Genomic DNA, 56,180 nt, shown 5'->3' on the forward strand with positions numbered 1-56,180 from the left:
GCCGATATAGTCAAGAAATACTTTGTCTAAAAAGAAAAGAACAGCGTGGTAGGTCGAAAACCCGAAAGGGCGGCCTAGGCAAAAATGCGCTTCCCGGTGGATCGAAAACCCGAAAGGGCGATCCAGGCAAAAGTTAGGGACACAAAAAAATGAATATGAAAAAGCTCGCTGAGATTGTACGCAACTCAGGCAAGAATGAGCGCCTCGATGAGCCGAAAACCCGAAAGGGCGGTTCATGCAAAAATGAGGTCAATAAAAGACAAGTAACTATATCTGGCAAATCACCATCACCCCTTGGGGCATCTGCAACTGGCAATGATCGTCTTCATCAGAGGCTTCGGTACTTGTGAATTCAAAATTTCTATGAAATGTAGCGGTCATCGTGTTCAATGTATCACCAACCAATAAAATTACCATTTTCCAAGCTTTGTAAATCCGTGAAGTCATGCCTTTGGCTGATTTTCACTCTCCTACATCAATTTGAGCCTTTCTATTTTTGAAACTCTATTTTTCTTTCCACTTTCAATGCTATATACAAAACATTTTCTTTCTATTTTGATAATGTCAATGTCTGAAACAAACATTTTTGAAAATTGAAAAATCTTTTTCTGTCTATTTTGAAAGCAAACCTGAGCAATAGGGTACATTTCAATGAAACATGCATGAATGAATGAATATCAATGTCTATTTCAATACATATTACAAACAGGTTACTCCCCAGGATGATCTGTGGTCAATGGCAAGAATGAAAAACAGAATGAAGATGAAAAATGAAAAATGAGAATGAAAAGCTCGCTAAGTTGAAAACCCGAAAGGGCGGCTTAGGCAAAAATGAGCACCCCGCTGATTGACAACCTATGAAGGCAATTCAGGCAAAAATGGGGCAATGAAAAGAATACTTATTCCCCGGTGAATCGAAAACCCGAAAGGGCGGTTCAGGCAAAAGTGGGGTTGAAAAATGAAAAGAATGAAAAAATATGAAAGCATTGACCACAGATGCGAACATCCAATGTTTACCCAGCACTGACACGCCTAGCAACGGCGACCTGTATCCAAGAACCTCCCAAGGGTCCCTCCTTTACATATTTTATTGCCCTCAACCATGGTTTTGATACGTCTCTCAACGACGGTCTCTCCAAAGAGGTTTTCCCCTGTGAATATGTTGCAGCACGAGCCACCACGTGCCCAATCTTCCAATGTCTCATCTGCCTTTGAGAAACTTCTCTGTCAAATTGCCAAGCCAATCATGCATTTCAAGCATTCATACATGCATAATCATGCATTTTACGTGCTCATGCATCCAATAATCTTGCTATATCATACATACATGTTGCATATCCAACTTTCAACTACCAAATTCAATCAAAGTTTCAACTGTCAAACTCAATTCCAACTGTCAATTCCAATTTCAAATTCAACTGTCAAATCCAATTCAATTTCAATTGTCAAAATTCAAAGCAATCTCAACTTCAATTTCCAATTCCAATATTGACATCCAATGACAATGTCAATGTCAATTTCCAATTCCAATATTGACATCCAATGACAATGTCAATGTCAATTTCCAATTCCAATATTGACATCCAATGACAATGTCAATGTCAATTTCCAATTCCAATATTGACATCCAATGACAATGTCAATGTCAATGTCAATGTCAACGTCAATGTCAATGTCAATGTCAATATCCAATGTCAATGTCAAATGTCAATGTCAATGTCAATGTCAATGTCAATTTTCAATTCAATTCCAATATCCAATGTCAATTCTCTCTTAATTTGCTTTTGGGCCAACAAAAATGGTCATGTCTATTTTCAAATCAAATCAATAACAACTTACCCTCAATTGGTATCTTGTTAAATCCAACTTCCAATTTGTATCCTGTTATGGGTCAAGTGGCTAGTTCGATCCAAAGAACAGCTTGTACCTGCTTATATGCCTATGTTTCCGGTCAAACGGCAAGTTCGATCCAAAGAACAGTTTGTACCCTGCTTATGTTTTGTCATCGGTCAAACGACAGGTTCGATCCAAAGAACAGTTTGCACTAACCTACATGTTGTGATACTGGTCAAGCAGCAAGTTCGATCCAAAGAACAGTTTGTATCATTCTTTTGTCTATGTCTCTGATCAATCTCAGTTTTCAATCCCTCTTTTAATCTCAAACTTTCAATTCAATGTCTTTGTCAATGTCAATTTACTCACAATTTGCTTTTGGGCCAACAAAAATGGTCATGTCTATCTTCAAGTCAAGTCAATATCAACTTGCTCTCAATTTGTATCCTTCCAAATCAAACTTCCAATTTGTATCTTGTTATCAGTCAAGTGGCTAGTTCGATCCAAAGAACAGCTTGTATCTTTCTATATGTCTATATTTCTAGGTCAAACAGCAAGTTCGATCCAAAGAACAGTTTGCACCAACTTACATGTTGTGATATTAATCAAGCAACGAGTTCGATCCAAAGAACAGCTTGTATCATTCTTCTGTCTATGTCTATGATTAATCTCAATTCTCAATCTCTCTTTCAATGTCAACTTTCAATTCAATCCAAATCAATGTCGATTCACTCTCAATTTACTCTTGGGCCAACCAAAATGGTCATGTCTATTTTCAAATCAAGTCAATGACAATTTACCCTCAATGGGTATCTTGTTAAACCAGACTTTCAGTTTGTATCTTGTTATTGGTCAAGTGTCAGGTTCGATCCAAAAAGAACCACTTGTACCTGCTTATATGCCTATGTTTCCGGTCAAACGGCAAGTTCAATCTGAAGAACAGTTTGTACCCAGCTTATGCTTTGTTATCGGTCAAACGACAAGTTCGATCTAAAAGAACAGTTTGTACCCAGCTTATGCTTTGTTATCGGTCAAATGGCAAGTTCGATAGAACAGTTTGTACCCAGTCTATGCTTTGTTATCGGTCAAACGGCAAGTTCGATAGAACAGTTTGTACCCAGTCTATGTTTTGTTACCAGTCAGACGGCAAGTTCAATCTGAAGAACAGTTTGTACCCAGCTTATGCTTTGTTATCGGTCAAACGACAAGTTCGATCTAAGAGAACAGTCTGCACTCTCCCACATGATGTGGTGATAATCCAACAAGCAAGTTCGATCCAAAGAAACAGCTTGTATCAACCCTTTTGTCTATGTCTCCAGCCGAACGGCCAGTTCGATCCCAAGAACAGTTTGTGTCTGTCTATCTGTTTGTATTTTCAATCAAGTGTCAAGTTCGATCCAAAGAACAGCTTGTATCTGCCTATATGTCTATGTTTCCGGTCAAGTGGCAAGTTCGATCCAAAGAACAGCTTGTACCCATCTCTTGTTTGTATCTCTCGGTCAAGTGGCAAGTTCGATCCAAAGAACAGCTTGTACCTGTCTATTTGTTGCCCGTTCTTTCTACCTTGATGTCTATAAATCCCTTGGTGGTGTGACACAGCCCGTAGATTCCGGTTCGATTGTCTTGCATTCATAAATGAAATGTTGCATGGCATTCGTGTTTGTTTGAAAATCTGAAAGTTTATTTTGTTGCCCGTTCTTTCTACCTTGATGTCTATAAATCCCTTGGTGGTGTGACACAGCCCGTAGATTCCGGTTCGATTGTCTTGCATTCATAAATGAAATGTTGCATGGCATTCATGTTTTTGAAAATCTGAAAGCGTATTTTTATGTCCAAAAGCAGTGCAAATGTTAATATTTAAGTATCTTCGTCCCGTCAATTCTAAGACTTCGTCTCTTGACTCTCCGGACAAAGAAACTTAAATAGGGGCAGCTGTTATACCCTAATTTTGGACCTAAAAATACTTGTTCAATTCTTCTTTTCTTGCATTATAAGTCATTTGATATGTCTCTGATCAATTGCATCTTTCTCTGCATTTTATTTCAATGTTATCTGCAAAATTCACGTAGAAGGGTATTTTAGTCATTTCCTGCATTTAACTCATTTTAATCCTTGAAAATTGTTTGAGTCTTTTAAATTGGTTTGTATAAGCCCTTGTTTCAATCTCATGTCAAAATTCATTTCAGAAAACATCAGTCGAGTCATTTTTTAGTCAGTTTAGCCCCTAGGGGCATTTTAGTCATTTCATGTGATAAAATTTCTTTCAGTCTTTTAAAAAAAATTTGTTTGAGTCTTTTCATTTGATTAGAATAAGTCTCTGTTTCATTCCATGTCAAAATCCATTTTAAAATTGCATTTGAAGTCATTTTGAGTCAGTTTTGCCCCTAGGGGCATTTTAGCCTTTTCACATAATATTTCTGATTCGTTTTAATCTGCTTTGTTGTTTTTAATCGTCCCATTTTACGTTAATTTTCAATTTACTTTTTCAATTCAATTTTTGTTTTAATTTTCATTTTAGTCCGCGCACTTTTGTTATTTACATTTTAATCCTTTTTAGTTTGTTAGAGTCCAAGTGCCACGTGTCCAAATGCTATTGGTCCTTAAGAGTTTGTTACAAGTCTAGTGCCACATGTCTCTATCCTATTGGTCCAAGGTCAATGACTTAGCCTATATAAGTCAAACCATGGTCAATTATTCATTCAACCAATCATTTTCACAAAATTCCAAAAAATCACAAAAATTCATAACTTATTTTCTCTCAATTTTCCCTCTCTTCTAACAACCTTCCACCACCATAAACCACAACTTCCACCACCATAACTAACCTCCATAACCAATTTCCACCACCACAAACCACCACCATCTTCGTCAACTTCCACAACCATTGTAACAGCTCTCAATTCACAACCGAATTCGATACAAAACTCGTCCAAATCCATTCCTCGACGGCACCGCAAGCTTCATCACAAACAAACGTTTTCAGATCAAACGGAACAGCAAGAACGAATTTCAACAACAACAGCAGGAAGAAGCTTCAACGTCGCAACAACAAATCAAAGCACTCACGTTCAAACATGGAGGGATGAATCCTCACAACAAACTCCAAATCGAACCTCACCATGGATTGAAGCGAAGCTGCAGCAAAGGGGAAGAAAGCTCGGAATTGCAAGAACATCAGATTGAAGCTACGAATCCGAGAGAGGAAAATTAAACCGGTCCGGCATCGTAATCCATTCAGATCCGTGAGCAAGAACAAAGAGAGCTGGAGCAGATTCGAAGGGAAAGGGTCGAATGTGAGGGATATAACGAAACCTGCGTGAGAAGAAACAAAGCTTCGACGTCGCCGCAATCACTCCCGTTGATCCTTTCTTGATTCATCTCACCGAGAATTGAACAAAGATGAATCGGCGAAGCTTAGAGAGATGAGGAAGAACGGCGCAGCTAGGTCGAATTCATCACCAACTGTCTTCGAGACCTGAACATGATCACAGATCAATTCGTAATGCGAAGAGGTATTTCCAGTCTGCCATGGATCTTGCGTTTGATATCTTGCATGAGGCAGAGAATATACTTAGGAGAGGATTGAAGATTTGTGACGAAAAAGAGATTTGTGAGCATGACGATGGGTGTAGAGGTTACATCATAATTTAGGGAATGTGTTTATGGAATTGGGAAGAAGGAAATTTGCGATACTGGTGAATTAAAAGAGAGTGGATCAGTAGAGAGAAAGAGGAGGAAGAAGATGCTGCGTGGGCCTGGGCTGTGTGCTTGCCCATTGCTACTTCTTTGCTACCTGCACCCTCCTTCTTGCCAAATAGGTCTCCGTTTGCCGCAAATCGCTTGGTAAAATTTCTAAAATTCTTCTAATTGTTTTTCTTGATAGCTTTGTTAAATCTTGATGTGTTTTACGTGTTAGAATCGCTTAGGAAAATATATGTGTAAAGCGTAGTTGATATTGTTACTTTTTTTTCAATTCTTGATAAATGTTTTTTTTTTTTTTTTTTTTTTTTTTGTTAAAATGCAGGTAAAATTTCCATATGTTTTGGTCCCTTTTGATTGTCCCTTGGCCATTTTTAGATTGAATCTCGTTCTTAAAAATGTAAAAAATGTGTATGCTATCTTTTGTTAGTTTCAATTTTATTTGCAAGTTGTTAACAATGGTTCTTTTTTACTTGCACTTTGTTCGATTTTTTTTCTTGCCTATGTAAAATGCTCCAAAAAAATAGACACCACGCCTTGTAAATTTGTCCTACCTTTTACTTGTGATTTGGTTAATTTTTCTACACTTGAAAATGATCCTAAATGTGTGTTATGATGGAGTTTTTCTACCCTATTGTTTTGGTACTCTTTCGGGCCTTAAAAATGCTTCAAACATGTGCTTAATTGCAATATTCTTGTTCCATGACTTGACTGAAATTCTTACTTCCAAGATGTGTGAAATGCCATATGTGAATTTGCCTCTTGTATTTTCAATGTTTCTATGCTCTTTACCATTTCTTTTATGCAACATTTCCATCATTTCATGCATTTTGTTCACTAACCCTTTTGTTTCCATCTTGTGGCTATAGCTTTATTTTCTTGCAATTTAATTTCGTGCAAAAAAATTAGAATGTAATACTTAGGATTTCTTGTATTTTACTTTCATGCAATTTTAATTCCTTGGCAAAGAGGCCATAGAATGTATCTAGGCCAATGATGTAATAAGGACAATGGACTCTAATGATGTACACCGACACAAGCACCGACACATGCACACACACCACTATATAGCTAGAATATGCATGTTTAGATGTATGTTTAGGATTGTATGTTTAGATGAATGCCTAGGACTTATACTTAGAAAAAACCCAATTTTCCAAACAAATGTGAACAACTTCACTCAAACCTTTTCCAAATAAACCTTGGGATCCAATATCCCATTGTATTTTCTTTTCCATTTTCTTAATCAAATTTCAATGAAAAATAATCATACTTGACTTCTTTTGCAAATGACTAATTCAACCCCACTTTTTACAATCTCATGCCCTTGAGGCCTCTTTCTATTCTTCAAACTCCAATTTTCAAACTTAAAATCAACCAACAAAAACAAAAACATTTTTGGGAGAGAACTACGGTGGATTTGATCCCTTAAACGGGTACGTAGGCAAGGAACAAAACTCCTTCAATTCAAATAAAATAAAAATTCAAACACATTCTTCTCCCTCCAATTCTTCACTTAGAACATTCTTAGGATAAATAAACACTTTCAAAATAGCATTTAAAAATAGAGCGCGCGCGTAGAAATTAAAGACGGTTCCTATAGGTTACTATAGTCGTTATGGGTGCCTAACACCTTCCCGTAGCGAAAACAACTCCCGGACCTCGATTCTCAAGGGTTTTGCTTACTTTTTCCCTTCCCAAGAAAAAATAAGATATCACCGGTTTAAAAGGTTCAAACGTAATCAATGTTTGACACCCGAAAACCAAGATAAAACAAAGAGTTTTAATCATTTGCAATTATATTTAATGGGAACCAACTGTTCTTTGTCTTCTTTTATTTAGCTCTTATTTAGCTCGCCTACGCTTTGTACTCCTCTTCCTTTTCCTCTCCACTCTTCTAATTGAATACCTCGCCTATTAACTTATCATTCTCCCATTAAATCCGAACTAACTCGCTCACTCCATTATTTTCTGTCTTTTCTTCAACAAAAAGTCTCTTCCTAAACCTTTTAGTAGAAATACCGAATTTAATACAACTAAGCTTCCTTTATCATATAGCAGAAGTAGAACCGTGCCTCCAAAATTAGTAACAGTGGGAACATGGTTAATTTGAAACTAATTGAATAAGTGCTATCTTGGCCTTAAATCACCGATGAAGATAGAGAAAGAGAGGAAGTACCTTGGCAAAGGTAGTGCTCAACGAAATTTAATGGAACAATAGTACCTAATACGAGATGGCTTCAAGGGAGCTGTTTTTGTAGAACTCGCCATGTTATCGCACCGCTGGAGCTAATTCACCAACCAATTTTATTGCAATTTATAAACTGATGTTGATGTGGATGAGTGCTACTTCACCAAGCCAACCGTTCATCCAACCTGCCGCTTTCGTTGACGTCCTCGCCCGACCTTGTTATGTTGAATTCCTTTTACAAAGATGTTACACACATACTTGAACAAGTCATGTTAGCCACTTTCAAATCAATTGTCAAACTTTTTAACATCACAAATACGATTTATATACAAAAATTTATGATGATAACAGGCTATGCGTATTGGCGATTACATCATCGTTAATCTTAAATATAAAGTTACTTTCGAACTTCTAAAATAAAGGCGTCTCCATCATCCTATTTAATGAGAACTAATTACTCCTTGTCTTCTCTTATTAATTCGTCCAAATTTTCTACTCCCCTTCCGACATTTTTCATTCTACTGCTAATCTTCTTATTTGATTATCTTGTGCTCTTAAACCTTTTCTCTCTTTTATTAGATTGGAAACTAAGTTTTCCCGCTACTTCCTTACTAGCTCGCCTATTTCGTTCTTTTATTTTATACTCCTTTTCTTCTTCCTATTAATCTGGATCTATCTCGCCCTTCCCTTTATTTTTGGTCCACTATTTCTATGTCTTTATTTCCTCCTATGAAGTTGGAACTAAGTTTTCTACTCAATTTTATTCTCCTACGTGGTTCTTATGTTGTTAATCTATTATACAGTAAGTTCAGTTCGCAAAGTAAATGGTACATGAAAGGGGTTCCCAGGAAAGAGAGGTGGGTCGCTTGGACCACTTAAATACCAAGCTTTCCTTGCCAGAATCCCTCTCATGTCATCTTTTAACAATACTACCCTTCACTTGTGCTATTGGGCACCTAGAGTAGTTAAATAATTTTCCTAATGATATAATTTGTTTTATAATAAATACAGCTACAACTTTACTACTCCTCTTCCTTATCTTAAAAGATTGAGACTAATTCTTCCGCTTAGTTATGTTGTTTTCTACTCGTCCCCTTCGCCGATCAAAAACGACTAGCTCGCCCATTCAATTTCCATATAATCTATTCTTTTCCTTCACCTATTCATTCGAAACTAACTCGCTCACTGAACAATTTGATGGGTTGATAAGAATATACTACTTCTTAATATAATTATTATTCTGATTTAGTTAATCCGCGTTTAATAACAACTAACAAATAATTCCTTCGTCATGTGTTGATTGCGACATTTGGGAGTATTGTAGTGCCGCAGGAAGACTTGTCTTATGCTTCAATTGTGATAATAATATTCAACGATATGAGTATGAGGTATTGAATCAAAGAAGGTGACTATTAGCTAAATCACGAAAATATTACCTACGAAAATTAATCGTGAAAATCTGGACTGTGAATTATTATTCTGAAGACTCACAAGGTTAGGCATATAATTCGCAGCATATGAATTGGCGAAGTAGACAATTTACCAAAGTACAACTTCATAGTAGACAAAAGGAAAAATAAAACCTGTTCTCAGTTGTGTAGGTGGTCTTATGTGTACACCAGCGCTAATAATTCAATTCATTGTGATGGCGTGTATAAGGATCAATATAAAGTTGCTACCGTGTGTTTCATGAAATTCATTTACGCTACTTTAGCTTTCCAATTCCACATGTATCTTTAAGATAATTGTTATAGCATATGGTGCATAAATATAACTTGATTGACTCTTTCGGTTATAACATCTTGGGCTGGATATGTCAAAGGCTAGTACCACATATCATGAGCTTGTATACAGTAAAAGAATAAAATATAGAAACACGTTTCTCTGAAAGCTCTTCAGTCTCGTTTTAAGAAAATATCGTTACTTTTTTAAACAAATAAAATATAGGAACCGACTTTCTAATCGATCAATTTACGTAACAAACAAAAAGGAAGAAATACGAGATCAGGTAATTAATATGAAACCAAATTAAATCCAAATTGACACAAAACCGACTGCAAATATAGCGATTAAGTTTATCGTTTTATTAAATTGAGATCATGGTCAACCAAAACAAGGCCGACCAAGATTTTTCGTATTTAAAATAACTTGATGGAAGTATATCGTACAAATGAACAACGAGATTTTACACCATAAAAAGGAGCAATAAGCTTTGAATGAATAATAGAAAGATTAAACCTGATCGACAGGATAAATTAAAAAAGAGGCGTGGTGAAGCCGCGACGGCAGAGGAACCCACTTTGTGATCAGCAAAGGCGAAGGATGTGCGATTTAGAGTTTTTGCGGCTGGATCATAGTAGGAGGCTCTGATTTAGGATCGATAGGTTTAGGGTTTCCAAATCACGATTCGCGATTCAGAAACGTGGTCGAGGGCTAGTTTTACCTCTTCCCACAGACGGCGCCAACTGTACTTGCAGAAAAGTACGGTAAGGAATACTAGGATTCTAGGGTTTAGACTGATGATTCAGTCCTTGAGAATGCTCTCAAGAGTAGTATTTATAGTCTGCTATGGGCTTGGGTTTCGGTTGCTTGGTTCCCAAGCAACAGGGGTATTTGTGTATTTTAGGTGGTTTCTAGAGGTTTCTAGAAGCTTAGAAGGGCGGTGCCTCAAGGCGAGAGCGCCAAGGTCTCAAGAGCCCTTATTGAGGGCGCCTGAGCCATTCTGGAGGTCTTAGAGCCTTTTTGGAGGGCTTCTAAGCCTTTAGGAATATTATGACGGTTCAGTTGTAATAGCTGCATGTATTAGGTGTCGTTCAAAAAGTTTGTTGGTTATGAATTTACTCATGTATACCGTGTATTTATGTGTGATGTTGCTTGTGGACAATTTGGTCATGAGAGTAGCGGGTTATTGAGATAATAGGTAGTTTTTTTTTATGTGTTGTATGTGTGAGTGGCATGAGTTAGTGGGGATATATAAGTTATTTATTTATTTATTCTATTTTTTAATTTAAATTTCTATTTTTTTAATTTAATGATTAATTAATAGAATTAGAGTTTTGAAGGGAAATATAATTATAAATGATTTTGAATCATCATATTGTAGGAGATTAGTTTATTCCGTTAGAACTAACGACAAATGGTGTATTGAGTGAAGGTATACCGTTGAATTTCACACATTTTTATATTTCTTTTCAAATGAAAGATTGATTTAATTGTGTGAGTTCATTTCATGTATGAATGTGTACTCCCGTAAAAGCTGAGAATTCATTTGATGTATGACTCAAATATGTCTTGCCAATTTAATATATGCGTCTATTTTTTTAACAATGATTTGATGTCTATCATAAAATACAAGTACAAACTTAAAAGGAATCATTCTTAAATTTTCTAGCAAGGAAGTCAACTAAGTTATTAAAAGGAACCAAATATTTTTCTAGATTTTTAGAGTATTACGAGCACAAACTATTATGTTGTATATAAATTCTAACAACACTCAGAAAGTTCAAAACATAAACTGATAAACATCATCATCATCATTATGACTTGATGTGCAGCAGGAGTAAGCTCAGAATTTAGTTCATTGTTGTGCTACTTTGTTTGAATGGGTAGTATTTGTGTAGGTGTATGTCTCTATTGTTATGTGGCTGCCTTGGCCTTGCATTCATCTCTGCATGCTGCAAAGTTAACCACAGTTAAAACAGTAAATTTGTGCTTTTATCTAATGAAAGTTGGAATTTTACATTGAATAACTGCACATTAATGAGTTACTTACATCATGCACTGCCTGCCTCAAAAGATCCACTTGTGCTTTTGAAACTGTCCTTATCTGAATAGGGTTGTTTGAAATTCCAAATCAATGAATGACACAACAATAATTAAGAGAAACAATATCACATGCAGCAATTCAAAGAAGAAAAATGAATAAATAAGGCTGAGCACGAATCAAGTGGAGTTGAACTTGATTCGGCTTGACTCAATAGAATTTGTCCGGCTCAATACACAACTCGAGTCATCCCGTGAATTAATCAAGTCAAACTGTATATAACTCAAGTTGAGTTGATTAAGTTAACAAATGTAATTTTCAGCTCATTTGGTTAATAAACCACGTCCAACGAATTAATTATCGAGTATCAAACTATGATCGAGTTGATTCGATTGATTGCAACTTTTACCTTCTTGTCAAGGTTCCACATGACACCTTCAGTGCAAGGAGGAGTTGTGAGTGAGCCAACATATCTATAATATATCTTGCCTTTTGTTTGGATTTGTGAGGGATCTTTATCTCCTATTACTCTTTCTTCTTCTTCATCAACCATGTGTTTTATGTCTTCTTCCAACTTAATTCACAGATTCATTCATTGTAAGACTTATTTTGTTGCTATTAGAGTAATGATGGAAATTAAATTACAATGACTTTATGAAGTGATCACCTGAGAGAGAAAAGAATTGGGACGACCAATTTTATAGAAAGCACCAACCACAGCAATCTTGTTTCCCTTAGGATTTGGACATACATGCACCATGTGCATCTCTAAGTCATATCTAATCATTAGAAGATGAAAATTCTCGTTAAGCTATTGAATTTCTACATAAAAATCACAACCAAATCGATATGGACTCCTTTTGGTAAAAGAAGTACGTATTCAGTGAATTTGTTAGTTTCTTGCACGTTTCCATTTTCAAGGTAAGGTACAATCGGACACTAAATATATTTAGCTCTTTAAATTAAGATTTGAATCTTGAATCGTCACGTTGTGAGAAATAGTGTATTGAGTGAATTGACACCATTGAATATCTTATTTTTATATTTCTTTTCAAGAGAAAGATTACGTGAAAGATTAATTTAATGGTGTATTTTCATTTCACTTATGATTCAAATATGTCTTACCGATTTAATATATGCACCTATTTTTTTAACAATGAAAGTACAAATTGCCTAATATAATTTATTAAAAGGAACCATTCTTAAATTTTCTAGCAAGGAAGTCAACTAAGGTTGGTACTTGGTACTGTTACTTACAAGTCAACTCAAGTCATCTATATTATATTATTTCACATTTTTTAATTATTCAAATAACTTTTTTTTGACAAATTATTCAAATAACTTAACTAAGTTATTTTTTATCTCATAAAAGCGGAGTCTAATCCACCTTAATTTGTTTTTTATTTAAAAAAAAAATCTATCAATACATACTTCCTGCCATTGATGGAATGTTCAGAAGGAGAGTGCCAGTGACATTGGTGCAAAAAGAATTTGGTTCCATTGATACGTATTGAGCCAGCATCACCCCTCCAAAATACCTACGACATTCACATATAAATGATCTAATGGCAATAAACATAATTTTAATTTCTATAACACAACTACACAGACAATATTTATTGCATTATAGTCGGACAAGCAACATACGCCAAAAGTCAAACGTTTGTTGGATGATGACACAACTAGTAGGAAAATGAGTGCTTCCTCAGCAAATTGAAAAACATACAAATCCATTTCTGATTAATTAAAAAAAATTCTTTACCAACAAAGGTTGAGTTTAATAGAAAACTAAACTTCCACGATACGGCGAATCAAGATACAAATATCGATCGGTTATATTTTAGTGTCTGACAGGATTTCAAATAAGATTAATTTTTATTTGAATGAACATATGCGAAATCAAAAAGTATTTTCAAATAAAAAAAAATATCTTTTTGATACTTATGTTGGTATGATTTTTTCAATATCTATAATTTGCAATTATGCAGCAGAGCAAAGCTTGGGATGGAGTAAACTTCCAAAGTCAATTTATGTACTACAAATTATTTATGTGCATGAGTTTTGTGCGGAATCAGTCTACAAAATTGTTATAAATAATATTATAAAAAAAGTGATATAAATAAGAAAGCAATTCCTTCAAAAAAAAAAAGAAGCAATTATTAGCTTTTAATAAGAAATTAATAAATATGTCTATAGGGTAATATATAAATATACTAGTACTACTATATGGTATACGTAGTAACGTAGGAATAGTTATAAGCATGTCCAATAAATGCAGCCGGGTTTAAATTTATATTATATCTTTTTTATCTTAAATATAAACAAAATCTTAAATGTATTTTGTCTCCGAATCAAATACATTTGACTTTTTGTTTATATTTAATATTAAAGAGAAAATATTTTTGTTGTCTTAAAGCTCTAAGAAATATAGACTCTAGTAATACAAATCGAAAGGTAATTCCAACAAAAAATCATAAAATATAATTATATCCGATTCTAGGGATCAATCATACAATCATCCATGGGAGCATGATTCTACCAAAAAACCTCTTTTAACAACAACAAAAAAGTCATGGAAATATGATATGCTCACCGCAATATCATGGCCTCTATTGATGATAGTTGCATTGGAAGATTTATATTTGGTCTTGATAACTTGACGATAGTTTGGAATAATTTTGACTCTCTCATTAGACAAATCTATGGGAGATTGCATGTCTCCATGTTTACAAGCTGCCCATTCTTCTTTTATCTCCCCCCAATGATGTGGCCCCTTTTCACTTCCTTCAATATAATCGAACTCTCTCTCGTCCTCTACAAAATGCACAATTTCATTTCTTTAATTTGCTCATATATAAAAAGTAAATAAAAAGACTATAGTTTATTCTAGATAAAAAAGGGCATCAATATATCAATCAAAGAATTAACAAAATGTAGTTAAAACAGTATTTACCAACTTCTTGAGCTCTTATTGATGTTGTGTATAACAAGATCATCAAAAGCATGAGTGAAGCTCGAAGGGTGTATGTATTCTCTCTTTCAAGCTTCATGACTAATTTTTTATGTTTCCTTTATGGGACTTGGTTAGTGATATTTAGATGTGAGGATTTGGCTTGAAGCTTTGTGCATATATATACGCAATGCCAAGGGCGTTGAATTGCTATGGTTTAATTGCATCAATAATTAATTGAATGAAAGGCTTTGGTCGTAATTATTATTTTATTATTAATTAAAGTATTAATCAGGTGAAAGACAAATGGAAGTAGAAATGGTACTAAATGAACGATCCATATCAATTCCTTCGATAAGAAAATGTAAACAAGTACGGGACCAATTGCTAAAGCTTTTATTTTTTTAGAAGTACCAATCGCTAAGGTTGGTGACCAATATTGGAAAAATAAATAAATGGGTCTATACCATTTTTTGTCGGAGAAAAAAAATGTGTAATACTAATACATAATAGAGTAATTCAAAAAAAATGTGTCATTGAAATGATCCATAAAAGTCTTCGGCATCTCGTCCGGTCGCTACCTAAGACCTACTAGGCAAGTCAATTTTTTTTGGGTGATTCGACTTGTAGTAAAGCGAAACACAAACATCTCAGCCAATTGTGCATGAAAAGACTATGCATTTGAGTGCATATGTCGCCCGTTCGATCTTCATTTTGACATTAAAGGAGTTCAATTGTTGTTGTGGGCATGTCTTGCCGTTGTATTCCCTAAAAAAAGGAAGTTGTGTAGCATCCTTCTATTGTCCCTCTTTCTTCTCGAGGGTTCTTGAGAGGATTTTTTTGCTACATGCTCCTGAACTTGAGGAACTCTTGTAACAATGGTAATTGTTGTTTCTAGGAAGTGACTTGGATTGCCTCCTCTTGTTGTATTCGTCTATCCTGGCTTTGGTCATTTTCATTTGTTTATGCATCCCGTTAATATATGAATTGGCAGGACTATACGTCCTATGTCTTCTTGATGGTGTGCGATTGCAATAGTCAGGTGCTTTTATGCGACATATGTGACTACGACTATGGACATGCATTTATGGTAAGGCATCACATTGGCGTGATTGTGATCGTTATTTTCTCGATGGAAAATCATGGGGATTCCTGCTCATTCTAGTGGTTTCGTTGTTGACCCTGCTATTGTAGGGAGGCCTATGGTGATGTTTGACATTTTGGGAACTCTTCGATGGGATTTAGCTCCTGGTTCGATCCAAATTATTACCTACTCCCTCTGGTCTCAATTATAAGCAAAAGTTTATTTTTTAAAGACCAAATACATTAGTTATATAAGGAATCTAAAAAGTAAATTTTTGCTTATAATTGGGACCGTAGGGAGTAGGTAATAATTTATTTGAGGCCCCATGGTGGACTTCAATGTTCTAGTATAAATAAGGGGGTTTCCCTCCTGAGCAGGGTGTGTGCTTCCTTCGTTGGTGACTAGATACTCCTTGACTGCTAATATGCTCATTCTCCTGGTTCTTCTCCAAAGCACGGGAAGGTGCCTGCAAAAGACACTAAAATGCTCAAGTCAGATGACGTATTAGCAGGTAGCAGACATACTTGGTTAGTTGAGCTCTTCAACCCTTCAAGGTCACGTTGTTGGTTGCAATTTTTTCTCTTTAGATTTAGTTCAAGTGAGTCCCTTGTAAGTAGGAATGACTCGTGTATATTTGAGAATTTGTTGTGTAACGTAACCCGAGGTAGATGGACGTTTATATTTGGTTCAGATGAGATCCCAGTATGTAGGATCGACATGATAGCTATCCCGATGTAGGTCTTGCTTTAAGGAGGTGGAGTGCGTTGGTGCTATGTCAGTATACGAGGTGGAACTAGGTGGTTCCTAGTGTCACGTTGAGGATGTAAGCATGTTTGTACATCTCTCTGAGGTGTGGTCTCTAGCGACGTGATCTAGGAGATTGTGTCATGTATAGTGCCATGTGTCTCATCGAGGTAGTGATCCTCGATAGTCTTTGTATTGGCTTGTCTATTGGGTCTTCTTGTGTTATTCTCGATGGACCTTGCTTGATGGACTCACTAATGAATAATTGGGTTGGATAATATTAATAACTCTCATATGTTCGAATATTCAATATCATATCCATCTATATCATATTGTGATCATCAAAAGAGACCATGAAAGGTTGAAGGGCTCAATTGGTTCAAATTCATATCAAAGAGAAAAGAAAGAAAGAGAAAGAAAAAAAAAACTAATCTATCAATCAATTACTATCACTAACCATTTCAAAAACAAAAAATAAAAATAACTCTTAAAGAGACCATGAATATAACTTTCATTAGCAAAACATTTCTCATATGAATTTATTATTTATATTTTTCTCTTTCATTTTAGAAAAACATTTCTCATATATATCTTAAACTATCCCCATTATCAGATTTATCCAAAATGGTCCCATAAATAGATAAGCACTTTACTTCGTACGTAGTTGATTGGATTCACAGATGGAGCCTAAACTCAATGACGACCCAAAGGAAGGAAAAGAAATCCAAGTCAACTACAGTATTTGCATCAGCAAGAATATGTTGTTTGATTCCTGCATCTTTTTTATTATTGATTAATGTTTCGTAGTCAGAGACTATAATCACACAAAAAACTACATTCTTTTCATTAAAAAACTAAAAACTAAAAAAAATGTGAATAAAACTACTGTACAATTTTCTTTGGGGCACATCGTATGGTTTAAATATATAATAAAGGCTTTATCAATTTATCATAGCACTTTCTTTTTTTTATGGTGGCCAAGGTTCGAACCTCGGACCTTACATATTTTATGGTGGCCATATCTTCTCAAAAAGTTGCGATTATGACCCCTTTTTTGGGACACGTGACGTCTTCTTAGCAATTTTGGGACGAAAGGGGTCAAAATTGTAATTTTTTTTAATAGGGGGCTAAAATCGCAACATTTTAAAACTTAGAGGTTGAAAAGTGCAGTTTAGCCTTTTTTATCCACTCTGTTGTAATTTCGAAACTCAATAAGACATCAATAAACTTAGATGTATAGAGTCAGTGGCGGAGCCAGGACCCTGGTTCAGGGAATGCAAACTTCTAAACTTAAATTGTACATAATAATTATATCTGACTACACACACGTGTATAGGGCAAACTTACATATTCATATTAACTTCAAGGTAACGACCCTTTTATGTTCAAGATATATCCACGTTATAAAAGTCTATTATGTCTAACATATATATGTTCATTTTTATGTTCAGAAATGTCAATGATATGATAAAATTCTTTCATTAAAGACCATAAATGAAACAAAAAATTTCGTAAAACGAAAACATTTCATTTTATTTTTTTAAAACTAAAATCAAAATTCGTAATATTTTTGAAAAAAATATTTAACTCTATAATTGTATAGGATTTAAAAAAAAAGTTAATTAAGTAAATGACAACCGAATGGTGTAGTGGCTTTAGTCGATTGATTAAGGATTACGATTCACGAATAAGTTCAAAACGTGCATTGAGTTTAGGTCCCTGCGTTTTATTTATTTATTTATATTTTGTTGAAAAAAGTTTAGAATGAAAACCAATCACCAATATTGAATAGTAGTTACACAACAAATTATAAATATTAAATACAAATCAAAAGTCATTAGGTAAAAGCAAGAAGGTATGACTGCTGGTTTGATGTGAGAGATGTTTAGGAGGTGCAAGATTGCAAATTCAGAGTGTGCCAAAATATAAACATACCATATTATTGTATGTGAATTTAGAAAACCAGGGAATGAGGTGCATCCCCTCGCACAAACGTGGCTCCACCGCTGTATGGAGCAAGTATCAATCATAACTAATAAAACAACAGATGTAGAACAAATGTAACAACTAAGTGTAAAGCAAAATTATAATTGAACCAAATAACAATAAGCTAAAAAGAGTAGACAACAGAGAACAACACACCAAAATTTGTTCACTTAGCAAGCTAAATGACCTATATTTGGTGGAGAGAGAGATTTTCACTTCCCAATCAAAGAGTTCATTACAAAGAGTTACAAAAAATTTGTTTCAATAAGCTCTCCAAGAGCAATCCTAATTTCAACTCTAGGTGTTTTCTAATTGTTTCCTAACTCTAAAATTTAACCCCAAAAGGACCTAACTATTAGCCTTTGATTTTCTAAGGATCTTATCTTTTAGTGTCCCCAGATTCACCCAGGTTGCTCGTAAAATACCCAACCTCTCATATGTGTACCAACTTATGAATCTCTCCCTAAAAGGCATCAACCCTTTCCCAAGAACCTCATTTTTTGGTTCTGAAATATTCATATTTTGACCCTTTTAATCTTACTCAAAGACCCTCATTCTTTAGTATTTAAGTTCACTAAGGCTTTGTTTGCGAGTTTGGAGGGGAAGGAAAGGAAAGGCTTTGAGGGGTGCAAAATATGAAGAAAAATAGAGAAATCTTACAATTTTTTTAAAAGAGTAGTTTTTTAGAGAATGGTAAATTAATGCATATGATTACTTTATTTTTAATTTAAAAAATATTATAACAGCATAAATTAAATTTGAAGAATTCTTATTAACCCTCCAAAACCCCCCAAAACCCTCCTCCAATACAATTTTTTAGTTCCTCCAAATGAGGAGGGTTCTGTATTATGAAGAAAAGTTAACCCCCCAAAGCCCTCTTCTCCCATTTTCCTCTATTTCTTCCACTTGTTCATTCCTTTTTTCTCAAGCCTTCCCCTCCCAACTCGCAAACAAAGCCTAACAGTTTCCTACTCTTGTCTTTGTTTCAGGGGTACAATACAGAGAGCAGTCGACAATTCAAAATACATATGATATGTATTAACTTTGAACAAATACATGCTCCAACCTTGATATAGTTTGCATATGCAGTAAAAGCATTGAAATTTAATTTTTATATTGTTCAAAATCCTACACAAAATAACCGATTTATTCATATTGTTGATAAATTCGTATTCCAATTTTAAAAATCAACGACAACACTAGCACATACATTAGCTACAATTTTACTAAAGCCTAAAGTTCACATGAAATCAAACAAATTTTTTATTCTTTTGTGATTTCCCCTTTATGTCATTAAATGTTACGTAATAATAGAAAATTTGTAAATTAAGTAAGTTTGTTTTTTATGTTACCTCTTTACTAAGAATAATAAAAAGACAAATAACACTTTGATGTATCTAAGATAAATTGAATTATAAGTGTTCTAAAAAGACGAACACAACACACTCAAATACTTAAGACACATTTAATAAAGATTATAATTTTAGGAAGGTATTTTACTTCTCCATCAACTCTAAAAATTAGCTATAAATATCTTTTCTCTTTATGCATTAAATCTATTTGTTGTTTTTTGTGAGCAAAGATAATGATCATCAACATTGTAAAATCCATATGAAATCAATGAACTTTGAACAGATCCATGCTAAATTCTTCATTAAGTTTGCATATGCATAAAATGCATTGAAACATACTTTTTAACTTGTTCAAGATCATCCTTCAAACAAACAAAAAAACTTGTTCAAGATCCAACACTAAATATTATATTTATTGACGTCGTTGATAGGTTCCTATTAAGATTATAAAAATCAAGGACAACACTAATATATGTACAAAAGATATAGCTTTGTTGTAGCCTAGAGTGCACATGAAATCCAATAGAAAATTTTCTGTGTCATGAAAGGTTATCAAATAATGGAAACTTTGTTAAATAAGAATGAATTAATTCTTATGATTGGTAAATTACTTTATGTGACCTCGTTACTAAGGGTGATAAAAATACAAACACAATACTTTGATGTACTTAAGAGAAATTTAATTATAAGCGTTTTATATGGCATATTTACTCGGTGTGCTAATAGGACAAACACAACATTGATGTACTCAATATATATTTATTAAGAGAAATGTTAACTTGTGCCCTCAAGGCACAAGTTAATGATTCAAAATAGAAATATTCTATTGTAATTAATGCATTTGACTTTAACTTTTTTACTTTTCATTGAATGCACAAAATTTAAGAAAATGTTTTCATTTTTGGGTCGCTTAACATGTGCGCTAAGGGCACAAGTTAACATGACCCATTTACTAATGATTATGAATTTAGGAAAGTTTTTACATCTCCATCAACTCTCGAAACCATTTAATATATTTAAGGTGGGCATGAAATTTACAAATCATAAAGTGATAAAACTCATATTCTATCTCTTCCATGCACAGGGAATAAAGTATGGCTCAAATTGTCAAGCTTGTTTATGTTATGATTATCTTTATTTCTCTATTTGTTGTTGCAATGAACGTTGACGGTAACCCATTTTTATCATTTGCAGTTTTCTTAGTTAATTTTTACATAATACTTTATCTCATTTTACTAACATCATTTATTCAACTTTTTTATCACAGCAATTCCTTTTCGTGTATGTTTTCACAATCTTGATTGTCCAAGAAATATGTGTCCGCCTTCTATACCTTATTGTCGATTTAGAGAGGAAAATGTTAGATTTGGATCTCCATTAGGCGTGTGCTCATGTGATTGACTAATGTACCCATAAGATTCTACTCGAAAATTCCACGAGTTGTCATTTCGTAATTGTATTGACACCCAATAATTTTTATTTTTTCTATTTTCTATTTTCGCAGATCATATAGTTATGGTTATTTATTCTAAGATGATTGTAATGAAATGAAATAAGGAAATAGAAATTTAATTTAAATTTTTTTGAATGGAGAAAATAGACATTAATGTTCAGATTGTCATCTTCTTTCTTACCTTTAGATATATCTCCACGACCATTAATTCATAGCCTTTACATTATCTTGAATATTTGAGTTTTAAAGTATTTTATGTTACTTCTATGACTATCATTTTATATTTATGTAAAAAATGGTTACAAAGATGATTTTTATAACACTTTAATTTACATTTCTCTTGCATTTTAATTTTTTCAACAACATCAAATGCTTTGTTCTCCTTTGAAATATATAAAAAAACAAGAACATATTGAAAAAAATATAATAATGTGCTAAAATATTTGTGAATGTGTTCACGAGACAAATTTATTTTTATATGTTATTTTTTACCTTTTAAATAAATGTTAGGGTGTTTCAAATGATAGGAGATATGGTTGATGTGCCAGCATAGTTGGAATGTCAATTTACATTTTGCACGCTATTCTTGTTTAAAAAAATAAAAATACAAAATCATTAAGGTTTATACTTGAGGTTCGAGCTCATATGGTAAGTGTTTAGCCCTAAAACATTAAGGTGTTGTGTTCGAATCATCTTGGGGACAGGAGTAAAATGGACATTAGTGCCACTATAATTAATAATAAAAGAGCAATCATTTTACAAGCCTTATGGTGCATGTACAAGGTAAGACATATGGACTTCAAAAATAAATGAGAATAAACATGCCTTACTCATTGTTATATTGTGACGACAAATTTAGAGTTATAAATTTCAAAACAGATATGTCGATCAGAAGGTAACACTGAAATAAGTAACTAATGTCTAAGACCATTATTAACCTAGGACACATGGAAAATATGCACGTCTTTAGCCGTTATATGATATTTTTTTTCTACGATACATTTCATAAATAACTTCTAACCCTAAAATGATTGTTGAATGAATATGAAAAGTAAACTTTTGCTTATAATTGAGACTGAAGAGACTAGGTAATAATTTTTATTAAGGCTTCACGATGGATGCCAATGTTCCTGTATAAATAAGGGGGTTAACCTCCTGAGCAGGGTGTGTCCTACCTTCGTCGGTGACTAGATACTCCTCGATTGCTAATACGCTCATTTTCCTTATTCTCCTCCAAAACACGAGAGGGTGCCTACAAAAGACACTCAAACGCTCAAGTCAGATGAGATGTTAGCAAGTAAAAGACGGACTTGGTTAGTTGAGCTCTTCAACCCTTCAAGGTCTCCTTGTTGGCTGCAATTTTCTCTCTTTAGATTTAGTATAGTTTGTTACAAGGTTAATCTGCATATCTGAGTAACTAACCATCCAAATAGGCGAAGATGTCTATCTAGTACAAGTGAGCCCCTTGTAAGTCTGAACGACTCATGTACATATGAGAATTTTCTTAGTGTAACGGAACCCGAGGTAGATGGACGCATATATTTGCTCCGTATGAGATCTCAGTATGTAGGAACGACATGGTAGCTATCTAGATGTAGGTAATGCTTTAACGAGGTGGAGCATGTAGGGGATATGTCGGTATGCGAGGTGGAACGAGGTGGTACCTAGTGTCTCATTGAGGATGTTAGCTTGTTTGTACATCTGTTTGAGGTGTTGTCTCTGACAAGGTGATCTAGGAGATTGTGTCATATATAGTGCTATGTGTCACATCGAGGTAGCGACCTCGATGGTCCTTGTATTGACCTGTCTATTAGACCTTCTTGTGATGTTCTCAATAGACCTTGATGAACTCTAGTAAATAACTGGACTGGATAATATTAATAACTCTCAAATATTCAAATATTCAACATCATATCCGTCTATATCATATTATAATCGTCAGAAGAGACCTTAAAAGGTTGAAGAGCTCAACTGTAATTTCAAAGAGAAAAGAAAGGAAAAAAACTGAGCTATCAACCAATTACTGTTAATATCCATTTCAAAAACAAAAAATAAAATTGCTCTCAAAGAGGCCCTGAATATAACTACACATTTGTTTATTTGAACATTAAATTACATAAATCACAACTCTCACTCACTAGCAAAACATTTCTCATATATATCCTTAAACTATCCCCATTATCAGATTTATCCAAAATTGTCCCATAAATAGATAAGCACTTTACTTCGTACGTAGTTAATTGGATTCACAGATGAAGCCTAAACTCAATGACGACCCAAAGGAAGGAAAAGAAATCCAAGTCAACTACAGTATTTGCATCAGCAAGAATAGGTTGTTTGATTCCTGCATCTTTTTTATTATTGATTAATGTTTCGTAGTTAGAGACTATAATCACACAAAAAACTACATTCTTTTCATTAAAAAACAAAAAACTTAAAATTTAAAAAAATGTGAATAAAACTACAATTTATTTTGTGGCACATCGTATGGTTTAAATATGATAAAGGCTTTAACAATTTATCGTGGCATTTAAATAGTGTCCCTATTTAACTACATTAATATAGCATTCTTTTTTTTTCCTCAATTCTTACACATAAGCACTCGTAATTCAATTTTTTATCCACTTTGTTGTGAATTCGAAACGCAATAAGACATCAATGAACTTTGTATGGAGCAAGTATCAATAATAACTAATAACCAAAAAATCATAAGCAACAACAACATATATAGAACAAATGTAGCAACCAAGTGTAAAGCAAAACTATGGTTGAACCAAATAACAAGTTAAAAAGAGTAGAGAATAAAGAACAACACGCCAAAATTTGTTCACTTAGCAAGCTAAATGACCTACATTTGAAGGGGAGAGAGAGAGAGAGAGAGAGAGAGAGAGAGAGAGAGAGAGAGAGAGAGATTTTCACTTCCCTGTCAAAGAGTTCTTTACAAAGATATATAAAGAGTTACAAGAAATTTGCTTCAACAAACTCTCCAAGAGCAATCATAATTTCTACTCTAGGTGTTTTCTAATTGTTTCTCAACTCTAAAATCTAACCCCAAAAGAAACTAACTCTAAGCCTTTGATTTTTTAAGGATCTTATCTTTTAGTGTCCGGGAATTCACCCAAGTTGCTCATAAAATACTCAACCTCTCATGTGTGTCCTAACTTATGAATCTCTCCCCAAAAGGCACCAACCTTTTCACAAGAACCTCTTCTTTTGGTTCTCAAATATTCACATTTTGACGCTTTGAATCTTACTCAAAGTTCCCTCAATTTGTAGTGTTTAAGTTCTCTAAAAGTTTCCTACTTTGGTTACGTGAGATTCTCAACATTTCTCAACAAATGAGTCAAAAACTGCTTATATTGTGTCAAAATCCCGATTGCATCACGATTTCCAGGTTTCATATGCACTATTGTTGCTAGCAGGCAAAATCGTACGCACTATTAAAAAAATCAATTTCTACTATTTCTCTTTGTTGAAAAGTTTAATTTATCGTAAAAAATGATGTTGTTTTTACTCCGAGAAATCAACTTTCAATGTTGGAAAATCGATTTTTGTCATTTCAATTTCAAAAACCAGAATTTGTTCCACTATTCCAAAAAAAAAATGCAAAAGGCCGCGGTTTTTGGTTCTAAGTTTCTGTTTTATGTAACAAATTTTAAGTTTACTACTAGAAGGAACAAGCACCATTTTCTAGTCTAAGGCAGTATGTTTGTAAATATTGTTTATATTTTTATACTCAGGTCGTCCAAACATTCACTACAAGAAAATATGTGATTTGCTACGCCCATTTCCATAGCTAATTAGCAGCTAATTCCTAGCAAACGAGTTTAGCTAGAGTTATGCTAGGGAATACCTATTGATTTGGCCGTAGCATGGATTGAGAGACAAATTTGTTAGGGAATTAGTTCTTAGTAAATCCGTAGCTAGAAGAACGAAAATCCTAGCAAATTTCTAGTGAATCCGCAGCAAAAAAGCATTCAAAATGAATTTTCCACAGCAAAATAACCATGACTTATCATAGCAATTTCACAACAAATTCACAGCAACATAACTAAGACTTGTCTAAGCAATTCCATAGCAAATCTACAGCATAAATTTTAAAAAAAAATTCTTTAATTGATCCTCGCAATTAGGACCTTTTGACATTTAAATCACTACCAATCAATTAATAAGAAACTTTAGTTAAACACCACAAGAAATGCAAAAATAGTATCGATAACAATTTAGGTCTCATACAAGTAATTCACTATCAAGAGAGGCTAAACGCAATCCCTCAAAAGGAAAAAAAACAGAGATTATTGAAAGGCTAAACGCAATCCCTCAAAAGGAAAAAAAACAGAGATTATTGAAATTCCACAGTTATGTAGCATGGAAAATCATATCTTGCTTGTTAGAACTTTCTAGATAAATCATTGCAAATGAATAAATACATCAATGTAGTATCATCCTAGGTTGGTAGATTGATCAAAATATGCATTACAAGCCGCCAAATACCTGCAAGGGTCGAGTGGATAATATTTAATCAAAACCCAATGATTTCGCCTATGTTGACATATTTACAAAATTAAAGGACAGAAGATCAGTAATGAAACTTAAACTCACTGCATCTAGAAGATTGTCTGACAGTTCGGTTTTACTTTTTTTAGCATTAGCAGCAGCTATAGGCTTTGTTTAAGGGAAATGCCGAATCACTCTTTCCACATGTTGAACCTTCTGCTTCTGTGCAAGGCAAATGAAATGATATCAATATGAAATGATTCCTCAATACACATATTACACATTGAAATTTGATAAGCACAAATAAAATGAACAGAGCAGGTATAAATTTGATAAGAACAGAGCATGAAAATCCTTAGTGAAAATCAGCTCACCTCGTGAGTAAAGAAAAATCGGTCCAGTTTAGAGCAAAATACAAAAATAAAAATACAATCTGAGTATGTTCATCATCAAATAAGCTTAGTAGTATAGCACACAGAAAAAAAAAACCATTGAACTGCATTGCATGTAAATATAATTCCTTCACATCTTTGCATTTTTTTCACATTCAACTTCAAACTGGAGCCACATAACAAGTGACAAGCTGATAAAGGAAAACTTTGAGTAACTAAACTAACTATATAACGAGCCAGTAACTTACATATATAACGAGGTAAAACATGAATATGAATGCAGAACACTCCATTATTCTTACCTTATTTGAAGGAAGATAGCCATCATTATTCAATTCCTCCACAGAGTCAGCATTTGTTTTCTAAAATTTGCAAAACAGTAGGTCAACTTAAAAATTTGACAGAAGGAAAAATTTATTATTGTAAAAAATACAAAAATCTGAGTCATTACCATATCAGGTTCGTTCATAAATTTCCAATCTAGTGCTTCTAACAACTGCACATAAATCTTTCAAAAAAAAAAACTGCACATAAATGTGAATAAAACACAATCAAAATCTTCTAAGGTGAGGGCGTCCGCTACATATAAACACACTTTAGAGTCAGATCACATCAATTGTGAGACTCACAGTAGCAAATAAATATGAAAACAGGAAGATTGACTAAAAACTTAAATGAACTAGTACAAAAACATCCCTCAAACAAGAGGATTGATTGTGTTAATATATGATAAACTGTTAAGAACTTCTTAAAATTCTATAAAATCAACTAGTCAATAAACATACATAGTAATACATCACTGTCAAACAGTATAATAAACTCAAATCGAGCTTAAATCAAATATGAGCAAACACCAATCAAGTGAACCCCCAATTGACTTCAAACACTGAAACAACACAAGCAATGTTAGATCATTCCCACCCCAAAACAGGACCGAGACAACAAAACAACACAAATCTGATCAACTACTGCAAAAGTATGCAGGTTATTTCACACCAAACATCCCTAACCAAAACATCCATGCAATGTTAACAGAACACCCCAGATGCACAAACTGAAGACCAATTCCAAACAGCCGCAGCTACACTACCAAAACGCGAAAGGAAAGGAAAAACTGCGTTCACCACTTGCCTCACATAGAATTCGATTATAATAAGAGGATTAGATAATAATGATTAAGCCAACAACAAAGGAAGTAAAGTTCGGTGACTTACCCAAAATTTTCCTTTACTCGTTTTCTCATTCATCTTGATCAGAATCTCTTGATTTAGTGCATAAGATACAGAGCATAAGGTATATAACACCATAGTCATAGGTAACTCTACTTGATATAAGGAATGAACCAGACATATTCCAAAAAGTGATGGTGGTGCATACCTTTGTATTTGGAAGTAAGGTATATACCACCATAGTCATTAGTAACTCTACTTGATATAAGGAATGAACCAGACATAAATAGCTCCAGCCCCTGAGAACCAACACTAAATTACATTATGAGAGTACTAAAGCTAAAAGTATAGGCTAAAGGTTAATTAGAAACACCTGACCAGGAACAACTGCAATGATCCTGCTAACAGAGTTGTCATTCTCAATCATCAGTTTTGTCATTTGCATATGGTCCCTGCTACAATCATAACTGATCCTTCAATACCTATGAGGTTGTCATGTAAACACGTAACAATATATTAAGCTACAGCCACAAAGGTGAACAATCCAATAAAACCATTACATATAATTCCCAACTACACCTTTTGAAATAACTAGTAATACTGTAACTCTTTGAGTAATATCCAAGTCCAACAAGATCACTATCACTAGAAGTAAAGCCAAGTACATATGGTATTGAATTAAGATGATAAACTGATAAAAACCAAAGTATTCAATAGTAAATTGATAAAGTGGACACACCATAAACCACATAAAAGCCAGAATATTCCATCAAAAAAGTTAAAAGTCAAATGATGAGCTTCCATAAATATTGGAAATAGAATTTTACATTTATCAAACTATCTCAGATCAAATTAAATTAATTAAAATTTCATTATCGAATAGTTGTCCTAAAGAACAAGTTGTAATAAAGCAAAGATGAAACAATTTGATGAAAGATACCGTTTCATCATGAATGTATAAAGCACCTTATTAACCTTCAACGCCTTCGCTTCAGGATTATCATCTACCTTGGTAGAACAAACTCTTCTGCCATTGAAGAGATCAAATTTACCTGAATCTAAAGAAAATCTTCATACATTAAAATTGCAAAGAGCTTACCTAACAATAACAAAATTGAACACGTCAATTTAAGAAACAATCACAATCGAATAGCAGATTGACATGAATAGAAATTAAGTTTCAATTCAAAAAGGAAACTCACCGATAAACCAGATTCGCATAATTTCAAAATCGAAGATCAATTCAACAAAATCACACAGGAAGGGAAAATCGAACATGCAATCAAGCTCGTAGATGGAATAGTTTCCGTTAGATCTGAAAGTTGTATGTGAAGTGAAGCTCCGTTAGATCTGTTTGTTTGTGAAGATGAAATCGTTCCGTTAGATCTGAAAGTTGTGCGTGAAGCTTGATTGTGAAAGATGGCGGTGACGGTGATTGGAGACGGTTAATCGGCAATCGGAGATGTGACTGGTGAATAGTGATCGGAGACGGCGACGGAGAGAGATTCGACGGTGATGGTGGACGGATATGGTGAATCGGTGATCTGCGACGGCGACGGAGAGAGATTCGACGGAGAGAGAATGGTGAAGAAGAGAGACTCGTGAACGTGTTTTTGTTTTTGTTTGGGACTTTGAGGGAAAAAAAATTAATCAAAAGTAATATAAGTTAAAAATAAATAAAAATAGTAATACTCCCTCCGTCCCGGAATAACTGACCCATTTTCGAAAAAAAAAGTATCCCAAAATAACTGACCCATTTCAATTTTCAATACAACTTTCATCATTCCCAATACAATATAACACTAAATAATACTACTTTTATCATTCCCAATACAATATATTCCACTTTCCCCTTTATTTATACATTTTTCTTAATATGTGTGAAATGAGTCAAGAGGTCAAATCAATTGGGACGGAGGGAGTAATAAGTTTTTGTGGTTTTTCAGTAGTATTTTTAATTCAGATTTACTAGCATTATAATTTGTAGTAAAAAAATGGTAGCAAAATCTATATTTTCTTGTAGTGATTTTAACTGTAAATTACACTTACCTTCTTGAAGTGTTCTTAAATAAAACAAACACCTCCTCTAGTTTTTAAGTGAACATTGACTTTCCTAGTTTTTCTATCAAATTAACAAACATTCCCTTGTCCTTTAACATTGTTTCCATTCGTCAAACATCTCAATTTCACGTAAACATGACAAAAAGATTTCGAGCTCTTTTCTCCTCTATCAAAACATCTCATTGCACTCTTGCAATATAATCGCCTACCATTGATGGGTAGGATTGCAAGCGGTACAACCTTGTGACAAATAATGAAAAGTTTGCAATTGCAGTTTATGCGAACCCTAGGGTTAGGGTTTAGGTTGTGGTAGTTTTTTGTGTGTGGAACAGCTCGATCCTCCACAACATTTCAAATTGGAAATTCAAAACATACGCTTTTTCTCTCTACGTGATAGAAAGAAAGAACAATGGAAGTGATGTACCTCCTTCTTTAGTTTGTCTCTTTGCATGTTTGCTTGGTGACTCTTTGTGCATTTTTATCCTTGGCACTCCTTGTGCCTTAATATAAGTAATACATTTCTTTGCCTTCTTAAAAAAAAACATACCTACTAACTGACAAACATTTGCTTCTAATATTGTAAAGTGAATGGGGGGCTATATTGTAAAACAAAATTATTGTACTTATATGTGTGGTTCTAATAACGTTGGTATACAAAATGAATGGGATATATGTTATGAAACATGGCATCCATTGATGAATGAGAGAAAAGCTTGTGAATTCTTTCTATTGATGGAAAATGAAATGTTACAATATAAGAGAGTTAACCCACTTATGGGGAGGTTACACCTATATATACTAATAGGACTAGTACTCCTTGTAACTAAACTATGTATCTCTAATAGTCCTCCTCAAGTTGGAAGGTGTTCAAAAACACATCCAACTTGAAATGAGAAAATACAAGGAAAGATGCCGGAAATACATCGGCTAAGAAAAATATCAAACAAGTGCTCATCCAACATGAAGCAACCACAACTCAAGGTTGAACCAATGGAAGGAAGGAGCATCAAAGCAACGCTTAACCACCATCCGGTAGAAGCCAATATCAACAAAGCCAATTAAGGCACAACGCTTAACCATCAAGAGTTCTCAAGAACTCAAGAAAGAAGCACAAGACAAGAAGAACAAGGATATCCAAAAACAATGATGATATCCAAAAAGAAGTGCAAGGAAGAGCCATAGTCTACAATGGAATGAGGTCATATACAAGACCAAGGTTCCAAAGATAAAAGTGGTGCCCTTCCAATGCCGAGCCGAGACAAGAAAAACCAAATGCAAGGAAGAGCCATAGTCAACAATGGAAGGAGGTCAAATGTTGAACAAACTTCACACCAAAAGGACCATGAAGCAACAAAACCAAGCTTCCAAAGATAAAAGTGATGCCCTCCTATGCCAAGCCGAGACAAAAAAAAAAACAATGGCAAACCAATAGAGATGCATAGCCATGTGATGTGTCTTCAAACCATAGAAAACAAATCCATGTTGATGCATTCAAACCATAGGCCAAAACCAATGCTTCCAATAATGAAGCTAAACCAAATCCAAAAAATAGTCTTCAATTGTCACAATAGCCAGAAACAAATAATAGGCCAAATCACAAAGCTGCAGAAAGCAACCACTCCAAACAACGATCCAGGACAAAGAAACCATGGAAAAGTAATCAATCCAAGAATCTTCCAACAATCCAAAACTGAGCCAGAAGCATAAACCTCACCACCAAGGACATGAAAATGCCATGTAGAACGCATAAAAGAAGGGAGCCAAGTGTTAAAGACAATCTGCTAAAACTGATGAAGAAAGCCACATAGACTTAAGGCGTATAAGGGAGATGCAGATGCAATACCATTCAATCTTACACCATACACTTCGATAAAATCTCTTGAAAAAGTGCCTTAGGTCCACAATGATAGATGGCTAAAAACTGAATGTAACTTGCCAACAAGATATGTTGAAATTGCAATAAGCCATAATTACAATTCTACATAAGGCCATGTATTCAGCATCTAAGTTCACCATAAGCAATAACCAACATAGATCAAAGTTCCAAAGGTGTGTATAAGAAAGTATGATTCCCATGCTATACACCAACCAAGTTTCACAAATGTATCTCCAAACCAATAATTGGCAATCCACAAGTATAAGAACATACCTCTCATAAGTCAGCATATACACAACCAAAGGGAGGATCAATGTACCAAATTGAGAAACCAATGCACTAAAGGAAGCTGACAAAGTTGATTTGTACAAGAAGTTTCATCATATACCAGCTGAACAAATAACTTCTGAGCAAAAACCAATAAGTCTTCCATTGAGGACTTTCAACAAACACCTTGGAAGCAATATGCAAGGTACGAATGAAGCTGATCAAGGTGAAATCCATCACAACAACTGGATCAATCACAGAAAGTGAAGTAGAAACATGAAGACATCCAGAAACGCGATTCCAAAATCTGAACCGAAATTACTCCTCCTAAAAGCACTTCACAAAACAGAACCAGGTTGAGAAATGTCCAAATCTATTTCCACTGGTGGAAGATGATGATCCACCGGTGGAAGATGATGATCCACTGGTGTAACAGCTTATGGAAAACGCGCTTTTCTGAAACATCTTATCTGAAACACACTTTTTCCAAATTTGAATCAAAAGCACTTCTGCAAGTGTTGAGAATGAAATCTGTATAGAATTTGAAAAGCGAAACTGAATTCGAATTGCGAATTGAACAAAGGATCGTGAGAGAAAGGTAATCGCGATTGTAACTGAATCGCAAACCCTAAGATTTGGGAAAAAAACACAAACAGAATGACGAAGCAATCGATCGATAAAAAATGTAAAGGAATCGAATGAAATTGAGATGCGGATCGAATGAGAAATCGATCGAACAAATCAATAACAAAAAACGGATTCGATTACAGGATAAAGGTGATGAGAAAGAAAACTGAATCTCATTGTTGAGATTGTAACAGAATCAAGAACAACAGAAAACGAAGGAGTGTGAAAGGAGAAAAAGAAAATTGGAAAGAGAAAGGAAAAAAATAAAAGTGAGAAAATTGAATTTTCTCAAGAAAATGCAGCGGAAAATATCCTTCAAGGTGGATACCAAGATTGCTCTGATACCATGTTATGAAACATGGCATCCATTGATGAAGGAGAGAAAAGCTTGTGAATTCTTTCTATTGATGGAAAATGAAATGTTACAATATAAGAGAGTTAACCCACTTATGGGGAGGTTACACCTATATATACTAATAGGACTAGTACTCCTTGTAACTAAACTATGTATCTCTAATAATATATTCTAAAACAAAATGCTAGAAATCTTACAGGACTGCCTATAGGAGCAAGGAAATCAAAAACTGTATTATTGTACTGCTGCAAAAAAATATATATATAGAAAATAAATAGTGGCTATTTCATTCCTTTCGTTTTGGGCCATAGAGTTGTATCTCTCTTCTATTCAGGAGTTGAACAGGTCTTGCATTCTTCTCTGCATGCTGCCATATATAGAGTGGTTCACAAGTAAGTAATAATTATTCCTCCAAAAAAAAGCAAGTAATAATTACATATATATGTTTCAAGCTGGTTTCCAAATTTTCATTTCCAAAACCAAATTGCTCAATGTTATTAATGAATACTCCACAGTCTCTATATGTTATTAATGAATACTCCATGGTCTCTATATATAGAGGTCGGAATAGGTCAGACTGTTCGTCAAGGGTCTATGACCCGGCCTACTTAAAGTTCGGCTCGGCCTAACTCGTTTATTAAATAAGTTAGGCTTAAGCTTTCTAAAAAGGTCAGGCTAAGACTTATAGAAAACTTTACTAGACCTGTCAGGCGTGTAATTATATACTACATTATATAATGAATTGAGAAATGATATGTGAACAATCATTTTTAACAACTTTGGTGTATTTTGTAGAGGCTAATACACGTGTATTATATAAGATGAATGATATTTTGACAATCAATTTTAAACAACTTTGAGGGACAACTTTTTTTCTCCCTTCTTATTGGACAATAACAATAGAGAGAAAAAGGAAGAGAGAGAATAAAAGTACAATCAGAGTATGAGAGAGTTGTCAAAACACATGTATTAGCCTCTACAAAATAAATGTGCTAGTTCTACAAATTTTTATTAGATATACAATATATGTGTGTGTGTGAGAAACGCACACACTAATAAAGTGGGGGAAAATGGATGTATATGCTTTACAAAATTTTATTGACCCATTAGCCTTTTAAAAAATATAGGTTTATTAACTTTTTTATAAATAGGTACAATGTTATATTTAAAATTGTTAGTACAAACTATAATACTCCATCCGTTTCAAAATGAGTGTCGCTTTAACCAAAAAAAATTGTTTCAAAATGAATGTCACTTTCAGTTTTTAATGCAATAATAACTTTTTCTTTTCAATTGTACCCTCCATTAATACTCAGCACACTACTTCCAAAGTATTACTTTTAAAACTAACCAATAGTTAATAAGGATAATTTGGTAAAATAACCATTCTTTTTCTTTTAATCATTGCATTTCTTAATATGTGTGTAAACACCTAAAACGACACTCATTTTGAAACAGAGGGAGTAGGTTAGACCAAATGCTTAAAATAAAGCATTTGATTGGATAATAGGTCAGACTTAGGTTTTAGTTTTTTTCAACTAGGCCTGACCTATTGAATCAAAACCCGGCTCGACCCGGCCTATTCCACCCCTATCTATATATAAATTGTTTCTATATTTTTAAGTTTTTTTTCACAAAATAATAAGTAAATTTCAAACATTTATCTTTTATTGGATCATATTCACTAGTTTACTATTTCTCTTCATTAAAAGATCCAAAATAAAAAAGAAATGGACTGACTATAATTTAATTAATGTGTTTATTTTTACAATGCAAATTATTAATGCAACAAAGCAAGTTATTATACTTACATCATGGACCCTTTAAAAAAAGAAAAATTACTTACATCATGGACAGCTTCTCTTAGTAACTCCAACTGCCCTCTAGAAACACTTCTTATCTGATGATCATGCAAATTCAAAGATTCAGTGAATCAAAAAAACTGGAAGACTTTCTATAACAAAAAAAAAAAGATATATATGCTTCTTTGTATATAACTAACGTGCAGACGGACACTGGTGTGTTTGTCGACCCGATTTTCTTAATTGAAGATCATAGTCGTCTTCCATCATGACTAAAATTAAATTTAAAGTTTTTGTCGAAAACCTATTATTTAAGATCAGAGGGATATAGAGTAAAAAAAAATGAATAATACCTTTTTATTAATAGTCCAAATGACACCTTCAGTGCAAGGAGGGACAGTAAGGGAGCCTATGTATCTGTAGTACTTCTTGCCACCCAACTTGATTTCTGAAGGATCAAACACCCCAATGCTCCTTTCAACTTCATTATCCACCATGGTTTTTATGTATTTTGACAACTGAAACCGTTGCAAATTTGATTATTTAGATAAATAAATTTGATTATTTATATTGTTTTAATTTCTTTGGTTTGGATCACCAAACAAAAAATATTGTTACCTTGCTGAGAACACGATCTGGTCGACCAATTTTATACATTAGACCAATAACAGCTATCTTACTCTTCCCGTTTACTTTTGCACTTTCATGGACCATGTGTAGCTCAAGGTCATACCTAATATTTAAGATCAAGAAAAATGAAAGAAATTAATTTTTAAATTCCTAGGTATTAAAATAATATATGTTGGCCCATTTGCAATATTTAAAATTTGATGAATTTAATAACAAGACACCATTTATTTTTCAAAACAAAAAGTGAACTAAGCACAACACTATGATATGAAATAATTTTCACTGACATTTAGGGTGCGTTTGTTTAAACTTTAAAAAAATAAATTTTATGTTAAAAGGATTTAGAGATTTTTTTTTTAGAGATTTTAAAAAAAAAATCTGAAGTTATTTTTGTTTGCTTACTACCTATAAAAATCCATTTTTCTGAAAAAATAAGTTTTAACTTGTACATGTGTTACCTCATTGTAGTTGAAAAAAATAGATTTTGAGAAAAGCTAATCCTAATAGCTTTTCATTTTAGGATCAAAATAGATTTTTTTGATAAAATGATTTTTATTTGTCAAACTCCTTTTATTTGATAAAATATTTTTTAATATTTTGAAAATATTTGTCGAGACAAATCAAACATCTTACATGTTAATATTTGTATTTATACATTAGTTAAAAAGTATGGTCAAAATAAGTCAAGTGAATAGTGCACATTGCAAAAATTAAACATGTATTTTGAAACGGAGGGAGTAATTAAATACCGTCTACTTTTTTGTAATTTGCTATTGAAAAATTATAAGGGGGTGTTTGTTTCAAGTTTAAGAATGACATTCCCGGAAATACATGGCTAGGGAATTATTATTATACCTATGTTTGTTATGAGGTTGAGAAAAAAATATTCCTAGATATAAATATCCCTGGCGTTACTTCTATTATTCCTATGGATTTACTCCCATGTAAGAAAGTGGGAATGTGCATTCCCATGATATTATGCATAGATTTTTTTAAAAAAATTGTAACTTCTAATTTTCCTAGGAATGTCAATTTATTTGCCAAACACTTTTTTTAACAAATAGCCAGGAATCATATTTTCATTCTCGGATAAGTTATTCCTGGAAATAATTTGTGTTTCTCGGAAACAAACGCATGTGTCATTGTGAGTTAAAAAAAGTTCATATGTAATTTTGTATGAGAAAAATAATCACCACCAAAAGATATTAGACACCACCAAAAAAAGTGTACAAGGAAAATAATTCTTGAATTCATATGATCATCTAGACATGTGTAAATTTTCACATTAAAAATCAGGTGAAAAGATATGAATATTTGGAAGCAAGACAAACCTCCTGCCATTGATGGTGTGTTCAGAAGGTGCGTGCCAATGACATTGATGCAGAAAAAACTCTGTACCATTGATATTTATTGATCCAGCATCTTCCTTCCATTTCACCTGCATCATTTATTATAAAGAGATTCTAAAGTTTTGTCAAATTTGAAGTTACCAGCTACTGTAATATTCATCTGTGTCGCATTAACTTAACAACAACCAGATTTACACAATGGGCCTACGTAACAATTCACCTAAGAGCATTCACAACAAAAGATATGGTGTACTTTGAAGGTTGCTATCTTTATTCACTTTACCAGTATTAGCCTAATGTTAAGTTACCTACCAATATTCATTTCTAATTCTATCATAAAGTTATGCTAATAATAATATGCTAATAGTAGTCCTCGTTGTTACAGTCTGGTAGTTTGGTTGTGTAGACATTTTATATAGAATCCTAGATTGAACCTAAACCAACATATTTCTTCCCCCTCTTCATGTGTGTTTATTAGAATGTGTTGGTCACTTTTTTTTTATGTATATGTATTACCAATAGAAAAATAAAAATAATTCATGCTATATCCGTATTTTATTGTATATTTTATTTTAACAAGAAAATCATTTTCCCTATGCAAGTAGATACATAATACATTACACATGTTAGAAAAACAAATAATTGTCTATAAATCATAGTTAAAATGGCAAAAAAAAATGCTGAAATTACTTAGCCAAACAACATAACTGAGGCTCAAACTCCCACTCATCCACTTGTTTGTGTGCGTTTTTAATCGCAATTGTCATTTCTCTGTATTATTTCTTCTTTTAAAACTTGGTCGCGTGAACTAAATAACATAGAGATGTATTTGTTTTTCTAACATGTGTAATATTTAAAATTAACTACCGTACTCTTATTAGTTAACGATTTTATATATTGACATCTAAGTAATCTACTACTTCATATGGTCCTATTTATAAGAAATTTTTGGATCAATAAAAATTGATGTACTTGGTACAAAATTTTGACCAAATACATAAATATATATTGACTCAAATATTTTTTATAAATAAGACCGAATGGTACACTTTTTTACAGATGCATTTGATCAACTCACTAATATGTTATATTTTTAGATAGACTTTAAAATGTCTTTAAAAACAGTCTATAGTTGACATGATTTGATATGCATGTCTAACATAGTTTACACCATCACTTTATAAAAATATATCTTTTTTTTCGACAAAATTATAAAAATAAATCTTGTAAAACTAATTAATTAAAAAATTGTAATATTATTTCCACACACGTTACAAAAACCACCGATAGGGAGTTAGGGACAAAGACGCGTTTGCTAGCTGCCAACTATTAAAGGTCCACTCTCTAACTTTTTTTTTTATCTCCAAGTCAACTATCTATTCTAATAAAGTATGTATCCAAAACAAAACTCATCTAGTCAATTTTTTTCTCAAATCTCAACATAAAGTATAATCTCAACATAAGTAAATTGATATTTTGAAAATACTAATGAGATAAATCCAACGTCATCTCATATATTATCATTTGTCTTTATATCTTAGTAGAATAATATGGTCAAGAGTGTTATGTGAATAGTGCATATGGTGGAACGGGCTCCACTTTGGTGTCATAGTTGTGTGTCATTGGTGTCATTGGTGCCATCTCCACCACACACACACATCATACACACATCCCCACACCCATCAACACACATCAACGGCCAGGATTGCACCAATGGCACCCAAGAAATGTCATGGAAGTATTTTCCGGAACGGAACATTGTCGACTTATACATATTTCTAAAATTCATGACATATATTATGTGACATGTTATTTTTTAAAGCACCAAAAATTTGATGTTAAATAATCATTTCTATAAGATATATCTGGGTTTTCAAACCAGAGATTAAATATACGGGTTTTCTTTCTATTAATCTAAAAACAACCATACAATATTTAAACAATAGAAGTTAATGTTTCATTTCAATCAATAAAAAAAACAAATTTAAGTTTAGATTTAGATCAGAGAAAGAAATATAGATGCATTAAACAGAACAAAAGATATATGCAGATCATAATGATGAAATGAATGATTTTCTGGGTTGATTAAATACCTCAATATCATGACCTCTATTTTTAATAGTAGCATTGTGGGGCTTATAGTGCCTCTTTAATTTTCCTAACTTTGGCACCACCCTCACTCTATGGCTTGACATATCAATTGGAGATTGCATTTTCCCATCATTACATGTTGCCCATTCCTTCTTGATTTTACCCCAATGTGAGGGGCCTATTTTGCTACCTTTTGTGTAATCAAATTCATGCTCATCCTCTGCACAAATGTAAATAGATCAAATCACTATAATTATACAACAACAACAACAAAAATTGAAATACTCAAAGATTAATGGAAAAATATAATATTGATCTAATGATCTTGTTTACCAACTTCTTGTGCTATTGTCCTTGTTGTGCAAAGGATTAGGATAGTTGCTAGTATTAATAGATTTGGAAGGAATTTTTTGAGTATTTTTTGGTGCTTCATGTTTGATTTGGACTGGGAGGAAAGTTTGAATGATGCAAGTAGAAGATGATGAAAGAGGGTGATTATCTTAATGAATGAGAAAAATAAGGAAGGGTGTTTTATAGAAGGAAGGTTGGTGGTAATAAACAATGCATTAACTCCTATATGTAATTGCAAAGAAAGTTCTTGTAAGATTTGGTGAGGGGAATTAGGTAAAAGTGTGAAACTACCTAGTTAACTCAAAATTGAATTTGAATCCTTTTCTGTCCTTTGTTTATTCATTTTTATTCTCTTGTTTGTCCATTTTGATGTGTAAACATGAAATCTGCATATGTCTTGACAGATGGAGAAAACAAAATGATGGCAGGTTGTCCATTTTATTATTGTTTAATAAAAATGTTCAACGGACCATTGAAAAATATCATAAAATAAATATGTTCAACAAAACGAGAAGAGTTTTATTATTTTATTGAAGTGAATACAGACACATAAAAGAACATTGTTGAGATATTCTAAAATCGAATTAACATACTCGTTAAGGACATTAGGGTTGACTTTACCATAGCATGTAGTTTGGAAAGGTCGATCCAGATCATGCTCCCTTCTATCTTAAATATTATTATTAGCAAAAAAAAAATGTCAAATAATATAAGTGTATCTGATTCATTCATTCATACCAATATCTACGCCTCAAATTCCACTATCTAGAAATAAAAAATTAAAAACGAATAAAACTTCAAATTAAAATGTTTAAAGTTTATAATATATACAACAGTTAGATTTAAAAAGTTTATAAAATAATTGTTATAAATACATGTATAAAACTCACATGCATCTATAAAACATACATGAAATACAACATCAAATAACTCACATGCATTTATAACACATCAAATAACAACAGTTTGATTAAAAATTTGTCCAAACAACTGGTTACTCACATGCATTTATAAAGCTCACAGCCAGATTAAACGTATATATGATATAGATATAGATTAACTCTATTTATTTTTCGGTAAATCTAAAATTATTTAATATGCCATTAAGATGTGATAAGATTAATGTTAATTAATTTAAGGGTCATGTTAACCAGTGCCCCCGGGGCACAGGTTAAGGAAGCAAATATAGTAATATTTGCATTGATAGTTGTGTAATCAATGCATTAAAAGCTTAAAAAGTATCTTTTTTGACTTAGAATTTCTTCTTTTAGCATCCTTAACCAGTGCCCTAGGGGCACCGGTTAACATTTCCCTTAACTTAATAAAGTTGATACATGATCATGTTAGGCTAACGACTTTGACATTTTACCTCATGAACAAAATTGACTTTGATACTTACCGAAAACGAAGAATTAATATACCAAATAATATTAAGAGTCCATGTAAAATGGCATTAGGTGATGATTAAGTTGTGTTTGCATTTTTCTTCAAAAAAAGTTGTGTTTGCATTTATTCTCAAAAAAAAAAAAAAACAGTTGTGTTTGCATTTCTTCAAAAGATAAAAACTTCTTTTATACTTAATCCCTTTTTTTTTTTGAGCAACTTAATCCCGTTTATAATTAATTAATTTCAAGTTCATAAAAATATAGTATACGTATGCACACTGGATACACATAAAAGTTGTTTGATACAGTGTCGGCATACAGTGTCGGCTATATATTTGTAAGCTTAAAGCGATTTTTAAATTGTGGGTTTTTTTTTGGTGTCCGGGGTTCAAACCTCATACCTTGCATATATTATGCATTGTCCTTATCAACTGAGTTAAGTTTACGAGGACAAATTGTGGTCTTTTAAGTGTGTTACGGAAGAAACATAAAATTTTAAAAACACTACATGTGTAATTTTATTTGAGACATGTCGGACATTAAGTATGGGTATTGCTCTCCGTCAGAGTTCGGTTATTGATTCGTCTAGTTGTGAGAGTCTAACTCCTTCTATTATACTCAACTTCATTAGTAGAAGAACTTTTGTGAACAGAAATTTAGTTTAATTAATAATATATGTTAAAAATAATATTTAATATAGATATTATTTATCAATCGTTGAACCTTGAAGTGGCAATAATTCTAACACAAATATAAATTAATTTTTACTTTTGCATATTTTGGTTGCTATTAACTTGTCTTAATATATTTTCAAATACTAACATCATATTCATAGAATTTTAAAGAAAAAAAAGAATATAAGATATGTATAGTCAATAAAATAGTTACCTTTAGAATCAGACTTACAACATGGACTACAAGTTTACAACTCTCCATTTAACTACCAGATGAGCTAGGTGCAAAAATGTTTAAGGAATTTGATTTACGAAAATATATTTAAAGTAAAAAATATTCGAAGACCTAGTATGATACCTGAAAAATTTAGGGCCTGAAGTCCTTTCTTTAATGAAAACTGTTGTTCACACATATGTTTAAGCTGAAACACACCATTAAATAATCAAAATACCCCTCGGCGGTTAACTGTCGTCGGTTTTTTGAAATCCTCGGCAGTTAAATGTCGATGCGCTATTCCATCATATTATAACAGTCAACTACTCCCTTACTCAATATTTCATCATCAACCTCCATACCACTTCCATCTAAACCCCCAAATCCAATATATTTTTCACCCAATCTTGCTCCAATCATTGAAGCATCAATCCTAGGAGGTATCAACACACTTTTAACGTAAAAATAACATGTAATAAGCACTTTAATCCGTTCATTTTTTGCTATTTTTTGGGTTTTTGCTGTCAGTTTTCGTAGAACACTGACATGGGAGCATCGGCGGTTAACTGCCGATGAATTTCGCTAGTTAACTACTGATGAAAAGTTACAAAAAACGCATGCTACTGCCACTTTTTCAACAAAAAAAAAATGAGTGTTTTTTTTAATTCATTATGCAATTGATGTTTATGCATTAGTTAGTTGTTAATTCATAGTTTTGTATGGTTTATTTATAGTAATGGTTGAGAACACGGATGATGATCCGGGAGAGACAAAACCAATTTTTGTCGAAAATTCCGGAGATGTCGAACCCCTTAAGGTTGAGGCCAAACCAAATGTTGATGGAGCTTCTGTTCATGTTGAAGCTTCATTATATGTTGACTCCGATGTCGTCCAACTTGATGCCAACGAAGTTGGCACGACTAATTTTTTTCCGGAGAAGTTAAATGGAAAGATAGGGATGAGTTGCTTAATTGGGTACGTCGTCAAGCAAATAAGGTGGGATTTTCAATTGTGATACAAATATCCAATTTGATCAATCCAATGTTGCAACTAGTGTGTGAAAGGAGTGGCGCTCACAAAGTGCCGGAAAAAAAAACGAAGCATGAGACAACGGGCTCAAGAAAATGTGGGTGTATGATTAAATCAAGGAAAATGCTTAATATTGCAAAAGTGATTCACAAATATCTCACGAATGACATGAGACCCACGTGTATTCTTTAATTCATTCGGTTTCTCGCTTTAAATGATGAGTTTGGTCTTTCACATCATCACATGTTATTTCTCGCCTTATATACGTCCACAAAACCACAACTGTCGAATTCACAACTTCAACTCACCGTCAATGATTTCATGGAAGCAGCCATGGCCTATAAAACTGGTCTCACTTCTCGATGATTTTATTATCCTGACAATGAAAGTGAGCTATGGCGATGGTGGAAACCATAGCTAACTTTTGTTGTCAAAATAATAAAATCATTGAGGTGAACAAGTTATATCATCAGTCTAACATAGTTATATGCAGCTTCATAAGCATTAATAGCAGCTTCAGTGAGTGGGTCTTTAGCAACATGACAGTGGCGATAGGTAATTTGCCTTTGAGGAGGACACACGTTGTCCTTATTTTCTTTTTCTATTTCTATTTAATAAATAGTAGAATAGCAAAGAAAGAAACAAAAGAATACTATAACCTATTCAATATAAAAAGGAAACAAATTAAACAAAAGCAGGATTCGTGAAATTCGCTTGCTTTGCTCTAAAATCAAAGTTACTTTCCATGAAATGAGACCACTTTTATAGGCCATGGGTTGGTGGATACCTTCGCGAAATATAGCATCACTCTAAAATCAAAGTTACCTTCAAAATTTACAGACAATACATTTGTTTTTTTAATTGTCATTTTAAGGTTATTTATGCTAACAATGAAACTATAATAGATAAAAAAAAAATAAAAAAAAAGAAACTAATATGATTTTGTTACTTTGTATTAAAAAAATAAACTATTATACATTTTTTTTATAAAATAAATCTAGGATAGGGGAGGGGATGGTGTCTATGTTTAAAGTACGGAATACCTTAAGGTTCAAAGTGCACTCACAAATGGATTTACATTCATCTTACTCGAAGGAAACTATCGGGGTTTGAATCTGAAACCTAATGACCCAAATCGTGTATTTCTATCACTAGACCAACCCATTGGAATTGATTCTTTTTTTCCTATAATACCATTAACTATTTATCATCTCATTTCATATATTTTTTCTCTTTACGATAAATAACGAGAAATAATGTTGACAGCTCTCTCTCTCTCTCTCTCTCTCTCTCTCTAACACGCTCCTTTCTTTCTCTAACTCAAACACCACCATAATCCACCCTCTTTTCCCACCCAATTCCAAAGCTTAGAGAAAGATGCATATGGTGAGAGTGGTGGTGCGATGAGGGACCCTTTCCTCCACACCACCGTCACTGTTCCAAAACTCTGGCAGATTGAGTCGATGGCTTTTGGAAGGACACCCAGTTAGGGTCGGTTTCTCAAAGAAAGTTCTTGCAATCGGTGTCGCTGCAGCGGTGTTTCTCCGTTCACCGTTCTATCTCATGTGTAAAGGTTTCACCGAGTTCAGATGTGTGTATGGAAGCTCTGATCGTTGGCATCGGCTTCGGTTTTGGATCAGATCTGGTTTTTCAGGTTTGACTGCTTTGGTTTCTCAACGGCGGTGGCAAGCCACCGTCGCCATCCAGTTCGGTTCAAAAAAACCCGTAAGGGTCTCTGGTTCTGCTAAAACCCGCAAGGGTTGGTTGGTTTCGCTTGGTTTCTTTCAAATCTGCAACTTTGATTTTGGTTTCGATTTGGTGTTCCGGTTCGTTTCATAAAAGATAGTTACTGGATATGCATCATAACATGTTTTCTAGGCTAGAAATGGTCATTAACTTGTTGTCCGTTGTTGCTTCTAGTGATGGGTTCGGGTGTTACCGTGTTGGGGGTGCTCGTGGTTCTCAGATCCGTTGATTGACCATCCCTCAATCTGGCCTTCAATTGGTTTTGAGTTGCTTTCTGTTGGATTTAGCTATAAACGGCCGTGAAGATTACGGTCGCAACACAATGGGTTGTAGGCGTTCACGAAGTTTGGTTTCAAAATCCTCATCAGTCCACCTGTTTGATGTTGGATTGTTTGGTTCGAAAGAGATGTTATGCTTGTTGTTGTTGATGCAAGGAGTTGTTGGTTCTTGGATTCGTTCCGTGTTGACGGTTGGTCCATACACCGCACTTTATACATCCATTAGTGTTGTTTTTATTTTTTTTGTATCACCTAATTGGATTGACAGACACTTTATATGGATTTACTGGGTTATGTTTATGTTCTCCAATTTTTTTGTATTTCTGTTTTCTTTTGTTTAATAATATATATATATATATATATATATATATATATATATATATATATATATGAGCATCTGACAAGGACTGAAATCTGCAAGACAACTCAACTAAGTTGGAATGTCTTCTATTCCTTTTTTTATGTCGGGTGTGGTTATGGTGCATAAGGATATCCTTATGCACCGTGCATAATTGCTTTCTACACCCAACATAATTGCTTTCTACACCCCAAGTGAAAGCTTAATTCTAATGGGTACCGATGTCAATTTTTTCTGTTCATGAGACTTGTTTTTTTTCCCTAGTAGACGGTACTGGTTGAACCTTAAGGAACAAATATGATTCACAATTGAACTCATTTCTAATAGATTCGTCATCGCTCCGCTCCATCTTTCTCCTTTCGAATCCGAATCCATCTCTCAGCAACTTCAACAACCTTTCTCGCTTTCTCTCTCATTTCATTTCATTCTCGTTGCTTTTGCTTCTCTATTTTTTTTGTAAATAAAAAAACAAAATTATGTTAAACATATTATTCACAATTTTTTACATTCATACAGTAAAAAAAAAGTAGTTGATATTGGTATTTTTCAATTTAAGATATCAATTTTTTATTATTTTTTAAAGTAGTTGACTATTCATACACAAATAGTCACTAATAACTCTCCGGAAAAAATAATGGAATTGATGGTCATGGATTACTGAAACCATAAGTATGGTTTAATGGTTTTGATAGTATGTGAAACCAAGATAATTGTGTAATGGTTTTTAATGAAATTATTATTGTTAGATGGTTTTGAATAATGATTAAGATGTTATACATTGAAATTATTACTGAAACCATAATTATGGTTTAATGGTTTTGACAGTCTTCTATAAGAAACCAAAATAATTGTCTAATGGTTTTGACAGTACTTCAAAACCATTTTGCTGTGGAAATGGTTTCTGTGAGTTGTACTCCAAAACCATTTTGCCGTGGGAATGGTTTCCGTGAGTTGGACTCCAAAACCATTTTGCTGTCGAAATGGTTTCTGTGAGTTGGACTCCAAAACCATTAGATGTACTTAATGGTTTTGAATTTTCTTTTTCATCAATTCACAACAAGAAACCTTCGCCGGAGAAGACAAAGGAAACAAATCCAACGCAAACACAAAGTCCATTTTCGAAAATCAATATCTCCATTGTTCATCATCAAAACCGTATAAACTCTTTGATAGGCTGCACAGAATTTCATTTTCCCACACTGACACAGCCGCAGCCTATCATCACTCAAACCCTAATTTCCTCTTCTTTCTCACATTTTCGGATCAAAGCATGAATCCTCAAGAACATTGAAATGAATTTTCCAGATCCAACACAGAACTTCAAGAACACATGAACAATCATTCCATTTTTTTTTACCAATTCATCAAAGCCTCAAGTACAAACACACTCCGATTTTGAATCATCACCACCTTAAATTCACAAACGCGGATTTCCAGCAAAATCCACAAACACAACCACAAACGGAGCCGTTTTCGCACCGTCACTGTTCGGATTCAAACTCATTACGAAGAACAAAGAGTTTCTGGTTCGAGATCTAACAGAGAAGAGGTAGCAAAGCCGTCGCCATTCAAGTGAAGGTTCGAATCAAAGGAGAATCAAACCGAATTCAAAGGAAAAGAAGCAGAAAGAGTTTGAAGTTTTTCGAAGATTTTTTTTTCTCCAAAATCAATATTTTGTTCTTGTTTTCTTCTTTAGATCTAGGGATTATGGTTGCTGTTCTTTAAAAAATAAGTTCGGATCCGTTATAAGCATGAAAAGGGAATGTTGAAACTGTATTTTGTTTTGAAAACGGAGTGATTTTGGTGAACTCCGGCGGCGGCGCCGCCACCCTAGGGTGGCCGGCCACCGTGCCGGAGAAAGATTGAAGATGAAGGTTCATCTCTTTTGTTCATTTGTTTTTTTGTTCTGTACAGTGTGAGAGAAGAGGGAGTGGTTGTGATGCAAAACAATGGGAAAGAGCTGAAGCACAAGATTATAACACGTGTCCCTGATCTGATGGTTGTGGTTAACTTATGCATGGTGCATAAGTTATGGCTTATGTACCATAACTTTTGCCTTTTATGTCATTGTGCTCCTTATTTATAAAAAAATAAAAAATAAAAAATTGACAAAATAATAGTTAACACTATTTTGAACTTAAAGAAAGGCAAATTAAAAAAATTAAAAACATCTAAAACGAGACAATTAGAAAGGAACATAAGGAGTATAATTTTATTCATGAAGTTCTATAATCTACAAGACTGCAAGTTTGCAACACAATATCTTATTGCATGGTATTATTATATTTACAATTTTAGTTGAGTGCATGGACTACAAATATATTCTGCCTCATTTGGATTGACCAAAGGAAAGTTTAAGGTCTATTTGTTTTGGAGCGTGGTGGCTCAAAAAGTCTATTCCCCTTGTCATCATATAAAATTGCACCTGAAAATTGTATTGGTTGGCATTTCTCACCCATCAATATGGTCTTCTTCCACAAACATCTTTCATCCTCTTTCTTCTTCATTTTCAACCATTTCTGTTTGATTGCCTTGCTCATGGTTTTTTTTATGCTCTTCATTAGGTTAGGGGATAGCATGTCAACATTTGTTTGGTTAGAATGCATGGGTATAACACATGTGAAATGGAAGAAAATTGTTGACATCTTCACATGGTTGTTGGAATGACTGATACTATCCATTGTCGGATAATAGTGGTATTGTGAATTGAAAATAGATTTGCACATAGATTTTGGGTTTATATATATGCTAAAGGTCGATGAAATAAAGGAAGTATTTGTTTTTTTGACTGAGAAAATAAAAGAAGTATACATTTATCCAAAAAAAAGTATATATATTAGATAATGAATCTTCTAAAAAAAAATATTCAATAAATAAATTTTCTTATAAAGAACTATACTATTACTTATTTTAAGAGAAAAAAGTGAAATGGTCAAATTATATTAATTCCAAAGAAGAAAATGACGGAAAGAGTAGAGAAACGAGACTAGAAAAAAAAGACTTTAAAAAATGTATGCAGTCAAATTATTTTAAGATTTTCCTTTTAATAATATGAGGCAAAGTAAAAAAATATTTAAACTATTAAATATGAAATCATTAACTTTGAACTTTAAAATACAAATCAAAACAATCAACTTAGAATCGATAACATTTTTAATAAGTGATTTTTTTTTATAAATAAAGGTGCTTATAGCATTTCATTTATAATAATATCGTTCTTTCAAAAAAAAATATAATAATATTGTTAATACAATAAATATTTTTTTTTGAAACGGCAAAATTTATTAAGCCAAGCAAGTGAAAGAAGAAATGTTTTCTTTACAATAAGAGATATTAAAATAACAATATTGCTATGGAACGAATTTAGGACAAGCGGAAATTGACGAAACATGTTAAAAGTTAAATTCTAGGTGCATACCCACGATACAAAGGTGGTTGGAGTTAAAATTATTTTTCAATAAAAAAAAAATACACAAGTGGAGTCTGTTATTTTACAATAGATTAAGTCTTTTTCATCTACTAAACTAAATAAGAAAATGAATGTCCATTGATTTTACCATTTTGCCCTTATTAGGGGTATTTTAGTAAATTGGTAATTGGGGGAGTGTTATTATATATATGTGTTGTAGAGAAAAAAAAAAAAAAAAAAAAGCTTAACAGAGAGAGAGGGTCGAGGGAGGGAGGGAGAGAGAGCGAGGGAGGGAGTACCGGAGAAGAAGTCGCCGGCGGTGGGAGGAAGTACCGGAGAAGAAGTCGCCGGCGGTGGGAGGGAGTAGCGGAGAAAAACTCGCCGGCGGTGGGATTGGATTGAAGATGATCGGAAAAGTGATCGGCGGGAGGGTTAGAGAGGGAACAAAGAACACGATTTCATCTTCTTCTCTCTATAACGCGTTCTCTGTAAAACCTACCCGCGACCACGCCGTTTCCGCCGTCGTCCTCGCCGTCTCCGCCATCGAACACACTGATCTCCACCGTTTTCTTCTTCCTCTAATCTTCGGTAGGTTAGTTCCTCTTCCTTTATTCAATGACATGCATGTTATGGATTTAGTTGTTTTTGTTTGTTCAGATTTCTCTCTCTCTCTCTCTCTCTCTCTATGATTTTGGTGATCGATTACATGTTAATGGCTTTGTTCTGTAGAAACTAATTTTTTGTGTGTTTTTATGTTAAAATGTTAAAAACTGTGTGAAAAGGGAAAATGATACTACAAAATGGTTTATTTTTCAATTGGGTTTTCATTATGATGTTAAAGTTTTGAACTTTTTGAGTTTTTGGAATCTGGGTTGTTAAAAATTAAAAATGGAGTGTTGGTGGAGTTGCTGAAAATCAAGTAACATGCTCAATGTGATGCAAATTGCAGGTTTTGATGGTGTTGAAATTCATGGAGCTCATAGTTACAGAATCTTTGTTTTGGTGAGAATAACTACTACTCAAAATTGTTTATATTAGAAACACATTTTCAATCTTTGTTGATGAACTTGTGTTCAATTGAATGAGTTGGGAAAATTGTTCCCCGGAAGGATGTAATACTTGCATACAATAAATGACTGCAGAGCATGTCTGCCAGCGTTGCATATAGCATCTCATTTTGAATTGCATGATAGTTTTTCGCAGTTGTTCTTTAAAATGTGAATGAGTTCTAGACTTATGAATTAGTGGTTAGTAGAATTACTTACAAAATATTTATAATAAACCTACAAGATGAGATTTGAAGGACTCCTCATACACCACAAGATGAGATGAGAGAAGCAATGAGCTACTTTCTTTAGACAATTTGGAATGGAGTGCCAAATTATTGTAGATGATCATATCATAGGTTTGTACCACTTTTTATGGTGTTTTTCATTTTACAATCAATTGTTTTATGCTTGGTTGATATCACTTTACAGTGATATAGATGATTTTATATGTGATTGTAAAATTGCATCCTTCATTTTCCTGATTTATTTTCTTATTTTTTGAAGGTGGTGAAATTATTGGAGTGGGTTGTGTTCTCAGGATTTCTTTTGGTTTCCTTTTTTGTTTGTTTGTTGTTGTAGATGATCTTATATGTGCCTCTATATTGATTTTAAATGATCGCCATGCATGTTTCTTTTTTGTGATATTCTTTTTAGTTTCTTTGTTTTTAATCGATGGTGAGGTTATATTATATGATTTACTATTTTAGGCATTGTTTGTGTTTTTGATGAAATTTGAAATTTGTGTTTGATTTTTGTAGGTGGATTTGACACAGCTCATGCTGCTGCTAGGTAAATCTTTGAACATATTTTCAATTTTTTGTGTAATTGATTTTTTTATTGTTGAGTTGATTCCAAATTTTGAATATCAGAGCCTATGATTGAGCTGCGATTCAATTCATGGGAGTTGGTGCTGACATAAATTTCAATTTGAATGATTATGATGATGATCTTAAACAGGTTAGAGAATTTTCAAGTATACTTGATGAATGTGAAACTAGATGGAGTATATCATGTAATTTTTCGATATTTTGTTACTTAGACGAAGAATTTATTGAAAGAAGAGTTTGTGCAAATACTTCGTCTACAAAGCAAAGTTTTCTCAAGAGGGAGTTTGAAAACACTGCACAAATGTGGCCGTTGGGAAGCTCGAATGGGTGAATTCCTTGGTAAAAAGTGAGAACCTATTTTTAATTTAACTGAAGTTATTTACTATGATCACATGAGATATTATGAATTTAAAACCCTAAGGCCTCCAACAAAAGTGAATCAGTTTCAACATAATTCTCGACACACTTTTAGGCTCTTTATCGTGTTATGAGAAACATGTATAAGATAATATCATACATGTTTCTGAGAATTGAGAAAGAATTGGCAAAGGTATTTTGGTTTGGTTATAGAGATTGTGATGCTTTCGTATTTGTTTTGTTTTGGTTATTAATGAGGGTTTTGTATTTGTTTGGTGAACGCTGAAAAGGGAGGAAGAAGGACAATTTGTGACTGTAGCTGAAGACCCTTTTCAATCTTGTAGTAGCAATAGGAATGGTGGAAGTGCTTTTATGCCCTTTTCAGCGTATTCTTCTGTTCCTGTGACAACTGTGACATTATCAGCACCTAAAGAAGAGAAGGAAGAACCTGTAAGGAATAGGCATTCTTTTCTAACTCCTGAGGTGAAGAGTCTGAGGGAAGGATTTGGTTCGAGGGGATTGAGAAGCAGTTCTAACAGGGCAGTTCCGTCGTCGTCTCCTCCTACCGTGCAGCCGAGTATGCGCGTCTTGCGCCACTTCAGCCGCAGCAGACTTCTAGGAAACAGAGGAGATGTTGGTCACCGGAATTGCACCGAAGATTTGTTAATGCGTTGCAGAAGCTTGGAGGTTCTCAAGGTATGAATTTGAAACTTTACTGTTTTTGTGATGTAGCATATGTTTCACTTTCTTAAATTAGAAATGTACATATATTTAATATCTTATATAGTTGTGCTGTGAGGTTTCAAAACACTCAATTTTGACCAATTTGGAAATATTATAGATTAGTGGATCGATGGATGTGCCGGAACTGAATGCCAGTGTTAAAAGTTTAAGGATTTGATGCTTGAAGTTGTGTTGATGTGAAATTTTAAAGAAAATGTTTGTTCTGTTTAGTTCACCAGTGAAGTTAGGGATTGCGTAAATTTAGATAAGCAAGGAGACAAATAGGAGTGTTATCTATAGACAAGTCAATTTGTAGGTCTATCCCGAATTCAAATGTTGGCCGGAACAATCCTTGATCAGATTAATAACCTCCCAACCAAACTATGGATTAGCAGGCCCTCCTTTCCCTCGGAATCGGAAGGTTAAGACCAAAAAACATATAAGCCTATCAAGTCCAAATGATTTGCCTTTGCAATTTTGCATACATAGTTTTGGTATGTTGTAATAACATTACATTTGTTTGGTTCATTTGTCTAATTAGCTGTTTTAACTGCAGCAGCAACTCCAAAGCAAATTAGAGAACTGATACAAGTTGATGGCCTGACTAATGATGAAGTGAAGAGCCATTTGCAAGTAAGTTTTTGGATTTCTTTTTATTTTTCTCCTCTTAACTGCGTGCTTTATTAAGCTTAGTTACTAGGTGTTTGATGATGGTTTATGATATAGTTAATTTAATACAGTATTAATTATATTATGTTGCTATTGAAGTATCCTCAATCGCAAATATAAACGAGGTATACTAGATGGTATTTATGATGATGATGAATATCATATTGTATGTGCATTCACAGTGTCTGGTTATGAGGCATTTAGGATTGAGATTTGGTTGTGTTATAAAGTTTGAACTGGATGTTTGACATATGATTCTTGATTATTATTGCAGAAATACAGATTTCATACACGGAGAGTTCCAACTACAAGTGGTACTGATCAGTCTGTTGTATTTCTTGGAGGTTTATGGATGCCTCAAGAACAATACAATGACTCTTCCAAGGGTAGCAGTACGGCTTCTGGTTCTCCACAGAGTCCACTTCATTTAGCTACAGGATCCCGGGGAGGGTCATTGCCAACTGAAGGTGATAGCATGGAAGATGACAATGATGAAAAATCTGAGAATTATAGCTGGAAAAGTCATATTCACTGACATGGAAAAGTTGGTGTATAGGATATACTCTCTTCACCATGAATTTTGCAGATAAAAGTATACATGGGAGGAGTTTTATAACCACATTGCGAATGATACATGAATACATAGAAGAGGCTATTGGAACCAATATATAAAAAAAAACATGCTATAAAGTATGTTATTTTAGTTTTTTTTATTTTTCAAACTTCTCAACATATTCAGTTCAACAACTAATGATCGTTGCAAATTTTTCGTCTTTTTTGTTTATAGGCATGGGTATGTGTGGCATGCAATAACAGGATATTGGGGTGGTGTTAAACCTGGGATTAGTGGCATGGAACATTATGAGTCAGAGATAGCTTTCCCTATCTCATCTCCTGGAGTCAAGTCCAACCAACCAGATGAAGCTTTAGATACCATTGCAATTAATGGGCTTGGCCTTGTGAATCCTGAGAAAGTTTTTCACTTTTATGATGAACTCCACTCATATCTGTTATACCCTAATTTTGGACCTAAAAATACTAATCAATTTCTCCTTTTCTTGCATTTCAGGTCATTTGATATGTCTCTGATCAATTGCATCTTTCTCTGCATTTTATTTCAATGTTATTTGCAAAATTCACATACGAGGGTATTTTAGTCATTTCCTGTGTCAAATTTCTCTCAGTCTTTCAAAATTTTGTTTGAGTCCTTTCAAATAGTTTGAATAAGTCTTCATTTCAATTCTATGTCAAAATCCATTTTAAAATTGCATTTGAAGTCATTTTTAAGTCAATTTTGCCCCTAGGGGCATTTTAGTCTTTTCAAGTGTCAAGTCACTGTTTAAATCCTAAAAATTATCCCTGAGTCTTTTAATTTTGCCTGTGTGAGTCTTTGATTCAATTTCTGTCAAAAATCCATTTTTTAACTGCATCTGAGTCATTTTTAGTCGTTTTCAGCCCCAGGGGCATTTTGGTCATTTCACACGAAATTTCGGCAGAGAGGTACTTTAAAGTACCTCATTTAGGCCATTGGTTCATTTTAGTCCGTTTTGTCAAATTTTAGACGTTTCACTTTACGTTTAGTCAGGTTATCATTTTTTATTTTCAATTTTATTCTTAAGTTTTTTTTCTAAGTCCAAAACTTCCAAAAATTGCATCCAAGTCCTTTTCAATTTTCTTGTCAGGCCCTCCAGTTTCGTATTTTTGCATATTAGTTTTTTGTTGTTTTTTGATTTCTTTTAAGTTTTTATTTTTTTTTTTTGCAGTTTGGTCCTCTTTGACTTTTATTTTGCAGAATAGTCCTCCAAAGTTTCAAGAATTGCAGAAAGGGTCCCAAGGTCCAAAATCATGCCAAGGCCGAATCAGTTAGGGTTTTTTTTCCATGTGTCAATTTTCTATTGGGGCATATATCCACATGTCAGCTATATAAGGAGCCCCAATCATTGCTAAACCCATTGAATACACGCCAACTCAACAAACACATTTCAGATTTTCTCTCTGATCATCAAAGATCAAACACCAAAATTCTCAGAAAAGTCTCAAGAACATTCATAACAGAAACCCTAACCGTTTCCAAAATCTTCAAAGTTCCTCAAATTCACATCAATACAAAGCTTAAATTCAACAATTCATTGTGCAAATCAATCGAATCTGTCACGAACTCTCAGAGATTCATCAAGAACCTTCATCATTGAGTTCGTACCTTCGCAATTTAAGCACCAAAGTGCGATCACGAAGGGTTTGAGGCGAGAAGAAGAGTAACAGAAGCAATTGTGAATCAGTGAAGAAGAAGAAGAGGATCACCGATTTTTTTTCGGTTCCAGAACTTACCAGAAGCTTCAACAAGGATCTTTTGTTCGAATCTCCAAAAGTAAACCAGGTAATCCTCGAAAAACCTCTTCGTTCTCATCGCAAAAGCTCAACGAAGCTCAACAAACAGAAATAAACGGTGAAGTTGAAGAAGAGCTTCGAAAAAGATTCGAAGAACTTCGAAACGAAACCCTAACGATGTGAATCTTCAAAGATTCACCGTTTGTTTCTTGAAACGAGGCCTATAATCATCATAAGTAAGAAAAGTACTTCAGTTTAGGGTTTCGTTTCGATATATTCAGAAAAAGTTTCAAAAGCTTCGAAAACGAAACCCTAAAAGACAGATCTGTACAATTTAACCGTTCGTTTTACAAAATCAAGATCAAATCTATCATCAGCAGAAGAAATAACATGGATTAAAGCCTCGTTTCAAAAGTACGAAGAGTTTTTCGAAAAAACTTAAAACCGTAAAGTTTGAGCCTCGATCTGCATAGATTTAAGTCTTGTTTGTGATGTCTGATACTTGATTCATGTTTAGATTGAAAAATAAACGGTGAAAAGCTTTAGATCGGAGAGTTTTGGTATGTTTGAGTGTTAGTTAGGTTTCCGGCATCGGAATCTTCACCGGCGGCGGTGAAACCCGCCGGAGAAGATGAGTCTAGAGAGAAGAGAGAAGAGAACGATAGAAGAGAGAGAGAGACATGTTGAGAATGAGGATTGGACCGGTCTCATGCCTTATATAAAGGTGTTGAACCGGTCCGGTTTGTTCCTGGTTCAGTTTCTTTTCATTTTACCCGTTAGATCTAGGTTTTGGAAACCCTGGATCAATCCAACGCCTCTGAGGCTCTTGGATGATCCAGACACATCCATGGGTTTGGGCTTGGGCTTGGTATCTGTGCAGAATTCGTTTTCCTTTTTATTTTTGCTATTTCCTAATACTGTTTTGCTTTTTACACCTCTGTTCATGATCAAAATTACTTGAAAAATTCCATAAATTTTTGTACATGTTCTTGTTAATTTTTGTGGTGTTTTTATGCATTTTGTTTACTGAAAATCTTGATGGAAAATACTATTTCACTTTTTTTGCTTTATTTCCTTAAATTGTTTGAAAATCCATGAAAATTTTGTTCAAATTCTTGATAATTGTTTGTGATACGTGCTAGATGTTTTGTGGGTTTATTGCTACTGTTTGTGTTAGCTTTTACTGTATGCATGTGAATATTGATTAGTTACTTAGCTTGCAAGTCATTAAGTAAATAAATAATGTGAATATGCTTCAAACTTGTTTTAAAATGTCAAGTAAACCATGTAGCCTTAATTCCCATTCCAAAACTTGTTTCTAAACCTTTAAAATGTAATTGGAATGTGAAAATTATAGGTCACTTGGTTCTTGCATTTTATGAACAAATTTTAGCCATGTTTGCACTTATTTTCTACCTTTTACATTCTAATATTTCTCTTACTTCACTTCTTTGATATTGCCTTATGCTACTAACCATTTTCCTTTCATATTTCATATTCACCATAAGCATCATCATTGCATCCCATTTTCATCTCTATTTTCTTTCTTGCAACTTAATTTGTACCAAAGCTTAGAATGTAAAAGCTTAGGAAATTTTGTAATATTCTTCCTTATGTTTTTAATTTCTTGGCAAAGAGGCCATAGAATGTATCTAGGGCATGATGTAAAGGACAATGGACTCTAATGATGTACACCGACACAAGCACCGACACATGCACACACATCACTATAATAGAGCTAGAATATGCATGTTTAGATGTATGTTTAGGATTGTATGTTTAGATGAATGCCTAGGATTTACACTTAGAAAAAACCAATTTTCCAAACAAATGTGAACAACTTCACTCAAATCTTTTCCAAATAAACCTTGGGATCCAATATCCCATTGTATTTTCTTTTCCATTTTCTTAATCAAATCTCAATGAAAATAATCATACTTTGACTTGTTTTTGCAATTCACTAATTCCACCTCACTATTTCCTAATCTCATGCCCTTGAGGCCTCTTTCTATTCTTCCAAAATCCATTTTCAAACTTAAAATCAACCAACAAAAACAAACACATTTTTTGAGAGAGAACTACGGTGGATTTGATCCCTTAATCGGGTACGTAGGCAAGGAACAAAATTCCTTCAATTCAACTAAAATAAAAAATCCAAAAACATTCTTCTCCCTCCAATTCTTCACTTAGAACATCCTTAGGTTTAATAAGCATTTCCAAAATAGCATTTAAAAATAAAGCGCGCGCGTAGAAATTAAAGACGGTTCCTATAGGTTACTATAGTCGTTATGGGTGCCTAACACCTTCCCGTAGCGAAAACAACTCCCGGACCTCGATTCTCAAGGGTTTTGCTTACTTTTTCCCTTCCCAAGAAAAAATAAGATATCACCGGTTTAAAAGGTTCAAACGTAATCAATGTTTGACACCCGAAAACCAAGATAAAACAGCTGGCGACTTCACTGGGGAGATTCGAGAGTTACGCCTAGTCTTTATTTCCACGCTTGCGCTTGTGTTTTTACTTGCTTCCTTTACTTGCTTTCCTATGTGAATAAATGTTTAAATTCTTGCAAACGTGTGGGGTGAGAATATCAAAAGTCCTGCACCCGGGCTGA

At 33.6% G+C, this 56,180-nt stretch overlaps 3 protein-coding genes, 1 long non-coding RNA gene and 1 pseudogene across 44 annotated transcripts; 2 read left to right on the forward strand and 3 right to left on the reverse strand.

The window, feature by feature from the left end:
- Positions 1-11,012: 11,012 nt before the first annotated feature.
- On the reverse strand, positions 11,013-14,588 carry LOC146955926 (carbonic anhydrase Nec1-like). Of its 2 annotated transcripts, XM_085724813.1 has the most exons (7): positions 14,440-14,588; positions 14,080-14,300; positions 12,918-13,024; positions 12,154-12,265; positions 11,896-12,060; positions 11,496-11,549; positions 11,013-11,397 (listed from the first exon to the last, which is right to left on the reverse strand). In XM_085724813.1, the coding sequence occupies exons 1-7, from the start codon at positions 14,534-14,536 to the stop codon at positions 11,296-11,298; spliced, it is 858 nt and encodes a 285-aa protein (XP_085580939.1). In that variant the 5' UTR covers positions 14,537-14,588; the 3' UTR covers positions 11,013-11,295. The 2 variants fall into 2 exon arrangements, with proteins under 2 accessions (XP_085580939.1, XP_085580944.1); XM_085724818.1 differs by lacking the exon at positions 11,896-12,060.
- A 6,059-nt stretch (positions 14,589-20,647) lies between these two features.
- On the forward strand, positions 20,648-21,215 carry LOC146955927 (uncharacterized). The gene is made up of 2 exons (XR_015018223.1): positions 20,648-20,772; positions 20,870-21,215. It is a non-coding gene; the product is annotated as an uncharacterized LOC146955927 (long non-coding RNA).
- A 4,039-nt stretch (positions 21,216-25,254) lies between these two features.
- Positions 25,255-28,780, reverse strand: LOC146955928 (uncharacterized). Of its 39 annotated transcripts, none has more exons than XM_085724890.1 (9): positions 28,316-28,780; positions 28,054-28,140; positions 27,487-27,595; positions 27,322-27,412; positions 27,159-27,226; positions 26,396-26,452; positions 26,193-26,306; positions 25,658-25,768; positions 25,255-25,549 (listed from the first exon to the last, which is right to left on the reverse strand). In XM_085724890.1, the coding sequence occupies exons 3-8, from the start codon at positions 27,556-27,558 to the stop codon at positions 25,727-25,729; spliced, it is 444 nt and encodes a 147-aa protein (XP_085581016.1). In that variant the 5' UTR covers positions 27,559-27,595; positions 28,054-28,140; positions 28,316-28,780; the 3' UTR covers positions 25,255-25,549; positions 25,658-25,726. The 39 variants fall into 39 exon arrangements, 32 of the variants coding, with proteins under 32 accessions (XP_085581016.1, XP_085580999.1, XP_085581010.1 ...); XM_085724873.1 differs by having other exon boundaries at positions 28,054-28,171; XM_085724884.1 differs by having other exon boundaries at positions 28,089-28,171; positions 28,316-28,779.
- Positions 28,781-32,521: 3,741 nt separating this feature from the next.
- LOC146955929 (alpha carbonic anhydrase 7-like) lies at positions 32,522-38,912 on the reverse strand. Its single transcript, XM_085724834.1, has 7 exons — positions 38,505-38,912; positions 38,174-38,391; positions 36,063-36,169; positions 34,720-34,834; positions 34,455-34,619; positions 34,146-34,199; positions 32,522-32,666 (listed from the first exon to the last, which is right to left on the reverse strand). The coding sequence occupies exons 1-7, from the start codon at positions 38,602-38,604 to the stop codon at positions 32,586-32,588; spliced, it is 840 nt and encodes a 279-aa protein (XP_085580960.1). The 5' UTR covers positions 38,605-38,912; the 3' UTR covers positions 32,522-32,585.
- Positions 38,913-47,853: 8,941 nt separating this feature from the next.
- On the forward strand, positions 47,854-52,231 carry LOC146955930 (uncharacterized; annotated as a pseudogene). The gene is made up of 9 exons (XR_015018319.1): positions 47,854-48,207; positions 48,565-48,617; positions 49,423-49,453; positions 49,534-49,621; positions 49,704-49,837; positions 50,139-50,544; positions 51,128-51,204; positions 51,515-51,930; positions 52,028-52,231. The product of XR_015018319.1 is annotated as an uncharacterized LOC146955930 (transcript).
- The last annotated feature ends 3,949 nt before the right edge of the window (positions 52,232-56,180 follow it).

Source organism: Medicago sativa, chromosome 1 (assembly GCF_051527215.1).
Source record: "Medicago sativa cultivar Bolivia chromosome 1, Bolivia_mono, whole genome shotgun sequence".
Lineage (NCBI taxonomy): Eukaryota > Viridiplantae > Streptophyta > Magnoliopsida > Fabales > Fabaceae > Medicago > Medicago sativa.

Excerpts from the sequence above, each read along its gene's own strand:
- LOC146955926 (XM_085724813.1), bottom strand. The coding sequence starts at position 14,536 with ATGAAGCTTGAAAGAGAGAATACATACACCCTTCGAGCTTCACTCATG. Across the intron at positions 12,061-12,153 it reads CCAATTCTTTTCTCTCTCAG|TTGGAAGAAGACATAAAACA; the intron begins GTGATCACTTCA and ends CTGTGAATTAAG. Across the intron at positions 11,550-11,895 it reads TGTGGAACCTTGACAAGAAG|ATAAGGACAGTTTCAAAAGC; the intron begins GTAAAAGTTGCA and ends AACCCTATTCAG.
- LOC146955928 (XM_085724890.1), bottom strand. The coding sequence starts at position 27,558 with ATGCAAATGACAAAACTGATGATTGAGAATGACAACTCTGTTAGCAGG. Across the intron at positions 27,413-27,486 it reads TTGCAGTTGTTCCTGGTCAG|GGGCTGGAGCTATTTATGTC; the intron begins GTGTTTCTAATT and ends GTTGGTTCTCAG. Across the intron at positions 26,453-27,158 it reads CGAGTAAAGGAAAATTTTGG|ATTTATGTGCAGTTGTTAGA; the intron begins GTAAGTCACCGA and ends TTTTTTTGAAAG.
- LOC146955929 (XM_085724834.1), bottom strand. The coding sequence starts at position 38,604 with ATGAAGCACCAAAAAATACTCAAAAAATTCCTTCCAAATCTATTAATA. Across the intron at positions 38,392-38,504 it reads GACAATAGCACAAGAAGTTG|AGGATGAGCATGAATTTGAT; the intron begins GTAAACAAGATC and ends ACATTTGTGCAG. Across the intron at positions 36,170-38,173 it reads ATAGAGGTCATGATATTGAG|GTGAAATGGAAGGAAGATGC; the intron begins GTATTTAATCAA and ends TAAATGATGCAG.